The sequence below is a fragment of the Cupressus sempervirens genome, chromosome 9 (genome assembly GCF_028749045.1).
Source record: "Cupressus sempervirens isolate cs-2001-9-10 chromosome 9, ASM2874904v1, whole genome shotgun sequence".
Lineage (NCBI taxonomy): Eukaryota > Viridiplantae > Streptophyta > Pinopsida > Cupressales > Cupressaceae > Cupressus > Cupressus sempervirens.
Window position 1 is genome coordinate 367,314,710 of NC_143126.1, and position 72,089 is coordinate 367,386,798.

Here is a 72,089-nt window from a genome sequence, read left to right on the forward strand (position 1 = left end):
CTATTACCAAAATCTTTAGCTATAAAACAAGATTTCTTACATTTGTCCTTGAAGTTCTTGTAGTTTTTGAAGTCCATCCTGCCTTTATGCTTGTTACTTTTCTTCTCATCCTTGATTTCCTTGTTTGGACACCTAGCAACAATGTGACCAACTTCTTCACAAGAAAAGTAGATCAAAGGAACTTTACCTTTGTATTTTCCTCTGCCTTTGGAGTACTTCCTTACAAGTGGGGCTTCAACAACTTCAAATCAGCGTCTAAACTTTCTTCTAATGTTTCATCTTCTTCACTTCTTGATTGACTAGATTTTGCCTTTTTGCCCTTTTCTTTGAGTGTGAGTTTGGATTTAAATGTAGATTCAATATTATTTGAAGCAAGAAAATAGTTATCATAGTTATCTAATTCAAAAGATGTCAATCTTCCAACTAGAGAATCCAAGCCTATTTTTTTTATTTGGATCACATCTCTTTTCTTGAATAGCAGACACTCTAATTGCATAAATAGGAAGAAGAGTTTTGAACACTTTAATTACAAAAAATTCTTCCTTTATGTCTCCTCTAGATGCTTTGATTGCACTTACACTAGCTTTGATTCTTTCCACATATTTTGCAATGTTTTCATCTTCTCTCATTCTCATTTGATCAAATTGTCCTCTAAGGCTTTCTACTTTGGCTCTTCTTACATTGTCATCTCCTCCATAGATATACTTTAGTTTGTTCCACATTTTAGAAGCAATTTTTCAATCCTTTACCTCATCAAATTCAACATAACTGAGAGCAGATGCAATATCAATCATCATGATATTATGATTCTTCTTTTCAGTAATTTCTTCGACTGGCAATGTTCTAGTGAGAGTCTTGTATTCAACGTCAAGATACTTGTAACCTAAATCATTGATGGTAGCTAGATTTAACCTCATAAGTCATTGCCATGCTGAAAAATTATCTTTGTTTAGCTTGGGAATCTCTCTTTTGTAAGACATCATGATGTTTAGCTTAGGTTCTTGAAAACTTCTTTGCAAGAACCAAAAGATCTAATACCAATTTTTGGAAATATAAGAGGAGTAACTAAGAGGGGGGGGGGGGGGGGGGGGTGAATCAATTACTGCAAAAATATATCCTATATCCTTTAGATTTTAGTACAAAATGCAAATAGATAACTGAATACTAATGAAGCTTGGTAAACACATAGAATGTTGTAACTTAGTAGAAACTGGATTAGCTCGGTAAAAGATTAACATATAAAACTTTAGATGTTATCTGTGATTACCATTACTTTATCTTAGTTGAAAACACATAAAAGAAAATAGCATGAACACATTTGACACCAAGATTTAATGTGGAAACCCAATTTGGGAAAAACCACGAATTGTAACTAGTTACTATTTTTCACTCTTCTAAAGTGAGCCCGGTTAGGAGCCAACCCTATTAAAGGTTACAAAACACACTGTTAGATGTGACCCTATTAGAGGATTTGATCACCCTACTAGGAGTGGCCTTTTTAGAGGTCTTGATAACAATTCAATGAAATTGCCACCTTGTTAGAGGATTTGCGAATTACTGTTGAGCCAACTCTATTAGGAGATTTAGATCACTGCTACAATGGTTAGAGAGTAACAATGCGATGATCTAATTTGAATGCAACTAAATTTATAATTATAGATCATTTTTATGGCTTGAACTTGATCCTTTTTAATCAAATATATCTTTGTTTCTCCACAAGGATGTTTTTCTTATCCTTAAAATTTGCTTCCTCTGCTCATCATTAGATCTTCAATCACATCATCATCACTCTCACACTTTGACATCACAACTTGAAGCTATACTTGTATCTTCCACTTTGTGAAGTTGGCTCAAATACAACTCAAAATAAACAATATTCATCACCTTAGTAAGTTGGAATCAATAGATAAATCAATTAAGTTTAATACAAAAAAATAATAAAATTCTTCGTTAGCCAACCTAGCTCGGGAGAAACTAACTTCGAAACAATTTCCCGTGTTAACCAATTGAAGCTCAGTTAACATTGAAAACTTGTGAAAATCCTTTAGCAACCGAGTGAGCTTGGTTAGCACTAGTTCCATCCAACTTTCCTTCCTTAATTGAGTGAGCTTGGTTAACACTCACTTTCTGCAACATTTCCTTTCACACCCAGATGAACTTGATAGGCTGCCTTCTGAACTAGGCAAACATAGGAACACTCGGTAGACACTAAGAACTATCTTCACTACTCGAGTGAGCTTGACATATACGAACTGATAATGATATAAAATTTGTGTAACATCAAAGACAACACACAATTGATCTTAACCTTGAAGCTATTTGGGCAGTGGGTCCAACTATCTTTCACAACTCCTAACAATGTTAGAATCTCCTAATAGGATTCAAAATCTCCTAATAGGGACTCATATGTACTGAATGTTGTAACAGACTCCTAACATGGTCTATCCTCTAACAAATAATATTTATACTAGTACATCATCTTGTGGGTACCATCCCCACTACGGTTTTCCCTCTAATTAAGGGTTTCCCTAGTTAACATATTTGGTGTTAATTATGTATGAGTATCGTTTTGTGGTTTCAATTTATATTACTCACATGGTTAAGTTTGTTTAAGGTTAATGTTTATATTGATAGTTGGATAACTAATTCACTCCCCACCCCTCCCGCCCTATTATATTAGTGGACTATATATTCATACATACATACATACACACATACATACATACATACATACATACATACATACATACATACATACATACATATATGTATAACCATATCTACCATTCTTTAACAATTAGATATTAAATGAGAATAGATAGTATTTTTCCTATAGATGTATTCCACATTGGGTAAAGCATGTTAAAAATATGTGCGATTGTGAATTCTTGTTATTGCATCTTTTATATTATACCTTATATTTAAAATTGTTCATTAGTATGGCTTGAAACCCTAACAAATGATATCCAATTCATGTATTTTAGTCATGTTAAAATACATTTCTAATTTGAGTGGAAGCAATTGGGGAAGAAGACAAGTTTGAGGTCGAAATATTTAACAATCAAAATTGTCAATTATTGAAGATAAAAATGGAATACTATCTATATCAAAATAATATTTACTTACCCTTAGGTGGAAAATGAAAGACACTAACAAATATGACGGGTTTCAAAATGGGACGCTCTTGATAGAAAGACACTAGGAATAATATGGTTGTGCCTCATCATGTCAATGGCTTTAAACATATAACAATGATAGGTCAAATGTTTATTAATGGGAAATAGGTGGTGTACACCTTGTATAATAATGTTTATAATTGTATGTTATATTTATTATGCAATGTTGCACCTCGAAGCACTTAGCTCTATGTGCAACATGTTTAGGTTCCTTTGGAATATTCTCAAGGTGACTCTATGTTATATTGTAACATTAATTAAGAACCCAATATTAAATCTAGGGTCAATTGATTAGGTAACATATGGTTTTTGTAACATCACTTAGTGGTTTTGTGGGAGCTTTTAAAAAAAAAAGAAACCACAAGAGTAGCTATTTTTGTAAGCCAGGTTAGGATTTGTAGAGGTTGGAAGCATGACATAGATGTGTAGTTACATGCTTGTTCATGTGGAGCAATTATTGATAGTTGGGATTTTGAAGGCTTCATAAGATGTATTGTAATGTTACATTAGAAAATAATGCATGAATGATGGGTGCTTTTTAAGAGTTATTGTAAGGTATTTCTTGTGTCACATTTTGTAGGTATATTGTTTATTCTCTTACATGTAGATTTTAAGTAGTTACTAATAAATTTGTCAAATGGACTATGTGAAAACTATTGCTAAATGTTTGCAAGTTTTCATGCAAGTGCTATGAGATCCATGGTTTAGGTGTTATAACCCCAAGACTTGAATATGTGCATGAAATAAAGAAAGACATGACTAAATATGAGGTTTTTGTAGGTTATTTTTTTATAGATCTAAGAGTTTTGGTTTTTTTTTAATGATAGGTTGTTTGTAGGTTTGTGGGTTAAGATTTTTTGCCAAATGAGTTTTTTGGAAATGTATTTAATTGACTATTTTTTGGGGGAGTGAACATAAATGTTCTATCAAAAAAATGGACCTCACAATTAGACCCACTTTTGTCTCTTAATGAATTTTGATATAAAATTTATTAGCAATTGCACCTTGGTGTATAATAGGTATGCCGAAAATATGTAGAAGTGGAGCATACAATATGTAATTGGTTAAAATTAGGTGTAGTCCTATTAATGTAAGAGATAAGTATTTAGTTTTTTATGGTAGTAATTATAAATTATCTGTTATGATATTACCTTATAGAATTTATAACCTGGATGTAATCAATGATTTATAAAAATAGAGTTATTTTCAGTCTCTCTCCCCCTCTTCATGTTCCCATACCTCTATATCTACATGCTTATGCCTTTGTATTCTTATCTTTATAATTTTTCAATCTATTAAAAGCAAAGTAATATTTTATTAAACTTTAATTCCCTAGTTCACATATAATTTAAAAAGAAATGTTTATTTTTTAACATATAATATATATTTAAAATAATTATTTATATTTAATAGTATAGTAATTATTAAAAAAAGAAGAAGTAAAACAACTGACATACATTTTATTATATTTGAAGATGCTACTGAATTTAAATAATTATTTTGAAATAATTAACAATAAAAAAAAAATGTTAAGAATTTAACTTGTAATTTATATATAATTGATTGTATTTAAACTAAATTGAATTGATAGGTTATAATAAAATAATTATTAGAATTAAAAAATTAAAAATACTATTTTTTTGAAAGAGTATAATCTAAATATATTTCATTATTTTGTAAAAAATAGTAAATTTACAATAATTATTTAAGATTTTTTAAGAATGATTGAATAACGCTGAACTTTATCTCACTTTAGTTTTCATGAATAAGAAATGTTGTTGACATATCTTTTTTTTTGTTTCAAATCTATGCTTTAGTTTTCATGAATAAGAAATGTTGTTGGGATATCTTTTTTTTTGGTTTCAAATCCACTCTTTAGATTGTAATGATATATTCAACACATTATGGAGTGGATTATTCCTTCATAATCCATCCATGTTCTTGTTTGGAAAAGATGGAATACAACATTTTTCTTCAATTTTTTGACACGTGCATTTTAAAAATAATTGATAGTAGATATGTTCAATGTAATATTTAGAAAATAATTTCAATATATGCTCTTCATGATGAAAAATCCAACAATTTATGAGTATACATATCATAATGTACAATAATATTTGTCTTACAATTGTTTGTTGAGCTAAAATAATTATAATTCCATTATTTAAAAAATATTTGTAATTAGCTATTTAGTATATTCCAAATGTTTCATTTTGGTGGATTTTCTTTTTAAAATAATTATTAATAGTTAGTTTGTAAATATTATATCACTCCATGCCCTAAAGTTCTACCCAATGAAAATGTTCACTCGACTGTTAAGAGGATTGTCCATATTTTGTCAAATAGTCTACATGCCTAACTTGAAATTTTTAGCAAATACACAACCACGTGTCCTGTGATTTGGACAAATGATTTACGCATCTTCACCATTCCAATTTTTCTAATAATGCAACTTAACTATTGTTGAATTTTTGGTTGAGCACTGAAACCTTGCCTAGAACTATTGTGCATGGCATGTTATTGAACAATGATTATTAGTTCCTAAAACATCGAAGCACAATTCCATTTCCTTGAAGGTTTGTGTTATGTTTCTAAATTAGAGAAATGATGGGAGATAGAGCTATAGAGAGGAGGAGATGGAGATGGAGAGATCAAGTGCTATATATAGAGGGTGAATAGAGACATATAGATGGTGAGATAGAGAGACAAATAAACAAAGATAAGTGGACATGGAGAAAGGTATATCTTATCTCAAGGGAGAGCCAAGTGATATTGATTGTTTCATTTCTAAACAATAAAAAAATATTAGTAAGAGAGTTAAGTGATATTGATTAATATGTTTGAGATCATGAGCTTATTTATGGAAGAAGCTTCAAATACATAGAGGGAAGCCTCTCATCTATTTTTTGAAGAAGTCAAAAAAACTTGCCATATAAACTAAAAAATACTAAATCTAAACAAAATTGAATTGGATTTCTTGATTTTAGCACTTAAATAGTTTTTAAGCTACTCATTTAGTAAGAAAATGAACAATTGACTTTTATTGTCTTACGTATTAGTTTAAATAGTATATTATATCAAATATAAATTATATAAATATTATTAAATAAAATAATTGTATATAATAATAAAAATATCATATAATTTTATATAAATTAACTATATAATAAAAGAACTCATATAAAAGTTTGAGATATATATTTTAACAACATATAAACAAATACCAAATATGGCAAGAAAAAGAAGAGCAAAAAGCTCTGCTATTTGTTGACAACCTCCCACGACCCAGGGTAGTTATCCTTGTGATCTTCTGGCTCCCCAGGGTGAATTGTCTACTCCATGGGTTTCCAAATCTATTTATGGCTATACCAAGGCCTTCATTGCCACTAGAAACATGTTCTATGCCTTGGACATGGTTTGTCCTACTTCAAAGGAGGGTCCAGGGGTTGTTTTCATGGCCAAACACAAAGCTAATCCCAATTAGATCCATCATCCTTCCTAGAGAAGAAGATTGGAGGAAAGTTCTTTTTGCGCCCAGAATTTTGCTCCAAGTGAAGATAGGGCACAGGATTTAGGGATTGCTAGAAACAAAAGCTTATGGGTGATTTTGACACAAATCCCCTCGGTCACAACAGAAGAAAATTATGTCCCATTGGAGCAAGGAATGGTTTTAAAAAATTCTAAATCTTTTTTGTAGGAGAGGGATAATGCTGGCCCCATACCTCGAGTGGATAATCCCCTAAATTGGAATTGCAATAGGTAAACTCCCCTAGTGATAAATGTAACCCATATTAGAGATAAGAATCTCCAAACCTAATCATTAGTAATACAAATACAGAAAAATGATGGAAACAATGTGAAAATCAGGATTTGTTTACAAAATGGGGTGGTTCGAGCCCCATCCCAACTAAATTCTTTGTTTGAATGATCACAATGTTGGAAGACTAGGTAAGTATTTCTGACCTCTCTAATAATACTATTTTTATTTAATATAAAACAAAAGAACTTAGAGATAAAATGCTTAATGATGCCCTACTCTTTCTAGAAGAACAACATGTTAAATTCTTAGAATGGAAACCTAATTTTAATACTCAAAATTTTGAGAATAAAAAAATAATGAAATGGGTTGCTTTCAAAAATTTACCTATGGAGCTTCTCCATGAGAATATTTTGTGACAAATTGGGGACTCTTTAGGAGGTCTTAGAGGTATAGAAGAAAATTTTATAAGCTTTATGGATGTCAAAATATTGGGTGACATAAATGCAAATGAATCCTCTCTTAAACTCCTTAGAATGATTACAAACCACTCTATATATTTTCTTAATCTAGAAATATTCTTGGGTTCTTGTGAGGGTCACCTTCTATGGCTACTAGCCAACCCTAACAATAATAGTTCCAAACTTACTTTCACAAAATTAATTTATTTGGAAAAAACTAGCTAAAGATCAGTAGCTCTTCTCCAAGAGTGAGCTCTCCTACTACCCCTTCACCAAGTAGTTAAGAAATTTTAGAGGGGGCCCGAAATGTATCTTTTCCATCTCCTTCTCATCTATGTAAAGGTCTAATTTAGATTTCTACACTTTACTTAACTCTTTGGGGGGAGGATTATCAATTATTAGGGGGAGAATCCTTCTAATGAAGGAGGATGTACACCTCTTCCTATGAAAGAGGGTAATAACATGGGGATCCAAAATTAGGAAAACATCCCAGATTATCATCCTATAAGTACTCCGAAGTAGTCTCTAACACAGCCCGCCAACATGGGAGATAATATTAATAACACTTAGGTAGATGGGTATCATATCTCCCATTCTAAAGAAGATTCCTCCCACTCTAATAGTAGGGGATCCCCTCACGAAAGGTTAAGTAGAGAAGAAAAAGATGCCTTCTATAAAAGACTGACAAAGGACTTAATTAATACCTTTATAAAAGATGTTGTCAAAGATGGATTAGGCTATAAAAACATATGCTTATTGATCAATTGGTTGCCCTAGGTGGTGAAGGCTACACTGTGGAAGATCTTCATGCTAAGCTAGTAGAAATGGAAGAATTAGACAAATTAAGAGGCATTAAACAAACATATGCATCCTTAGTCTCTCTAAACATAGAAATAATTTCAAAAAAAAGGGGAAGGAAATTATTGAATGAACTAAGATTTCAAGCAATAGAAGCTGAAGGGAAACAAAAGTTAACTGATCTCTTTGAAGTAGGGAAGGTAAAGAGACTTCCCAAGGGGCCATGTTAGTCTTATCTTGCAATGTTAGGGGCCTTAATGGGCCTAAAAAAAAACACCTCATCAAGTGATCTCTTAATAAATATAAACCTAACATAGCTATTATACAAGAAACTAAAATCAACTTAGAAGAAATAGCTAAATTTAACAAGAAATTGGGATTTGGATGTGTTACCCATGTATTAGCCACATCACATATTTTTGTTACATGTCAAAATAAAACCTTATTTTGTAAACAAGTCTCCAATGTGAACCTAGAAGTCAACTTATTCATTACTCCAGAGCCTTTGGACCCCTTCCTTTTAAAATATTTCATCATTAACATGAACCTTAGGTTGAACATGAACTTTGCACACAATGTGTTTATAGGTTCATAGTTCATTGGTTCATGGGTACAAAGTGCTGGGTCATTGTAGACTTAAGTTAAATTATCAATTATTTGAAGTTTTCACTCATTATCGAAGTTGTCCCCTTAGTTGGTCAAATTAAAGATGCTTAAGTTTCCTTGGCTAAATTCCCTGACAAAAGAGTCAAATTGACTATTCTAGTTCCTGACATCCCAACTAGCTAAGGGATGCTTTTAAGAAGGACCTTTTGCAAAGATTTGGGTGGGGAGGTTAAATTAGATTGGTCTCAGGTCACTATACCTATTAGGGACAAAAGGGTTATTCTAAAGCCAACAAATAAAGTCAAATACATGATTTTTCCATTCAAAGATCCCAAGTCACATATCATGTATAATGAGACTAATTTTGCTAATTATATCGTGCTTCCTGAAAAAGATATTGCAGGACCAAAAGAGCTAATAGATAAAGAAATATGGCCATTAGAATTCAATGGTAGCTACACCTCAATTGGTTCTGGAGTGAGAGTTATTCTCATTACACCCTCTGGAAAGATCATTCCAAAGGATTTTAAGCTTGAATTTGAAAATATGAAAAACACTGCTAAATACAAGGCCCTAATTTTGGGTATTGAAGAATCCAAAAAGAGGGGTTAAAATATTGAAGGCTAAAGGAGATGGCAAACTAGTTGTTAAGCAAGTTGAAGAAATATTTTCTATAAAGAATGCAAGGCTTATAGAAATAGAGTGTGGGATGAGCTATAAGTTTTTGAAGCCTTTTCAATATAATCCATGCCTAGGGAGTACAATGCTAGAGTAGATGCATTATTTGGTTCAGTTTCTCTAATGATTTTGCATCTTGATTTTTATGATGATATGTAACCATTCAATCAATCTATTTCCCTAGTGTACCAAAGAATGTAACCTCCTCACAGGTTTTTGATGATGACCTACATATTAATGTATTTCTCCAAAGATCCAAGTAGTTCCAATCTTTTCATTTGGAGGGTTCATGTCATGAATGCCAAAGAATGCCTTTAGAAACAAGGGAGGGTGGTGGAGATATTGTTCAATTAAAAGGAAATTGCATCATGAGAGGATTGATAACCTTTTAATCATTATTTGATAGAAAGGACTATTGTTTGAGTAAGAATGCCAACATAAATGAGGAACTTTCAGGGGAATGCAAGAAGATAAATATTGGTACTAAAGATAATCCAAAGTTGGTTAACTTAGGTAAGTGTTGAAATGAGCTTGAGGAAGGAAGATTCTTGAAATTTCTTAAAGAGTTTGGAGATGCATTTGCATTGTCTTATGAAGACTTGAAAGATTTTCAACAAGGAAAGTTTAAACATCAGTTTCCTTTGAATCTAGGAGGGACCCCTTTTCACCAGAAATTGAGGAATTATAATCCTAGGGTAGCTAGTGGCATTTTCAAAGAAGTGGATAAGATGTTGAAAGAATGTATAATATACTTGATTCATTACTCCACTTGGGTAGCCAATATAATTCCTATCTAGAAGAAAAAAGGAAAGATTAGAATTTGTGTAGATTTTGGGAACCTAAACCGGGTGAGCTTAAAAGATAGATTTTCCTTACCGCATATGGATCAAATTTTGTAGATGGTAGCAAGTTGAGAGATGATGTCCATGCTTGAGAGATTTTTAGGATACAATCAAATTAGTGTAGCTCTATAAGATCAACACAAAATTGCCTTCACTACTCCTTGTGGTACCTTTGCCTATAGTAGAATGTTATTCGGTCTTATCAATTCAAGCACCACATTCTAGAGGGCTATGAATTCATCTTTTGGGAATATGCTAAAAAAGATAATTTCCATATACCTAGATGATATGATATTTTTCTCAAGGAGGAGGAAGAAACATTTGAATGACTTGAGACTAGTTCTTCAAAGATGTAGAGAACATGGTGTCTCTCTTAATCACAAGAAATATGTGTTATGTTTTACTGAAGGGAAACTTCTAGGACACCTTGTGTTGAAGGATGGAATTAGGATAGATCATAAGAAAGTTCAAGTGATCCAAAAGTTATGTCTTCCTTCTAACCACAGTGACATTCACTCTTTCTTTGGCCAAATCAATTTCCTAACAAGGTTTGTGATAAACTTTTCTAAAAGTACCAAGCCTATTATAGATTTTCTTAGTGAAAAGATAATGTTTAAATTGAGTGATGAAGTTAGGAAATCTTTCAACCAAGTGAACGTTGCTATTGTGAACACTCTAATTCTCTCTTACCTTGATTATGAGAAAGAATTTATCATGCACTATTATGCCAATGAGCATACCATGTCTACTGTCCTATTGCAAAATGATGAAAATGGTTATGAAGTTATGATATCTTTCACAAGTCTCCCTTTGAAGAATTATGAATTAAGATATTCAATCATAGAGAAATAAACCTTTTTAGTGGTAAAGGTACAAAAGCACTTCCAATATTATATCTAGCACTCTCACTCCACAATCTTTGTTCCAAGCATAGCTATAAAAAGCATTCTTAGTCAACATGAAGTTGCTATAAACAATAGATCATCTTGGGTTTTAAAGGTTCAAGAATTTGATTTAGAAATCAATTCAAAAAATTGGTGAAGGAAAAGGTTTATGCAAATTGATGGCTGAAAATGTAGGAAGAGTTGAAGAAGTAGAAACATTGACACTGTTCGTAGGCCTAAAAGATAATTGGTTCTTAGAAATTTCATATTATCTAACCTATGGAAAATGTCCTAAGAGTCTAACTAGTAAAGCAACAAGGAATTTGAGGTCAAAATCTACCAAGTATGTGATTGTTGATGATGTTCTTTGTAAGAAGGGTCTAGATGGTATGTTCCTAAGGTGTGTAGATAAGGACCAAAAAGATAAAATTATTTATTCTTTACATGATAAAGCTTGTGGTGGTCACTTTTCCTCTATCATCATGACTTTCAATATAATAAGAAGTGGGTATTATTGGACTGGAATGTTTGCATATGCTTATAAATGGGTAGGCAAGTGTGAAAAGTGCAAGTTATTTTTTGGTAAGCCTAAATTAGTAGCTCTCTCTTTAAGACCTATTATTATAGAAGAACCTTTCAAAAGATGGGGTTTAGATTTTGTTGGACCTCTCAATCCAACTTCTAGTGTGGGGCATACTCATATTCTAACTGCCACTCACTATTTTACCCAATGGGTCAACATAGCTCCTGTCAAAAAGACTACTTCAGAGGTGGTGAGAAAGTTTCTGATGGAAAATATCTTGGTTAGATTTGGAGTCATAGAAACTTTGGTGATAGACAACACTCAAAACTTTTCTTCAAGAGAATTGTAAATTTTCTATTATGATAATGGGATCTATCTTTCTCATTCTTCTGATTATTTTTCTCAATGAAACGGACAGGCCAAGTCCTCGAATAAGAACTTGGTCTCTATTATGAAAAAGTTGGTGAGAGGAAATGCCAAGGATTGGCACAAGAAGCTTTATGAAGCATTGTGGGTAGATCACAACCCCTAAAAGAGAAATAGATATGACCCCCATTGACTAGTGTATGGGATTGAGGCTCAGTTATCTCTCCCTCTTGAACTACCAACTATCACACTTCAAAAGGTAATTGAAGATGAAGTATTTCATGATACTTTAGAAAGTAGATTTGTTATCTCATGAAGATTGAAGAAGATAGAGAAAAGGTGGTTGACTATATAACTTCCCATCAAGCACGAGTTAAAAATATCTTCAATCATAAGATGAGAACCCAAAAATTCATGGAGGATGAAAAAGTGTTGTTATGGGACAAAATAAGAGAACCTAAAGGGTTAGATGGTAAGTTTGAATTACTCTAGAAAGGTCCTTTTGAAATCAATGAGGTGTTGGGAGATAATTCTTTGAAACTAAGGTATTTGAATGGAATGAAAATGTCCCTGTCATATAATGGGTAGGATTTGAAGCTTTATCAACTTTAGTTGTACCATCTATATATAGCATTTTTGTTGTGTCTTAGCTTAGTCCTTCCTTTCCATTATGTGTAGCTTAGCTTTATTCTAGTCATTAGTCTTAGTGTGAAACTAGAGATGTCTAAATTCTTGTTCAGTCCCTAACACTCTAAATCCCTAGTTAGAGACAAATATTACCCACATATTAGCCACATCACATCTTTTTATCACATGTCAAAATAAAACCCTCTTTTTGTAAAAAAGTCTCCAGTATGAACCTAGAAGTCAAGTTGTTCATTAGTTTGGATCTTCAGACCCATTTATTTTAAAATATATCATTGTTAACACAAACCTCAAGTTGAACATGAACTTTGAACATAATGTGTTAAGAGGTTCATAGTTAATTGGTTCATGGGTACAAAGTGTCGGGTCAATCTAGACTTAATTTAAATTTTCAATCATCAAAAATTATCACTCATTATTGAATTTGAAATTTGAACACTTTATGTTCAAGTTCAATAGTTTACTTGATAGAGTTCTCTCTTGTTATGAGTGTCAATTCCAACATTTTAAGGCCTATGAAATTGAACATTGAATTATTACTAAGTAGTTCAATTGTTCATAGTTCATGGGCCGAGAGGTTCTTGGTGGCAGAGAAACGTGTCCAAGCAAGTGGAGGTATACAAGAGTTTCCTTTTCTTTTTGAGGCTCTTGGGAAAGTTAAACATTTATTATAAATTGATTGGTAATGATGAAAAAGTATACTTTGGCATGTGCAAAATTGAAGGAACGATTAATGATGGAAATTAACCTATCTTTTCAATTATGCTCTTTGCATCCGCGCACTTTTCCCTCTAGGTTGCATGACTTAAAATACTCATTTCTTTTCATTTTTCTTTAGTTTTTTAAGGTAAAAATTTCTTTTTTGTCTAGAGATACAAGGAGATAGTAGTAGGCCACATTATCAACAATTCTTATACAACCAACATGGTGAGTCCTCCATTTTCTTTCTATTGGTTGTTGTTTCTTTTCTAAAAATTATTTTCTTATTTGTGTATTTTCTTTTGGTTTTGTCTCTTCTTGTTGTGAGTCAGTCTCAAACTCTTCATGGCTGCCTTTTGTCCAAAATTACCTGAGAAAAACAAACTGTTAGCCATAAGTAGTTTTCTACCCAAGATTAAAGATATATTCTTGGCTAATAAGGACATCGGCAAGTTAGTGGTTAGATTCTCCAATGAAAAACTTGGGTCAATATCTAAAAATGTCTCAAGTAGTGGGTTGTTGTAAGCCTCTGGCTTTCCTAATGCTATCCCCTACCCAAAACTAGTTCTAGCATGTCTTGATAGGTATGATGCTGATGAAAGGTGTATCCACACATACATTGGTCAAGTCCTGGTATATGTGAATAGAGTTGCAGTTATGGGTGCATTGAGAACTCTCCTACATGAGCTTTATGGAGATTGGATAATCAAATATTCCTATGCCAAATTCACTACCAATGTCAATGAATACAATAATGTAATTACCAAGGGTTGGTTACTCAAGCCTAAAAAAGATAGTTTTTGTCTTCCACATCGATTAACTAGAGAGTACACGATCCCTAAAATTAAAGATATCATAACCTTACTAAAAAAAGTGAAAGGGAACTCTCATGCCTTCCATTGGGAATTCTAGATGTAATTTTTCATCCAATCTATTATAGGAAAGGATAAGTTTGCAATAGGAGCTTTCTCAAGTATCTATAACTACAAGAAGTAATTGATTTAGTGTATATTGAACAAATTGAAGCATACCCCCTACCTATTCTCAATTGGTTGAATTTAGAAGAAGATGAATTACAAGCTAGAACCCTGTCTGTGATAAGAAGAAATGAACAATGGCTCACAAGAAAAAATGACCCTCACCGATTACTATTGATGTTCAAGACACATCTGCTAGCCCTATTTCAAATCATCATGTTGAAGATACTAATAAAATTATTCATTCCCACATTGTAGGTTTGTCAAGGTAGAACATTGAACCTGAACTAACTATTCAAAGTTCAATTCAAATCCCTCCCTCAGTCAAGTGGACCCATTCATGTAGCAGGAAGAAGTTGAGTCAACAGAGCTCTGTCAAGGAAGCTTGCATGAAACTGATTGAAATAGATCCAAAGGAGGCCTGTACAGCTTAGAGTTTGAGTAAAAGAATGGATCAAGGAAGTAATCATGCATTTGAAGGGGATAGTACACTAAATTCAATGGTTCTCATCACTTCTTTTGAATTTCAAATATTTCCTCCAAAGGATAGCTCTTCAATTCCTAATTGGTTAGATTTATTAGTAGGGATAAAAAGAAGTCTAGTTCCTACAACTCTCTTGGTTGAAGATATAGTAAGAAAAATACATGAGAAAAAACCCTAAAACCAAGAAGCCAAAGGTTGAAACTATACTAGACATTGATGAAAAGATTGGACATTGGGTAGCAGATGTTCTAAAGTTAGTAATTGATAAGAGTTTAGATGAGTTACTTCCTTAGGATTACTTTTGGAAAAGACCACCTTTGGTCCCACCTCTAGGTCTAAAGATATGAAGAAATGGAGTGTTGGTAATTCTAGGATCTCTCATTGTATATGGAAAAAAAGGGATTTAAGAAACAACTCAAGCAATCCTTGCACAAAATTACATAATATATATTAATGAACTTCAACATCTAGATACAAAAACCCAACCAAATACAATTTTTGTAATTGATGTGACTTCTCCCACCAACAAGGGCTTCATTGAACAAGTTAAAAGGAATAGGTTAGTCACTCATGCTTATGATGAATGGTTGAATATTGTGAATGCTAGAGAAACTAGTTATTTCTTCTATTTTATCAACACCAATGCCAAAGTCAAAAAGCTGATGATCGCTCTAGAATCTGGGATGAATGTGTAAGAGTCCAAAAAGGTAAAATGTGATGAATACATTATTGAAATCTCAAAGGTTTAGGAATATGGAGTGAATAGATTTCTAGATGAGAAACATGGAGCCAACATTAGTGTGTATTTTTTGTTCATAGCTCGAGCTAACCTTGAATGGAGGAACATTGTGATTAAACAACCTCTAGATGAACATGCCAAGTTACATAAAGAAATGAACTATTTAAATGAAATCTTAACTACCAACATCAAGTTTATTGATGTGAAGATCATGGAAAAAACTAACCAAAAAGGTAAGACTTCTAAAGAAGTTGAATTAACTTTCCTTTCCAAAATAGGGGCATTGAAACAAGTGAAAGAAATTACTATCAAGGATCTCACCATTGTAGCCAGGGCATATCCAATGATGATATTTTGTGTTGATCATTTGGAAACACATGATAAGAAGTTGGAACACATCAATCAATTATGATGATGTGGAGGCTACACATGGAGCAACTTGGAGTTCCTCAACAAAATGAACTGATTAACTTTCTAGCCATCCACCAAGCATGGAACGAAGCTGGCAACAATTTTCCTATGACCTAGGAACAAAATTTTGATGCTAGAAATCTTGCTGGCAATTAGTTAGGGATCTAGGGGCGATGGGCCAGAGTGATTTTATTTTGTTTTGGTTAATGCTTTCTTAAGACTTGGTTTACTTAACAATTAGTAACTCCTTAAGGAGTTAGTTTCTAATACTAATTTGGAAGCCCTATGTGGCTATTTTACTTATTTTTGGTTAGACCCCTAGGATCAACTCTTTGAATGGAAAAGTAAAGATAATATTTCCTTTTTGATATAGTAGTAATCATTTTTGGTGTCATTTTAATAGTGAATTAATGACAAATAGTATTTAATCATATGGTTATTCTCTGGCAATCACTAATATGATCATATGGTTGTTTGAATTGATTGTTATTTCATATCATATTTAATCTCACTATGATGGCTTATTGTCATTAATTTGAAAAAGTAGTGCATACATTTATCTTTATAGTTTAGTCAATATGATTAGGAATCATAATAGCATTTTGATTTATTTTGTGTGACATAAGTTGTGGAATAGTTATCCTTTGAATTTGCAACATTCTTTTGTGTTTATAAGAGGATTCTTTTTACTTCCTTATGTTATTTTAGGTTAAAAGAACCATTATTAAGAATTATTTTATAATAAATTCTTTTCATGATTTTTAAGAAAGGGAGCTATGCCTTAGAGAATCTTTTGTTTTCTTTTTGAAGTGACAATAAGAATTAGTTGTGCCAATTTAGTTTTTTTTCTTTTGTTGATAAGAGATAAAAAATCTCAAGAGGGAAAAATGGTTAGCTAACAAAATGTATATGGGGAATCCTAGCTAGAGGTTCCTCAGGAAGCCTGGCCTTCATTTGGAAGCCTCACAACATAAGCATCTCCCCTATTCATGCAAAAAGTATTGGATGTTAGCTCAAGTTAAGGATCTTAATAAAAATTTGGTTTTTACACTCTTTAATGTGTATGTACCTCTCTCAAATCTTGATAAAAGGAAGGTTTGGAAGGAATTAAGCACTCAAATTTAAGACCTTAGTCATTTCTATATCTTAGGAGATGATTTTAATGCTATCACCTCACTCTCAGAAAAAAAGAGGAGGTTTGTTAAAGTTGCCTCAAACATCTATAGATTTTAATCATTGGACCAACTCTAATTCTTTGTTGGAAGTTGCCTTAGTAAACAACCCCCTAACTTGGAATAACAGAAGGAAATGTTTCAGCCAAATAGTAGAAAGATTAAATAGATTCTTCTCTTGGGGCAACTTCTTGGATCAAATTTCTTATCTCAAATCAGAAACCCTACCTTTCTTAGGATCAAATCATTTACCCATTCTCCTTAATATTTTTGTAGGAGAACCCTCAACTAGAAATCCTTTCAAATTTGAGTAAATGTGGATCCTTGAACCCTCTCTTCTACCCCTTCAGAGCTTTCGTAGAGGGAAGAAAAAGTCTAGGGATCCAAAATGTATAAAGTAGTTAAAAAATAAAAAATTATTAAGAACCATTTCATTCAATGGAATAAATTTGCATTTGGAAACATCTTTGATCAAAAGAGTGAAGTGGAAGTAGAACTTGAATATGTAAACCTAGAAGTCATGGATGAAGGGATGGGAGAAGCTTTGTATAACCATAAAAAAACCCTAAAACTAAATTTAGAAGATATTTTGGCCAAGGAAGAATTTTATTGGAGGCAAAAATCTAGAGAATCTTGGCTCAACATAGGAGATGAAAACAAAACATTTTTTCATTATATTACAAAAATTTGTAGAGCACAAAATAAGGTTTCTAGAATTCAAATTGAGTCATGTTTGTTCTAAGAAAACCCCTTAGAGGTGGCAAAGGAGGCCTCCTCCTTTTTTGAGAAAATGCATTGTGATAATTTCTCATCATTAAGCTAAAAATAATTTGTTAATAATTTTCCTAATTTAATCACCCTAGAGAAGAACAAAGAAGTCTTGAAAAAATTTACTGACGAAGAAGTAGAAAAGGTTCTAAAACAAATGAATCCAAACAAATCTCTATGGTCAGATGGCTTCTCGGCTATTTTTTTTTCAAAAATGCTGGCATTTCTTAGGTGATGAAGTTACAGAGGCTTTGGAAGGAGTTCACAACTTAGGGAGATTCCTAAGGGAAGTTAATCATACTTTCCTTGTTCTAATACCTAAACATGAATCTTTTGAAAGCTTTACAGACTATAGACCAATAACTCTCTACAATAAATTATACAAACTATTAACAAAAATGTTAGCAAGTAGGCTGCAAAATCTTCTTCCATCTCTTATTAACGAAGAAAAACTAGGTTTCATTCCTAGTAGATCTAATTATGATGGGGTGGCAACAACTCATGAAATTATGCATTCTCTGCAAATATTTAGGAAACCTAGAATGCTCATAAAACTGGATATTAGTAAAGCATATGATAAAGTAAACTGGTATTTTCTTTGCAAGTGTCTTCAAGCATTTGGCTTTGCAAAAACATGGATCAACTTAATGTTTGAATGCATCTCCACCCTAATATTCTCAATTCTTATAAATGGAACCCTAGAAGGACTCTTTTCTCCATCTTAAGGACTAAGGCAAGGGGATTCTCTTTCCCCGTTCTTGTTTATCCTAATGTTAGAAACCCTAGGAAGATTTTTCCAAACAAGATTCTCCAACAATCTACTTTAAGGAATTCAACTGACAAGGGATGAAGAACCCACTACCCATCAACAATTCTTAGATGACATAATATTGTATGGTGAAGCAAGCATCTTAGAAGCCAAAACCATCAAAAGAATTCTTAATAATTACATGAAGTGTCTTGTTAAGAGATCAACCTGGCACATTCAGAAGTCTTCTTTTTTATCACCACCCCCTCTTTAGAGGTTAGCATTTGAAAAATCCTCAATATTAGAGTTGACACCTATCCTTGTAAATACCTTGGGTTTCAGTTGGAATTAGGGAGAAAAGAATCAACTAGTTAGGTAAATTTAATTAGCAAGATCACGACAAGAATTCAATCATGGAAAGGTAAATAGATTTTTCTAGTGGGTAGGATCACTATGCTAAAATCAATATTAACAAGTATACCTATATATCATCTCTCAATAATCAATTTTCTAGTTTAGAGTAGAGATTCCCTAAATGAAAATTTCAGATATTTCCTATGGAAAGGCTCTAATAACAATTTTTTTAATGATTATTGGCTTGGGATAAGGTCTATAGGCCTAAGGGTAATGGTGGTTTTAGGATAAGAAACATCAAAGATCAAGCTTTAGCCCTTAGGGCTAAATTGGTATGGAGAATGTTTAGAAATACTCATCTAAAATGGGATAGAATCCTTTATAATAAGTATGTTGATCCATTGGATCCCCTAAGTCTCTTCAGAATAAAAAATCACTTGACGAGATTGGGAATCTGGAATTTCATGCTCAAATGTAGATCTATCATCTTCAACACAATTACATGGAAAATAGGAAATGGAGAGTAGGTAATATTTTGAATTGATTCTTGGGAGGGATACCCTATTGTTTTTAAATTAGGTAACTTTCTTTTACTTCAAGATATCTTAGAAGAAGCTTTGGGCCCTTCCCTAAGAAACCATGTGGGCAGAGATAAATCTTCCCCAAAGGGTTGGTGGTACAAATCCTTCCAAAATTTTAAGGCTCTTGAGTCTGACAAGTATCTTCAACTATCCATTTAAAAAAATAGATCCCTAGCCTTAACAGATAGAGAAGATAAACTATTTTGGGATGGGTTCAAAAAAAGAAATTATATACAATAACATAAGGATACAATTGTTGATGGAATACATAAATCTCGCTAAAGTGGATTTACCTCAGACCTTGTGTTGGGATACCCTTTTCCTCCCTAAGGGAGGGGCCTTCTCCTAGCTTGTTCTTCAAGAAAAAATCCCAACTACTAACAAATTTAGAAGAATGGGCTATGAGGGTCCCCTTCGATGTCTATAAGGCCCCTTCCCTAATACTAGATTATAAACCCTAAATAACATGAATATGGCCAGATCTAGGAAGTGTAAGGAGGTGAGATATCATGTCCTTGTCTCTCATGCAAGATATGCGAATTATAGACTATTATTATACACCTTATGATAGAATGATGATAAGTAGGTTCTGGGATTTAGGTATGTCATGATTGGCATCCTTCTTATTAATATTGGACCTAAGATCTTATAAAGACTAATTTACTTTGTAGTCATTATTGTCCTAAGTATCGAATTCAAAATTCTATTAGGTTGGTGAGCTAAGACCCTATGGAATAAAGACTCGAGATATTGTAACTTAGAAAACTATGCCGATGGGTTCATAGTATGTTATGATATTTTAGGATAGTTGTGTTAGGAGGCCATTTTGAAAAGATGAATTAACACTTTCCCTTGTGAGTACTAATAATAATTATAGACAAAAATTGCTATCAATTTAGATAAAGGCCTGCTCGGTAGAGCTCAACATGATGTAAATTTTATAAGTCAATTTTTGTACTAGTAGTATTAGGTGGATAGGCTATAGTGAATGATGATTAAGATGAAAATATAATATATTGACTAACATATATAATGGGTTTACCTAATGACCATTTTTTAATTCTATGTAGACATGATTTTGAAAACATCATGATTTCCTAACATTAGTGATTTTTAGAGACATGTGCCTTATCATGTAATATCTCATAATGATAATGAAATAGTGTTAGTAATAAAACTATATTTAATTGAATAAAGTATACTAGTTGTGATGATTACATTTTGGTAGCTTTGATCTAAGGTATGTAATCGAAACTAATTTTCATGTTGGCTGATTTAGCAATATAGATTCAACATTTCATCATTATGACAGGAAATGGATTATGATGTGATGCAAAATGTTTAATTGATTATGATGATTAAATGTGATTTGCAGATTTTGATATTTTAACATTTGAATTCTTATTTGAAGTGATTAAGTAAAGAAATTTTATTGAATTATGTTAATATGAATTATGTAACATTTAAATTCATATGCATTTATGATATGTATTTTATATGACCTCATTAGACTACTGATCCTTGAGTTTAGTGTGTAGGAAGTGGAACCATGGAAATCTTTGTGGGAAACAAGGTCCAAACTTATGTGAACATAATTTAGCCAACGCGAATCTTTGGAAGATTCAAAAGCCTCGTTGTGATGTATTTTAATTTGTTAATGTAAGCTTGTATGTGTGTGAAATTTTTAATCTCAAAGATGCATTAGGGACATGTCATGATGATGTGGAATGTGCTTTTATGTGTCACTTGGCACTTGTAAATTTTGTGTGTTAATGACATGTCATCTAGGGTTTGGTCATGGTAGCATGTTACCTTAAAACTGATTACCAAGTTAATGATTAAATAAACCCACTTGACAAGGGATAGGATGGGTCACAATCAAAGGAAATTATAATTTAGACTTGAATAGGGTTTTGAAGGGTAATTAGGTGGTCCCAAAGTGACTTTTGTGTGAAAATAAGCTATCCATATGATAGTATAACATGTTAGGGACCTAATTTTGACCACAATAGTGCCTAGATAGCCTAGCGGGGCCCTTTACCAATGCCCTCTTCCATAAATTCGAAAATGGAGTTGTCACATGAACTCTTCCCCATGTTTCCACTAAATAAAAAATAACAAACTTAGGTGGAGAAATTTTTTTAAGAGGGAGTTGCTTGGTGTTTTTGCCAAAATAGTTAGTGGGAAAGCCTTTTTAGAGAGTCTTGGGCAAACTAGTGAAGGGTTCACCCATTCTCTAAGTTTAGAGATAGTTAGGGTTTTGAAGGGAGGCTAAGGGAGCTCTTTATCAACTAGCATTTCCATTAGCTTGGACCAAGGTTTATGTTCAAACTATGACCATTTTTCTTTTAGCATTGCATAATGAATTTGCAAGCATGGAGTGTTGTTATGGTAACATGTATTCTTATTGTGAATCTTTGTATTGTGTTGTGGTGGTGTGATTGTGCATCACACTTCATGTAATTTCTTGATCTCCTTGTTTCTAATTTGAATGTCAAGTGTTAATGGGTGTGAAGGCTTCACTCACACTTTGGGAAGGGAAGAGAAGTCCAGGGTGAAGGAGTTAGTTGGGCTTGAAATATAGTTGAAAACCTTGGAGTATGGGCTCCATTGTATGCCATATTCATTCATATCTTTCTTTGGGGGTGATAAGGGAAATGATGTTGTGGAAAGGAAGTTTATGGAGTATAGGATTTTGAGGATGCTATAGTTGATGGTAGTATGTTTGGAGGATGCTTTTGAAAGCCCTAAAAGGGAATAGAATTTGTTGATTTTTGAAAGCCCTGAAGGGGCATGAAAATTGTTAATTGTAGATATGGTATGATATGGCAAGTCTCCTATTTGAAAGCACACCTTCACCCTATGTTCAAGGTTCCATTGGTGAACCATTGTGAAATACCCATGGGATGGGATTGTTCAAGTTTTGTAATGTGATGTTTGTGCATTTGTAAGATTGGAATGAAAACCTAGTTTGAATCTTGTTTCCCCTGCTTGGTGGGTGGCTTCATAAAAGCCTAGGATGGGAGGTGAGCCTCCATGGTTCCTAGTTTTTGTGTTGTTTATAGGTTTATGAAGACGGTTTCCTTGAAGAGGTTAGGGTTTCACCCTTTGGCTATGTTGAAGAACCAGGTGTTTGTGAAGAGATAAATCCTTTCCATGTCATCTCATAATGTATTGTGATGTTAGGTTTCCATTGCTGAGTTGTTGAAATGTAAAAGGGAATTTCCTTCCTATTGCATATTGTTGTAAATGTGTAAAGTGGAGGTTTGAAATTTTTTTGTACATAGTTGTTTTTGCAAGAGAAATATTGTAGCACTATCATAGTTGTGTAGGAAGAAAATAATCAAATCATGTAAAAGATTTCTTATTGGAGCTATGTAATTTATCTCCTTGTTTTCCCTCTAGATTCTTGTACTCAATCCATAACTAAACCTTATGAAATCTTAATGTAAGTAGTGTAATTGTAATGAGTCAATGTATACTTGAGTGATTTAATTTTATGGTTCTCTATTATGTATTTTGATGTAATGGAAATATTAAGTTTTGAATAATAGATAGAGATTCATCTTGCTTCAAAGAAAAATAATCTCATTCATGAGTGTATTCATCCTTTAGAAGATTTGTAGCTAATTAATGGAATATAGACAATGTGTACATTTTGAGTATTCTAAACCAATGAATCTATAGACTACATAGATATAAGAAATCACATTGATTTATCACCAAACAAACTACCTTGATGTCACAGAATAAAATAACTCCTCATATGTCATAGTTAAAAATTCATATGGGAGAGTATGCTATAGGTGCATTTTAACTCTCTAGAAATGGTATGGGATAAGGAAATAAATCCTCTCCCCAATTAAAAACAATAAAATATTCATAGCAAGTACCATGTCCTGTCAACTAAATAGACACACCAAATAAGGTTTTAGAATATAAGATTTGAAGAAATATTATGCCAATGTTAGTCATGTGACTGCATGTTATAATCTACAACTAAAAATAATAATAAAATCAATACCCATGAAGAAATGTGTGTAGTAGTTATATTAATACACGGAGTTTCCTAAATAAAATATCTTAAAAAAAATATTACCTAGCCTAGCACGTCCCATCCCAAACACAGGGCATTGGGAAGTCAAACATGGTGGGTTGAATAAAGTGGGAAGAATGCTTTTTTAAATTTTAAATTAACAATGCAAAACCTTTTTTTTTGTTTTGTTTTGGATTAAGTGCCATGATGGGCCATCTTGGAAAATTGACCTCCTCCTCATGCTTCACGTGAACCAAGGTGGGGACCACATTTTTGGGAAGGAGATATAGTCTTGAGTTAAGATAAAGGTAGATTTGGGGAAGTTAGAAGTAAATAGGATAGTGTTAAGGGAGTAAGATGGTAAGTGGGGTAGGTAGTAGGGTGTGCTATTTGATTTAAATTAAAGAGATTTTTAGTAATGTTAGGGGGTTGTTTATCATTTAAGGTCAAATAGAAGTTGCTAGTTAAGGTTACAATTATTTAGAATAGGGATTAGATATAGATATGTGTTAAGGGGTAAGGTGCTAGGTAAAGTGGTATGGAAGTAGAATGAAGGTAAGTATAGTAGGATCTAGGGTGTTAAGTTAGGAGTACATTAGAATGTCACAAAAAAAATAGGGATTGTTTTGTAGAAGGAAAAAGTAATTTGATTTGTTTTTTTTTAGATTAAGGTAAAAACAAGTTTTGAAGGGGACCCAAAACCCTTTACAAGAAATCTAAAGATAAACCATTAAGTTCCACTAGGTTTTACAAGGACCTGAAACCTGCAATTTTTAAAAGAATCAAAATCAAGCTTTACAGGGACTTGAAACCAGAAAATAAATCCAATAAACAAGACCAAGTTTTACAAGGACCTGGAACTTAGTTTTTAAAACCACAAAACTAGATAAAAAACCTAGAAAATCGACTAGAAACTAGGACAACTACCAAGACAAAGACTAGAAACCAAAAACACAAAAAAATTCCTATTGTAGTTCTTTGATCATTTGGACCACCTCTTTTCCAATCTTTGCAATACTTTGCATGATATTAACTACAGATCCCATAGTACCCTCAAGAACTTTTTTCCTGGAGCTCTATTTGGTACGTTTGCTTGGACCACCTGGAGATATGATTTCTTCATTGGTTCTCTTCCCTAAACTAGCAGCAGCTACACAAATGCTAAAAGTAACTTGTTCCATCTTATTACCACTTTCTTTGATAAATAACTGGAGCTTTTTTTCATATTCCTTTAGTTTTTCTGGTATATTACCAATCTAAATTTCCATTTGGTGGTCTTAGCATGATCAACTTCTTGGTCTTGCTTGATTGTAGTGACTTTTCTTTTCAAGCTCATTAATTCATTATACACCCAGGAGTTGGTCTGAAGGGAAGAGTCTACCTTGAGCTTTGCAATGTGTAGGAAAGAAAGCCTAGAATCTCTACCAGCATAATCATCCTTATCCTCCCCCATAACTTCCTTGCCCATATATTTATTCTTCTCTTTCCTTATGTATTCCTTCACATTTTTAACATCCTTATTTAGGAGTTCCTCCTTTCCCTTTTCCATTACTTCTTCTTCTTCATCCCTCACTCCCAGGGATTGTTCACCAAAATTACCCGACCTAGTATTTTTATCATTTCTTTCATCCATTTCCTCCTTACCAGATTCACTCTTGCCACCTGGGTAACCTTCCAAATTAGAGCTGAAATCTTCCACATCCATGTTCTCCTCCTCATCCACATTTTTTTCTTCATTATTATCTAAGTTATCAGACTCAGTCTTCTCTTCCACATTTTTTTGAGGGGTTTCTTGCTTTAGATTCCATCTTTTCCCACTAACCCCTTCCACTCCTTTACTCTTCCTAGAGTAGGTTTCACTCAGAGATCCCTTCTTTTTCTTAGAAGGAGGGGAAGACACAATAACCTTGTTCTTACAATAATTCTCAATCAGTAAAATTAACCCTTCATGAAGAAGCAACCAAGATTCTTTTTGCTATGAGCTTGGAGACTATGGAGTAAAGAAAACCTCAAACAAAAAGGAAATTAGATTCTATCTTTGTGCCTAAAGTGGTTCAGAAAGACAAAATGAAATTTATGAATGTGTTTAACTCTACCGTCTAAGATAAAGTACTCATGAATGCATGAAAGCACATCCTACCAGATGACCTTGATTTGGCCCAGTTCGTAAAAATTACCATTCTTCTCTAGGTTCTTTTCCTCTTCATCTATTTTTGGGAATTTCTTAAACACTACATTTGAAATATTCGTTTCCTTACTAAATTTTATGCCATCCTTTGGTAATCCCATCACCTCGACAATAAAGCCTTCTATCAAATGCACTGTCACTCCATCTAAAGAAACCCTATCCTCCACCCAAATTTTGAAGAAAGCCGTAGTGATATGAGGTTTACATCCATGAAGTCACTTCACAAAATTGATGACCTTCCCCTTCTACAGAATTTACCAAACAAATTTTTTGGCTTTCCAAGCCTTACAATTATTAGGCACCTGTTTACATGGTTCTCTGCCCATTTTAGAAGACCTTGTTATGCTAAGGAAAACTAGAGTCCAGTGAAGAAGAAGAAATAAAGAAAAAAATAGAACCATGGTATTCATAATAACAACTAAGGCACTCATAAAAACAAATATGTGTGAAGCCAGGATTGAAGTCACATTAATGTACTTTCTCAAGAAAATAATTCTGACTTCTGTATCTGCACCTCAAAATTTCATTATATTTCTAATCTTGGAAAATATTTCCCTCTCTCATGTGAACTTTATCATAATTAATGAGAGATTTCAAATCCATATCCCTACTTAAATCATCATGCCATGTCATCTTACACTCTCATTGGATAGCTTTGTTAGCAATCCAATCAGCCACTGCATTACCTTCATAGGAAGAATGGGAAATAAATACTTTCTCAAATTTATTCATTAATGATTTAATTTCCTTTACACAATCTTCAATTGACCGTGTGACCAAAATTTTACCATTTAGCATATTAACAATGTTTAAGAAATCTCCTTCCAGCAAAAGTTTTCAGAAACCAGTTTCTACTGCAATCCTCAAAGTATATAGAGCTACAGTGGCCTCAACTTTATGACTATTAAATATACTAATAGGTATAGCAATAGCATCTATTATATTTCCTGTACGATCTCTCATAACTCCACCACAACCCAGTTTACTAGGATTTCCCTTAGCATCACCATCAAAGTTCCCTTTAAGCCATCCCGTAGGTGGAGCCTTCCACCTAGTCTTAAGTCTAAGGTCTTCTGTCTTCATATTTGAATTTGAGGAAAGCATTGGGTTGTCAATTTGAAAGTCTTTATTATAGTTCTTCTAAGCCTTAAAATTTTTCTTTATTGTCCTAACAATGTTTTGTCCAAGCGCCCAATCTGGCATTTCTTTATTTCAAAAGATTCTATTATTTCTTTCTTTCCAAATGCCCCACCAAAGATGGGGGAGGGCAATTTTCCATAGGAAAAAACATCAATATCCTTAGAGGGATAGATCCAACTTTTAAAACATAGGTCAACATTTCTTTGATGGACCTAAGAAATATTCCAATAGTTAAGAATAGAGCTCCAAACTTGTTGACTATAAGTGCAATTCAAAAACAAGTGATCTCTATCTTCAAAACCTCCTTTACAAAGACTGCACTTGTTAACCACATTAATGCCTCTCTTTTGCAGATTGTCTAGAGTTAGAATTTTATTTTGAAGTAGGATCCAATAAAAGATGTTTATTTTTGGTATAAGACCCTTGATCCATGCTTTTTTCTAAAAAGGTTGATTACCTTTCTCTTTTGAATTAAAAATAGAGGAAACTTTGAATTAAAGTAATTTGATTTGTTGATAAGAAAAAACCATAAAGTTAGTAGTAGAATAGTTAGAATTAAATGTTAATTAATGATTAAATTTTAGAAAATCTATTGAATAAGCATATTAATAGGGTTTTATATAATTATTGCATGCACATTAAGAATTACTTGGTTCTTAGAATAGCTACGTATGATTAGTATTGCCTATGAAGATATCTTACACAGTACAATTAATTTAAATTTATTATAAGAGTAATAATGATGAAAATAATAATAATGGTGATGATAATAATAAATAAATAAATAAACAAATAAATTATAATAAAAAATAAATCATAATAAAAAAATAAATAGTTGGTGATTGATTTAAGAGGCTAGTTAGTAGTACTTAGTTGTAAGACATCAATCTAGTCAAAGTTAATAAAGGGTAAATGTAGGAAATTCATAAAAATAAATATACCTATATCATAATAAGCTAGAATAGAATTGGATATATAACTTAATGAGTTAAGATTATACAACTTGAAATTGAAGCATCTAGGACAATTATAAACATATTCACATTCACAAACGATTCAAAATTATTGCAACTACATTGATACAAACTTTGAACTTCAAATACATAATGTCTTATTTGAAGGATATGATGTGGATTTGAAATGATAATATCATCTACCTTTTATGTTACAACCTAGATTTCCAAAAAACATTAGAAAACAAATTGGCTTCCCTATGGAAACTTGGAATACAAAATTTTGAATGGAAACAATTCTTCCAAATCAACTAAAAATTTATTATTCCCAACTCAATGATAATTTAAAGTAACATTCCAATATTCTCAGGGGATATGAGTTGCTAGAATATTCATAATAGAATATAAGTATATGCTTATGGGTAAAAGCACAAACCTGTGTCACCTTTTATAAAGAAAAGTGATATCAGAATGTGACAGTTCAACATTAATGACAAAAAAAATGGTATTTGCATTTAAAATATGAAGATGATGTAAACTGATGAAATGTGTAGAATTGTATGAATTTTATGCCTATAATTTTTATTTATTTTTGACTAAGAATTTATTCATTTTATTTTATTTTGAAGTCCCTTTTTTAACTGTAAAAAATATAGGATGTAGTTCCCGTCAAACAAGTATGTGCAAATCATCTTTTTTTGTTATGATTTGAAAATATTTTATAGATGACATGTATAGCTAGTGCACAAAAAAAGAAATAATTATTTTTGATGTATATTTTCTTTGTTATAAGTACTCAAGTTCGACCTTGTCAGAATCCAACAATTTTTTCCTCCCGTCAAAACTTCCCTATCAAATCTATACCTTCTTGAAAAAAAATTACATATTCATGAAGAGGATTCTCTCCTCTAGTGATAAATATATTTTTGATTTTTTTTTGATATGATTTACTATTTTTTTTCATTTTTTGAGAGAGCATCTTCTGAAATGTTGAAATATCGACTTATAATATTTTTAGATTATAACATATTATAACTAATCAAAACACTCAAAAATTTATATAATGATGATATTGAATCTGAAATCTATAAAAGGGTATTTTTAGTTTTTTTAAAATTGAGTTTTGATAGAGAAATGAGCTTTGACCAAAACAGGTTTTTGTATCACAAACGGTGACACAGATCTATGCTTTTACCCTTATGCACTATCCTTTAGTTCACCTTTCAAGAAAAAAAATTGTTGGTTGTGTTTTTACTTACGAAAGTTGGGCATGACAATGTCCACTATGTGAAAAGGAGGAGTATCCCAACCATTTATTAGTTACCTATGATTATGCTAGCCAATGCTGGAATTAGTTCTTCAAAAAGATGTCTAGGAAATCAACTCTTCCTAATTATATACAATCTCTTTTCTTATCTTGTCCCATCTTGTATGAAGAGAGCATTTTCATGGATCTATGGATTATTTATCCCTCCATAATCCTGTGGGAATTGTGGAAGGAGCGGAACAAAAGAATATTTACAGACATGAAAATGACCTATCAACAACTTATTGTTAAAATAGAAACTTTAATTATTGAACTTATTAACAACAAGATATGAAACAATGATGAATCCAACAAAGCCATGACTCAGTCAGATGATTCAATGAGACACATATGGTTTGGACTAAAACTCTCCCCCTTCATAGGGAAAGGGAAGGAAAAAAGTGAAAGGGACAAGTATGTATGGACCCCCCCCTCAAGAGGGCTAGGTAAAAATTAACTTTGATGGAGCTTCTTGGGGAAATTAGGGTGTTGATGGCATAGGTTGCTATATTAGTGATCCCAAGGGTGACATTCTAATCAAAAGTTGTTAATTCATTGGATTTCCATCCAAAAATGAGGTAGAGCTAAAATCCTTGGTAGAGGCCTTGGCTCTATTCAATTTCAGATTTTAAAACACTAAAATTGAAGGGGACTCATCCATAATCATAAATGCCCTATGAAAGGGTTCCATGCCTTACTAGAAATTGGAATATTTTCTGGATAAAGCATTAGAGTTCCTTCCATCTTTTAAGAATATTACTATGAATCATATCTATAGGGAAGGGAACACTCTGACAAATCATTTGGAAAATGAAGGAGTAGATGGCTCAAATAAGACTAGCATCTCTCAAAGATTTTGGTTAGATGACCTTCTAAAAGGAAGGAATTTATGAATGATCTTCATATTCTAACCCCTTGATAACAATTATGTCTTATTTTATTAGATGTCTCTAGGAGGTTAGTCCCGTTAGCTAAATGAAACTTTAAGTTAGTATCTTAATTTGTAGTGAACTTTATTTGAATAGACATTTATTATATTCAACACTTTAGGTTTTCTTAGTAGTTTTATCAAGGGATTATTGGGATCCAATTTTTTATTCTCTCCTCTAATACTTCAGTCTTTTATATCAATTTTAATATTGGATGTAATTCTAATAAAAGGACCATTAATTTCTTATACAAGTTGGCAAGCACCTTCTGTACATGCATCAATTCACTCCTTGTGTTCATCTTAAATACACTTGTTCTCCTGAGTTTAGTGGTAAGTTGGGCAACCTTTCTCCATAGATATTTATTAGGAATGTTGGTCACTTTGTTTACATTGTGGAATTATGGATACCCCTATTAAGCTTACCTCTCCTACAAGGCTCACAACTTTCAATAAGCCCATAAAGATTGAGAAAATCGTGCAATTCATCCCTAGTAGGATTAAGGTTATTTGGAGAGTTGTTCCACAATGCTTATGCAACCAATATATCAATTTTCCCATAGGTTTTTCTCTAATGTGGAAATAGTTTCCATGTTCATAGTATTAGTTTATCATTTTTATGCTGACAATGATCTTATAGCTAGTCTTTGTCGTGAACTATTTAATGACCACTTGTTGGGTGATCTTGAGACTTTTCTTATTGACATTAGAGGTGATCCTACCATTCCTCTTGCAACCAACTATAATCTACTTTATATTAGGAAATAACCTATTCCTACTTACCTGATTATCTTTACGGAAGACCCCATGGGCTTATGGGTGTAATCACCTAAAAATGGTCATCTAGATTATTAGCTCCCTTCTCAGCATTTTGGCTAATTTAATTAATCATTTCCCTAGGCCAAATTGCTAAAAATCAATTTATTTAATTTTATTCTATAGTTTGACTATATTATCCTAAATCCATATTTGATTAATAGAACATGCCCCCCTTTTAAGTAAAAAAAAGACCCCATTCTTCTAACCCACTCAATGTGCACACATAAAGCCTTTTTCCTATTTACAAATTAAAAGAAAAGGCTTTTGTCTCACATGAAAAGTCAACTCATTTTCATTGGTTGACTTGATCTTACACATGGATAATGACAAAGGTCAATCCCCACCCTTGATCATCCACTTCTTGATCTTGATATCAAAAGTCTATCTACCTTTAAAAGAGAGAGCTCTATCCCTCTCTAAGGATCCAAATTTTGAGTATTGTTATGCTGTAGGTTTCTTAACATTTGTTTGAGAGCACTTGTAGAGAACTTCTTGCTTCATGTCTCATTCTCTCATTTCAATTATTATTCGTATCTAGATGCATTTGCAATAGCTTACTATTTCCTTTGACACAAGCATAAACCACATAATCTAATTAGAATGGTTGTAATATGCTCATCTTGCTTAATCTAGTTACATTGTGCATTTCATCTTAGTCTAGCTTCATTTCTTGCATTTTATCTTGAGAGCTCTTTTGACACTAGCATTCTTTCTCTTGTCTCAAGAACCTCCCATTTCATGGTTTACTAGTAAGAGTTGTATCTCTAAGGCTTGTTTGAGAGCTCACTTCATGCTTATTTTATGCCTCTTGCACTCCATGACTAGGGAGCTCTAAGATGACATTCGAGTGTTCCAATTCATGAGATATCTTGGATAGAAGGGTTCAAAAAAGAACACAATTTGAGTGTACATTTTTGGCACCCACCGTGGAGCAAAAATTTTTGGTTTTGCCTCTTAATCTATACTTTTATCTTGCATTTTTTGCTTTCTATCTATCTATTTTTTTTTCTGTAGTCCCAATTATTGGGTGATAGTTTATTAGTATCATATGATAGTTCTTAGTACTGCCATGCAATACTTTTCTAGTAAAAGTATCATATGCCTATATAGAAGTATATTGCACCAACATACAAAGTTATATCGCTTGGGTATAGGGAGAAATATCACACAACATGGAAGTATCACACCCCTATACTAAAAAGCATCAATATAATATTCTGTCAAAAGAAGACTATCACCCAACCTGGAACTTGTTGTTGTTTGAGTTTTTTTGTCAATTTTAGGTCTTTAACATTCTGTTTTTTGGATTTCTCAAGTTCATTGTTGTCTGACAGAGGTTCTCCTATAGGTTTTTTCATTATTTTTGGACTAACCTTGTTGGACTAATGTTTTTGATTGTAGGGTTGCCCTAAACATTTGAAAAATTTCCCTAAAAGAATGCATGTCAAAGCTTCAAATGCCAAAGGCTACTAATGATTATTTGTAGGGCTGTCTAAAAGCATTAAAAAAAAGTGCTTGTATTTTTCTCATCTTTGTGTGTGACAATCTTACTAGTTGTTTATCTTTCATAGGCATATAAGACTTGTGATTGGGGTCTCTTGGTAGTAGGAAAGTATGCTCTTCACCCTTATGGTGAATCAAAAATCTTGACCCACAATTATATTTTGAAAGAAAGAGGGTTAATTGAACTTTTTTGATGTGTTTGGGGGAAGCAATTGGGACATGAGATTATGCTCTTCACCATTGTGGTGAATAAAAAATTGTGATCCCCAAGAGTGGATTCAATATGTTTTAGTCTAGAACCCTTTAGAGGGATTGCTCTTGGGCAATCAAGAGGAGTGACCCAAGCAAGGACAAGAAAACCTAGCTATTCTAACCCACTCTAAACTCAAGGGTATCAAGGACACAAAACCTTGGTAGATGTAGTGCTTATATTCCCTTAGTGTGAGAACTTGTGGGATTGGGACCATGAGAAAAATGCTAAAAAAGAATGCTTAAGGTGCTCTTGTGATTGTGAGGTTTATTACTTGCTACAAGACAAGGTGTCCCATAATTGGGTGCAAGAGGAGTGCTATGAATGGAAGCCCTTTCTAAACACCATAGGCTCAAAGCTACCTTATATTTTTTCTCAACATCTTGGTGCAAGGACTGATCCTAGTGGATTACCTAGATCACCCCAAGATTTTACATACACCATTTGTGTCCCCTTGGTTATGCTAATGACATCTCCATGAAAAAGCTAATATCTATTGTGGGCAACCACTTGGTGTGAGGTGAAGGGGCATCAAGCACGGGCCAAGTTGTTGAGTAATGAATTGTGACTCTTAGATAGTCTTTCTTGATATGTGTTTTAAATGTGATAGACCTATGTGAATGTTCTTCAATGATCAAAAATCTCATTAGCATTCATAGAAATATTTATTTGATATCACAATTACATGTTGGAAAGCTTTCTTTGTCCCTTGTCCAACTGATTGAGATATGCTAAATTAATCCTACTATTTTCAAACCATGCTATTCTCTGCTATAAGTTGAAGTCCTATACTCTTTGCATCACAATATGGTCTAAAAACATTCAAAGATCAACTCAAAACATAGGATTTTCAAGTTTCAAACTACCTTTTTCACAGTTCATTGGCCCTTTATCACACAACCTTTTGAGAATATCATATGAGATTTCATACCTATGAAACTATCATCTTCCCATTGTAAACTTTACCGCCCGAAAATAGTGAAGTCTGTCACATTACTTAGGGGAAACTATCATTTGGAAGAAAAGTATCAACCAACTGTTGTGAATTATATTATATGATACATTTTGTTGTCCTAATATCACCTGCTTCACTGAGAAATATTTCTTGGTTCCTGTTGCTTCTAAAATAGAGTCAAAATTGTGTCTTAGTTGATTTTGGGGTGTCCTCACTTTGTATTACTTGAGTCTGGTCAAAAGTATTCATGTTAGGCATTGGTCTAAGTTGAAAAGATGGGTCTAGTTTGTTAGATATAATCTCAAAATGTTGCTAATGGTCACTTATCATAATCCAATTACCTATCTATGCTAGCTACTTGCTGTAATCACCAAAAAATGGTCATCTAGACTATTAGCCCCCTTTTCAACATTTTGGCTAAATTAATTTAATCATTTACCTAGACCAAATTTCTAATAATCAATTTATTTGATTATAACCTATAGTTTGACTATGCTATCCTAAGTTCATTATTTGATTAAAAGAACATGTCCCCTTTTAATTAAATAAAAGACCCCATTCTTCTAACCCACTTAAAGTGCACAGATAAAGTCTTTTTTCTATTTTGCAATTAAAAGAAAAGGCTTTGTGACTTTTGTCTTATATGACAAGTCAACTTATATTCTATTGGTTGATTTGTGTGTGCACATGGATCACTCCTATTTTCGAATTCCACCGTTGATCATCCACCATCTTCATCTTGATCTCCACCATCCATACATCTTTAAAAGGGAGAGAGCTTTCCCCATCCATGATCCATCTTTTGAACATTGTTATGCTGCAGGTTTTCTAACAGGTTTTATTTGGAGCTTTGTGGAGAACTTCTCTTCCTTGTCTACATTCTCTCATCCATGGCATTTTAGCTTAGATTCATGTTGCATGTTAGTTTAGCTTCTATTTTGCAATAATCTCTCACATAGCTTAATATTTGGATTGTAACACTCTCATTCATATTCTAGCATAGTTGCATTTGACATTCTCATTCTAGCTTAATCTTCATTTGCATTGCATCCTTGAGGAACTCCTTGGGACATTTGCATTCTTGCATCTTGTCTTTGGAACCTCCCATTGCATGGTTTACTAGCAAGAAGAGTATTTCTAAGGCTCATCTGAGAGCCTTCTTATTCTTAAAATATATTCTCTTGCACTCCGTGGATAGGGAGCTCTAAGCCGGCATTCGAACATTTCAAACTCATGGAATCGTTTGGATAGAAGGGTTTAGAGTGGGACACTTTCGAGTGTACACTTGCTATCAAGCTTATTTCTCACTCTCTTGGCTTGAGTTGTTAGTGTTATAAATTATTGAGCACTTTTGACAAGCCACTCACTTATTCTATCTTTGACAAGTGATCATTCTTGACCTTATGAGCTTCAAAGCTGAAATGCTTTAGCTCATCTTATTAGACAAAGACATACCCTTACATGCTATTTGTGAGTAGGTTCCAAGTCGATAAAGGTAGTCATCCTTCTTTCACCTTTGAACTATTGGAAACTCCAACTATCATCCTCATGGATAACCTTGGGTGGAGGAACCTATCTTTGACAAGTTGCAAGTGGCTAATACTTGGAATAACCTTCTCTATAGGTTTGAGAATATTCTTGGTACACCCTTTGATACACCTAGGGATGAAGACAACCTATCACTCACCATGCATCTTGAGGAGAGGAAACACCACTTAGAAGAAAAAGAATCATAAAATTAAAGACTCAAAGAGGCCATACACATGGCCACTAGAGAAAGAACCTATCATCAAGTTGAGCCTAATGCTCATGCATGTAATGATGAAAATATGCATGGCTACCATAGAAGCCCCTTTGATAATATTCCTCTTGTTGGAAATGATGGAAACAATACACCTCCTAGAACTCTTAGAATAAATGCAAGAGCATGTCCTTGACCACCTAGACACTCACAGTCACATCATGAAAGTAAGACTAGTGATAAAATCAGTAGTGAAGACCTTATGAGATTTCAACAAGATGAGGTCTCCCAAAGGCTAATGCTCAAAGCCTTGGAACAAAATGTGGACCAATATTTTCTATAAATGACAACTAAGGGATGGAAAACCCCTTAGGATTTTGATGTGCAAAGAATCACCCAAAAACAAAAACCTATTGAAGCTAATATCTTGAGGGAGGAAATGCAAGAACTCAAAAATCAACTTGCTCAATTGCAAGTTTACAAGGAACAACCAAAGATCTCTTTTGTTGAATCAATATGTAGAAGTCCTTACATGATCCCATTTCCTTGGGATATAAAGGTTCATAGATATGAAAAATATGATGGAAATGATGATCCTCACAATCTTGTAAGACACTTTTATGCTCTTAGCATTGACTTCGTGCATGAGGACACTACCATTTGAGGTTATTTCCTAGGAGCTTGAGAGGCCAAGCTATAGAATGGTTCACAAAAATATCCCCTCCTCTCAATTAATTTGAGTAACTCAAACAATGATTCATCTAGTAGTATTCTTATAACATTCAACATCCTATTAGCATGCTGGACTTGTGCAACATTAAACAGAAACAAGGTGAAGCCTTTGCAATGTACCTCCAATGATGGAGATCTTTACACTCTAGGTACCCTCAAAAGATTCTTGAGACCAAGAATATTGAAATTTTTGTCAATACACTCATACCTAAACTCTATAATGACCTTAGGAAACAACTATTTACATCCTTTAATAACATGGTCGAAAGTGCATACCGCATTGAGGATGTTTCTATTAGAAAAGGTGACTTTGTGTTGGAAAAGGACAAAAATAGCAAAGACAAAAAAAAGCCTTGGAATAAGAAAAAATGTGTTGTTAATGATGGAGTAGTGGATTCTCCTAAGACCAAGGAGTTAGCCTTTAACCTTTCCAATGCTATCTATGTTGCAAAACAACAAGAGACTTCAAAGTTTCAAACATTTGGTAAAACTAAAAAATCTTCTAAGCCACTCTGTGTTTACACACCTATGGTAGAATCTTATGAAGTGGTCTTGAAGACCTTTCTTGAAAATAATATTGTCATGTTTCTAGAAAAATCCTGACCCTATGACCCACACATCAAACCTCATTTGTGGAGGGAGGATCATTTCTACAATCATCATAGGAGCAACGAGCATAACACTATATATTGCTTTAAATTAAAAGATGTTTATCCAAGACCTTATTGATGGAGGCAAAGTTGTAACAGATGTCTTAATAAAAAATTATGATCATAAAGCCTTGAAACCACCATTTCTTGAATATGAAAAGGGGGAATCATCCAAGGCTAACAAGAAAAATCATGATGGAAAGATCAACCACACCTACATTGACACTGACAATGTCATAAACATGCTAGAACCTGTTGAACATATTTGCATGATGGGTCCTAAATTTGACAAAGAACCAAACTATGACATAGATGATGAAATACCTAAGGTATTCCTAAGAACATGTGATGCTCAAAAAAATCATAGGGACACTAGGCCTAAGGTAGTTCTTAGGGTGGCAGAATCTTCCTCCTTACATGGTGAGACACTTAATGCTATCACTAGGGGGGCAGTCTAAAGTTGTCCTTAAATTTGCAAATGATCCAATGCTTCCTCATCCAAACAAATAGCTACCCTAGCTATATCTAGGTACGATCTTGTTAATCAACTACGAATAACCCATGTGCAAATTTCCATCTTTGAGTTGTTAGAACTATCTCCTTTGCACAAGGAAATTCTCAAAAAATCTCTACGTGTACCCAATGTTCCCATAGATATTGATGTTGAGTAGTTCTTGTTGGAAATATAAGAGGATTAATTGAGAGGAGAGGGGTTAATTAGTTACCACTAAAATAAATCCCAAATCCCTTAGATTTTAATACAAAACATAAACTTTGCTGAAACTGTTGTTACTCGGTTAACACTAACAATATGCTATAACTTGGCAAATATTAAACATGTAGATATCAATATATTAACTATGATTAACCTTAATTAACTTAGTTGCATACACATAACAGAAATAACATGAAGACAAGTGACACCAAGATTTAACGTAGAAACCCAATTTGGGAACCACCATTTACAACTAGTTACCAATTTTCACTCTTTTGAATTGAGCCCTGTTAGGATCCAACCATATTAAAGGTTAAAAAAAACACTATTATTTATGACCCTATTAGAGGATTTAATCACCCTATTAGGAGTGGCCTTGTTAGAGGTCTTTAGATACTTCAATCTAAAAATGCCACCTTGTTAGAGAATTTGGCAAATAGTTGTTAAGCCAACTCGGTTAAGAGATTTGATACACTGCTATAATGGTTAGAGAGTAAAAATGATATGACCTAATTGTTAATGCAACTATATTTCTGATTTTAGATATCAATTCTAGATCAAATACTTGATCCTTCCTAATCAAATTAATCTTTTTTTCCCAACAAGGATATTCTGCTTATCCTTCCAATTCACTTCCTCTAAGAATCTTCTTATCTTCCATGCATTCTCCTTCATTCAATCCTCAAATTTACTTTATACTTATATTATTACCATTATCAAGTTGTCTTGAATAAAACTTAGAATAATTAATATTCATCTCCTTAGTCAGCTAGAACCAAAAAACAAATCCATTAAACTCAATATGCCAAAAAAAGAAAATCCTTTATTGGCCAACCTTACTCAGTAGACACTAACACTAGAATGATTTACTTGTGTTAACCAAGTGAACTCAGTTAACACTACATCTTCACAAACTTCCTTTGGTAACTAAGTGAGCTCAGTTAGTATTGGTCCCATCCAACTTTCCTTTGTTACCCGAGTGAGCTTGATTAACACTCAACTTCCACAAAATTCTCTTCGATACCCAAGTGAACTTGGAAAACATTGGAATGCTCAATAGACATAGGAAACTATCTTTGTCACCTAAGTGAGCTTGACATACACTAACTAGTAAAGATATGGCATTTTGTGTAACATCAAAGACAATATATAGTTGATCAACAATCTCCCTCTTTGCCATTGATGGCAACACAACATATCATAATACAATGAAATTTTAGAGAAAAATAAAGTAAGGAAAATATCCTTAATTTAATTCTAATTCTCATCCATGAGAACTCCCTCTATCAATGTGAACTCCCTCCAACTTTAGTTTCTCCCTCTGTCAGAAAACTTTGTCTTCAACATTTTCTTTTGATAGGAATCTTTCCCTCTTTGATATCAAACCAAGTTCTTCCACTTTGACATCTTCAAATTTTTTTTCTGTGATATGACAACTAAAGTCTCTCTCTTTGACATCTTATGCCAAAGAAAATATTTAGTGAATATCAATGTACCTGATGTATAGATTCATATACATTCTGCCCTTTCATTACTACATCAACTTGATTGATCTTCAACATACTCTGGTTGATGCATCACTAAACTTCATTTAGTGAGCTTTAGATAATGGAATAACCCCTAACTTACCTCTTAGATACAAAAATGCATCCTTGGGTAATGGCTAGGTGAATATATCTACAATTTGTTCCTTAGTATTCACATATTCCAATCTTACCTCTTTGTCTTGGACTAAGTCTCTTAGAAAATTATATTTTATTGCAATGTGCTTGGTTTGGTATCCATCATAGGATTCTTTGATATATTAAATGCACTTGTGTTATCACAGAAGATAACCACTGAATCCTTGATTTCTACCTTCATACCTACTAGCTGTTGCTTGAACCAAACAACATTGGAACAATTAACTTCCACTACAACATACTCTACCTCTGCTATAGATTGAGAAATGTATTTTTTCTTCTTACTTGTCCAAGACACTAGTCTCTTACCAAGAAAGAACACTCCACCACTAGTTCTTTCTTGTCATCAACACTTCTTGCCCAATCTGCATTAGTGATGGCTTTCAAATCTAAATTGCCTCCTTTCTTGTACCATAATCCATAGTCTTCAATACCCTTCAAATATCTCATGATCCTCTTTATTACCATCATATGATTTTATTTAGGATTAGCTAAAAATATTGCCACCGTACCAAGTGCAAGAGCAATATTAGTCCTAGTTTGTACAACATACTGAAGTTTTCCAATCATTGATCTATATGTGGTTTGATCTAAATACTTAGAATCATCACTTTTGGAAAGCTTATGTCCATAGAAATAGGTGTTCTAGCTAGTCTTGACTCCATGACATGCAAGAAGTGCCATCAATGTCTTAGATCTTTCAGGAAACCTTCTAAAAAACTAAAGCCCTCAGCTTTTTCTATAACCATTTTTGGGACCTTTATTCAATCCTCTAGTCCCTTAGAAGTAGAAAAAGAAGATAAAGCTATAAGAGATTGGATCTATAGGGCAGAGGAAGACATCAAGGAGGTTATGATCACTACTTATATTTCTCCTAAGTGCTATGGAAAGGCCTACAAATCTCTAAAAAATATGGGCTATCATGATCAAGGGTCCTTAATTGGTGATAAGAAAGCTCTTATAAAACCCTACGCCATACCGAGGGTTGAAAAAATAAAGATACTATTGGCCTAGGATTTGGCCTAGAATATGAATTACCAAAGTTTGATAGAAGGGCTCCCATGTTTAGTAAATCAGAGGATGATGAGCCACCCTTTTCTACTACTATTCTATGAGAAGAGGATTTCATGCCACCTACTTCTCTCCTTTGGGGGGAAGAACCAATGGCCACTTCTAATGATGATAAGGCTTCCACCTCTAGACAACACCAATTAGATGAATCTAATCATGAAGATCCTAATAGAGCAAGAATAAGAGAAAATATTGTTCTCTTGATAGCCCAGAATTGGATTACATATTCTAGTGAATATGAATGGAAGTGTCTTTCAGATGCATCTTGTGAATAAGGAGTGGATGTAACCCATGCCTATGCTACCCAAACAAATGGATTTGATGAGTCTAGTCTAGGGTCTAAGGAGCTTAGTTCATAATCTACTCTAATAGATCACACTAGTCCCTCTATGTCTATTCCTGATTTGGATTCCTTTAGGGCTTTCACTATAAGCTCAACCTCTCATGTCACTAGAGATTAATCCTTCCACATAAATAATCTTGAATCCTCCACTTCCCTCTCATCAATCCGCCTTGATCTCATAGATTGGTTGGCTCAACACCAAAGACCAAAACTACCTTTTTTTAGAATTACTATGAGATTGCTTACTACCTCAATGCCATTGAACGTATGATATCTTCCACCAACGAACCTACATTAACATGAAAAAAAAATCAAAATCCTTAGTTATAAAATCAAGAGAAAAATAAAAACTAAGCATTTAGATGGTGAAAACCACTTTGTGGTAGTGTTTGAACTGCAAGAAAGTAAAAATAAAGATGCATCTAAGGGTTACAACAAAAAAATGTATCCACATGTGGCTCTCTTGGTTAAAGTAGAATTATAAAATATATTAAGTGCAAAATTCATTTGAGCTATTAATTATGCAGATTGGATCTCCAACATTGTACCTATGTCCAAACATGACAAGTCTATTCATGTGTGCATCAATTTTAGAGACTTGGACAAAGCACACACCAAGGATGAATTCCACTTCCTGACATAGATATGACAATAGATATGACAATGGGTTATGAAATGTATTCTTTAATGGGTGGCTTCTTAGGCTATAATAAAAAAAAATTTGCTCCTAATGATCAAGAAAAAATAGCCTTTACATGTGGATGGGGTACTTTTTACTGGAATGCCATGCCTTTGGGTTAAAGAACAAAATATCCACTTACCAAAGGGCCATGAACACTATCTTCCATGAAATGATGCATAAAAATATGGAAGACTATGTTGATGAGACATTGGCCAAACCTAAAAAAAGAGATACACATCTTGATGATCTAAGTGTGATATTGGATTGCATAGAATAGTTTCAACTTAGGTTAAATCCAAAAAAGTGTGCCTTTGTGTCACATCAGGAAAATTTCTAGGCTATATCATATTTGCAAAAGGCATTGAAGTTGATCCAAAAAAGGTGCAAGCCATCATGGAAATGCCTCCTTCTAGGAATATCAGTCAATTAAGAAGTCTTTAGGGACATCTTCAATTCAATAGGAGGTTTATATCTCAGCAGGCTGATAGAGCACAATCCTTCAACAAGAACTTACACAAAGGTTCCACATGTATTTGGAATGTGGAATGTCAAGAAAGATTAGATCAAATCAAAGGCTTTTTGGCTAAACCTCTAGTATTGATGTCACCCATACCAGGGAAACCTTCGATCTTATATATCTCAACTATAGATTCTTCTCTAGGAGCACTATTAGCACAAAGTGATTAAAATAGAAAGGAAAGATCCATATAATAGATTATTCACACTTTAGTGGCTTATGAAATGAATTAAAAAAAAATTGAAAAATCTTTCCTTGTAGTGGTATTTTCTTCTGAAAAGTATAGGCATTACATGCTTGCCATATAGTGCACCTTATTGCAAATATTGGTCCCCTCAAATATTTACTAAGAAAAGTTGTGCTTACCAGATGTTTAGCTAAATGGATGATGGTTCTCTCTGAATTTGAAATTCAATACATCGAACACAAAGCTATTAAGGGGCAAGCCATAATTGATCAACTTTCTAATTTTACAATGCAAGGTACTGATCCTATGTAGATTGAATTTCCTAATGCTTCCATTATGTATGTCACTAAAAGAACATGGAAGAATCATGTTTGTCACACCTCATGGCTACACTATCCCTAATTCCTACAAACTCTTGTTTCCATGCACTAAAAATATAGAAGAGTATGAGGCCTTAACTAATGGGATCAAAATTGCTTTATAATGGAGAACCATAGAGTTTCATGTCTATGGAGACTCTTATCTTGTTATCAAATGAGTTAATAATTATTATCAAACCAAAGATGACAAGCTTGTACCATACAAGAAATTTATTGATGCTCTACGAAACTTCACATTTGTGACATTTCAAAAAATTCCAAGGGAAAAAAATAAGGTTGTATATGCTATGACCACCCTAGGATTTTTTCTTTAGTTAAAAGAACATGAATCACATTTTGAGTTCCTAGTGGAAGAATTATGTCACCCTACGCATGACTTCTTTGACAATCATGTGATCTGCATTGTTGTCGATCATGATTCCTCTCACTATCTCCAAACTGCATGATCCAATAATTCTAAAAATCTCATGTGTAATAAAAAATGCCAAATTATCTAAAATTCATCCCTCTATATCCTTATCTCTAGTGATTTGTATAGGAAGGGTCTACACAAAATGCTTCTTAGGTGTCTAGAAATAGAAGAGTCTAACAAGGAATTGGACGAAGTCAATGACAACATTTTTGGGGCACACTCTAATGGCCTTACACTTGCTCAAAAAATACTTCGGGTGGGATAATATTAGAAAATTATGTAAGCTGATGCTATTAGATATGCTAAATCTTGAAATAAGTGTTAGCTACATGGGAACTTGATTCGTGCTTCTGGATGTGAGCTTATACCTTCTATTACATATTGACACAAAAGCACCTAGTCAAAGCTCCTTGTTTTTATTTCTAGCTTTGGTTTTGGATGTACTAACCCTAGTTGAGTTAGGAGTGTGAGTTTGGACCTTTCTAGGTCATGGTTGAGTTTGTTCCTAGGTGGAGTTGACTAGCTCCAACCCAATCTAGGAGGTTTTGTTTTCCTTGCTTAATGTTTCTTGTGTTAGGGTTGTTAGGAGTTATGGGTCTTGGACCCTAAAATCCTAAGGAAGGTATATTTTTTAACCTACCTTTTCCTTCATGATGTTTTTACATTCCCTTGCATAGACTAGAGATCTCACATACCATTTGGAGCAAAAAAGGAGAAAGATGTCAAATATTGAAAAAATGGTCAAATAGGGAAAAATATTAAAAAATATGTGGGTTGGCATTCTAAAGAATAAAATATTCCTAGGCATCATACATGGACCATGTTAGACCTACTTGGCAAGTTACAAGTGATAGATGTTTGAAAATTACAAAAATGCAAAAATTGTCAACAACTTGGAAAAGGTCCATGACAACTTTTGAGAAAGAATTGAACTTGTTGTGGATTTGAGGTTGATAGTTACTATAACTATTTGAAACCTCTTGGTAGGATTTTATAAACCATGAAATGACCCATTCAAAGGGTTGGACATTATAAGAAGAAAGTTTTGATTTTGAAAACCATGAATTCTGCCTTAGTTTTTATAGTTTTCATGTTTTGGATTGCATGTTCATAGTAATGGATTAAATATTGAAGTTTTGAATTGAATAATTGAAGTTAATGAATGTAAAGTTCTTTTTGTTTAAGGTTACCAGTTTGTAGAATATTAGTTGATTGGTTTTCGAAAATCTTTTGTAAATACTCTGTGTATTGGTCTAATTGGGACAATTTTCACAAAAATGGCTCCCCCATGAGTTCCTACCATGGATTCATCATGAACTTCAGGTAAATGGTTATGAAACTAGTGTAAATAATGTATATAAATTCTTGGTCCTTGAAAATATGCATAACTATTTTTAGTGTGATGCCCTAAGAAAGTCATAGTTACGTGGTTAGGCAATCACATTGTTTGCAAGAAGGTTTTGGAGGTTTGAATATGATAGGTACTTCAAACCATGAGATGAATAATGGAGAGGGGTTAGTAATGTTTCTATGTGCAAGAGGAGAAGGTTTCAAAACAAGTTTTACTGTCTTTGATTAGACCCTAGGCAATGCTGATTGTCTTAAGTTGAAACCCTTGATTATAGGGATAAAAGTTTCTTTCAGGTGTATAGATGGCTTGGGGACCTCAAACCCACAAAATATTTTAGGTTTTCAAAAATTTACTTGAATCTAAGATTATTTTCCCACCTTTTTCAAATAAGTTTGGATTTATAAGGGAACACCAACACTAGGAGGGCTAATTCAATTAGGCCTATTTAGGGCAATTGTGATAGTTTTACAAGAATTAGTAAGAAGACTTGTTGGTGTTGAATCTAGAAGGTTTGATGATGTTAAAAAAATCATAAGGGAACCCCTCACTCCTTATGGTGGCAGGAATGATCAAGAAAGATTAAAAACTAAAGTTGGCAAGATAGCTTGAAGAGGCATTGATGAATGCGAGAAGCAAAGCTGTTGGTGTATCTAGGCATGGAAGTTTCAAGGAATATAATAGAGATCCCCTAGAGGTTAGGGTACTAAGGGAACCCTATTAGGCTAAGAGAAAATCTTAGTCAAGTCTTAGAGGAGAATAGGACCATGGAAGCTAACTATCTAGTCTTACATCACATATTGGCCTTTTCTATAGTTGCCCTTTGATTTGGTGGGAAAGATTCATCCAAGCTCATCTAGTGGGCACAAATTTATTATTATAACAACTAAATACTTCACAAAATAGGTTAAATCTATGCCTTTATTTTCTACTATAGGCAAACATGTTGCCTTGTTTATTCTCAACCACATTATTTGTTGCTATGACATCCCATCCTCCATTGTTATTGATAATGGCGGAAAATTCAAAAATAAGGACCTTAAACAACTTTATAAAAAAATCAAGATCAAACAACACTAGTCCTCAATATACTATCCTTAAGGGAATGACCAAGCTGAGGTCTCTAATAAAACACTTCTCAAGATCTTACACATAATGATCCAAAAATCAAGTAGGGATCAACACCTGCATATCAATTTGACACTTTGGGCTTAAAGGACCAGTATACGTACTCCTATATGGGCTACACCATTTTTGCTAGTCTATGGTTTTGAGCCTCTCTTACCTTTACCAGTTGAGATTTCCTCCTTGCAAGTCTCCCTACATGGGTTGATAATTGATGAAAACAATAGGGCTATGAGAATACATGAGCTAAAAACCCTCAATGAGTTCCAAAAAGGCTACTTTTGACCATATGAGGGCTTATTAGAAAAGGATCTCTACTGCTTACAAAAAAAAGGTCCATCCTTGAGAATTCCAGGTGGGTGAACTTGTTCTTCAAGAGAACCCCAATAATCAACAAAATAGGGAACAAAAAGGAAAATTTGAGCCTATCGAGTTGGGTTCTTATATCATTATAGAAATATTTGGATTTGGTGCATATCAGTTCTCTACTCCTAAAGGAGAACAACTTGTTGAACCTATCAACATTCTACATCTGAAAAAATTCTATACCTAAGGATCTTTGGTCTCAGATTTTTTTATATAGCTTACAATCTTGAAAAAATCCTAAAAAATGGAAAATGTCTTGAAAAAATGATCATCTTAGTGAAAACCTAGAAATAGGTGCATTGATGTATCACCAAAAATAATAAAAAATTCCAAAAAACACAAAAAAATTGAAAACAGTCTTGAAAAATTTTGCCAAGTGGTGAAAAACCTAGAAACAAGTGCTACTTGAGGCCCTTGTACCTGTGTCTATCAGTCTCATTCGTCTCACACCATATTTCCTAGCATGGAATTTTCTCTTGTCCTCATCTTGGGGGTACACCTACTTAGCTTATTAGGGAATTCTTGTGTGTTAGGGTTTCTTTGCCAACTCATATAAAATAATGTTTCTCAACACTATCCCCTCTTGACATCGAGTATTTCTTAACACTTCTCAGATACTCTACCTATAGTTTAGGATGCTACGATATTTCTCACTATCAAATGTAAGTCTTGAAGAAATGGCCATTTGACTTACACACATGCACTTAAACATTAAACTTGCTGAGCTATAATGAATTTTATTTTCTTTGTGTGTTGTTTATAATGATTTCTTGCTGAATGTTCCCTCCCTAATAATCTTTCAAGGATGTCATGGAATAAAATACTGGAGGCATGGGGCATGTTTTTCTTATAGGTATACTTTGTTAGTCTAAGGTTTTGAGAGCATTCACTCTTGTCCCAATTAACACTTTGGGCCTAAAAAGTATCATCCTTGTCTATTTTGTGGCATCTTTGGACACTAGAGCTTGAATAATTTGTTTTGGAAATGATTGAACTTGGAAAATTAACATAATTATACCTTCGTCATTGATATTGATGGGGTAGAGAGAAGTATCATGAAAAATATCCTTTCGGGGAGAGATATGCATTGTAGTTGTTGATGATATATACATGACAAACATTACATTTGGTGAGAGATATGCATCTAAGATAGATATGTATTTAGTTGATGAAGAGGATTTATTAAAGATGTTTATGTATGGGGAGAATTTCAACTTCCTTATGCATATTGGTTACTTGATGAAATTCATGAGAAATATGAATGGGAAAGAAAAGGCAAACGAGGAAGAAGTATATTCAATATTCTTGGAACTTAGATTTTTTCATCTATGTTGCCATCAATACCAAAGGGGGAGATTGTTAGCATAAATTATGATGATATTCCTATGTGTTGGAGACATGATTTAGATCTTATGTGTTGCACTCATGACAGGGTTGATCATTGATGTCAACATACTGGTTATTCTATGAAGACTAAAAAAGTTATAGAGGAAGAAACAACTGGAACAATTTGATGCTTGAAGATCAGCTTATGTTAACTTTGGATTATGTTCTAAAACATGTCTAGATACAATAGTTAAGAGTGTGTATAGAAATATGAAGACTAGACAAAGTTATGAAAATTTTGGCAAAGGCAACTTTTAGACAACATTTATGGAAAGCGATTACTATTGTTTTGATTCTATCTTTCCATAGAGATGGAACTGGGTTAAGAGGAATAAGATATAGGTTAAAGAAATGCTAGAGATTCTTTTGATTATATAGGATAATCTGGAGATAATCAAGTGAAAAGTTATGAAGACAAGTTGACAATTTTTGTGTAATCTTGGATAAATTATAAAATTGTAATGGAACATGTATTGTAATATCTTACTTAAGATGCTCCTAAATTATTATTGTAAATTGGAAAAGCATGAAATCTAACTCAATGATTTTTTTTAGGACTTTCTATAAAGGAATGATGCTTTCCTTGGTTGTAATCATCAGTGAGATCTTTTGAGATCTTTTATGTGAATATGAATCACAAGAGATCGCATCTTTTCAATATCTATTATGTGAACTTGGTATGAAAAATTGTGAAGATCAGAGTAGATATTTCTGTAGTTATGGCACAATGAGATTATAAGTAATTATATTTGGCAAGGAAAGTTGCTGGTTGGATAGTTATTGTTTCACATTGTATTATTCAAAAGGAATAGTATAAAGGCTATTTGGATAGTGGGTTCAGTGGTCTTCCTTTCAACTCCTAATAGGGTTGGAATCTCCTAATAGGGACTCATATGTATTGATTGTATTTCATTGATTCCTAATAGGGTCTATCCTCTAACCAGTAACTTTTATATTAGTACATCATTTTTTGGGTACCATCCCCACCAGGGTTTTCCCTCTAATCAAGGGTTTTCCTAATTAACTATTGTTGGTGTCAATAAGTATTTACTATTTACACTTACTTAAATTTACTTAGGTTAATGCATTATTTTATTATTTTTTATTATTTTATTATATATTTAGGTGAGACACTTAGGAGTTTGTGTACTCTCATGAGTTGTCATGTTGACAACATAGTTATTCGCACTCCTACAACACTAGAATTTGCATCATTCACTAAGTTGTCATGTTGACAACATAGTTATTCACACTCCCTTTTTAGCACATGTTGTCTACAACACTTATTTGCATGCTACACTATTGTAGGCTTATCCTCTCATCATCACACTTACTTTCATGCTTAATGGAGGATAACCTATATCTAGTGGACATGTGCCTGGTTGTATGACTTATCATGTTGTTGACTTCTATGCATTCTAGAAGCTCTCCAAAGGCCTTTATATATAGGCACTCCTAGTGTACTTGCATATGACATATTGAATGAATATATCATCATTCTAATCATACTCTCTCTTTTGGTCTACCGTTGTGCTTGCGTTTGAGTTCCTTGGTCTTGAGTGAATTTTTACCTAAGCCAAATTTTTACATGGTATCAGAGCTTGGAGAGATTCTCTACACATAGCCATTCAAGACTGTTCTTGCTTTAGCACCTCGACTTGAATCTAGAGAATCTACAAAAAATGGGAGTGTTTAGAGCCAAATTTAACCTTGTCATTGCATCTAGAACATCAATTCGATTGAGATTGACTATAAATTTGCCTATGCTGGGCTAAAGTTGATTGTGAGGCAATTTTTTTTTTTCAAACTAGCACCTGAAAGCATCAATTTGCAAACTGGGTATGATCATTTAATCAATCTAATTATTTATTTTTTAGATCTAAATTAATTTCATCTCTACAATTTATTTTTTCAAAAAATTATTTTGCCTAGTCAAGCTGTTAGAGAATTTTTTTTTGGAGAACTGGGTAGTCACACCCTGGCCCTACAAATTTCGAAGGAATTTTTGTATTTATTGTGCAAGAATATTTTTTTTATTTGTTCCATGGGCACCTTCAAAAAATTTAGTGGTTTGAATAATCTAGCACATTGGTCATAATCCAGTAGACTCAATACATCACTCAACGTGATCATGACTTTGCTTTGAGTAAGCCTTGCGAGTTATCACCTGTAAAGATCCACGAGGTCTATCCCATGGTAAATGTGGGATAAATCCCCACAAACATCTGGCATCCCACATAACACTTTCAACTCTGGCAAAAAGATTTTTGGCATCATGTTTTATGCTCTGGCTTCTACATCAAATCTCTGGCTGCATAACAGTTTGGCCCCCACTAAATGGAAAATCCAGTGACTAAAATTTTAAATAGCATGTGCCTGTGATTTTTGCTAAAAAAAATTAGGCATCATGAAAAAAATTCCTACCATCCTACAATTTAAAACCAATGCTATGAAAAATCTGGTAGTGCAAAATAAAAATCGATGTTCGTAAAGTCTCTCGGCGACATCAATCATCCTTGTAAAATATTTTGCTGGCAACTGTGGAAATCAAATCTTGATCACCACCCACTTGAAAATCAGTGACCACAGTCAACCTTCTATCTTGGCTCATTGTGCCACATGGCACATTTCAATTAATCCATGCAGGCTTTCCATGTCACACAGTGACTCGATAGTATAGTTAGTAGGAAGGCCACGGTAGCCCACTGCCACGTAGGCTTTGCCACATAGGCAACTATACATCCAACTACATAGCTTGGTCAACAATCTATATAGACACATCATCAAGATTGTACTTTTCATTGTCACCCATTTGTATGGTCTGTACATGCTGACATCATCATGACATCATGTTGATGTCATCACAAGGGTAGAAGTCACTGATGTTATCCTTTTAAGAGCCTAAATTTGATAGTTATTTGACTATCATTCCAGGGAAAATTTGAACTGTTGTGATGACTGTATGACCATCAAATTTAACCCCATCTTTTACTGATGCAACCCCTCTCCAAATTGATTTTTGATTTTGCAGTCTGACTTTGGGAGGCCATATCTCTCCCATCTAGACTCCAAATTAGGTACAATTTTGAAATTGGGTAAAATTTCCTAAACTTTTTAGTGGTGTAACTTTTTTCTAGTTTTGGTGCATGGATTTGTCAAAATTTATGTTTTTTGGCAACTGTACCTACATAATCTTGCATTTTGCAACTTCAAATGCTCTGTATGGGCACATCTAGACTCAAAAATAGATTCCATTTTTTTTGAAAGTGCATTATTTTTCATCTACTTTCTAGATCTACAATTAGATTATAGGATTGTGTGGACAAAAGTGTCACTTTTAGAAATAGGGCCTTTCTTTGCTTTGTATTACATCAAATAAGTTGTACATTGTAAAGCTCCAAACTTGTAATCCATTAAGAGGTTGTAACAAGAAAAATCAAAAGTCCACAGAGGCCAAAAATTGGCAAGTGGCCATTGTAATCGCACTACTTATAAAGTGCTAAAAGCATCTATTTTGGGGGGTTTCTTGATTTAGTGAAAAGGGGGGGTGTTCTTGGTGTTGTGTTCCTTCTTTTCTACAATTTTATTTCATTTTTTGCATGATGGGAAAATTTAAGTTTCCAAAATTAACTCCACATAACTATGATATGTGGTCCATCAAAATGTGGTATCATTTAATGCACAATGGAGTTTCTCAATATGTAGATGGTACTCTTCCTAAACTAGTAGGTGATAATGTATTAGAAAGTGATATTTTAGCTTGGGTAGCAATGGATATGAAAGCCATAGGTGATATATGTTTGGGGTTGATGACAAGACCATGTATCAAATTAAGAAGTCTTCTACATCCAAGGAAGCTTGGGATACCCTCGAAAGCCTATATGGTAAAGTGTTTGAAGAGGACGTTTTCAAAATTGAAGATGAGCTTGTCTCCTTAGATCCTAAGTCATTTGATTCAATACAGGATTTCATCATTAAGGTGAATGAACTAAGGATAAAGCTTACTGATTGTGGTAATTCTATCAAAGATGACAGGTTGATCTATCTCATACATAACAAGTTGCCATATGAGTACTCCACATTTTTTTCTTCTTATAACACCTTAAAGACTACATTAGGGTTTGCCTATAAGAAAGTATCCTTTGGTGAATATGCCGATCTATTGGATACAAACAAAAATTAGTTGAAATCAATGGGGATTCTAAATTTACCTAAGTCTAAAGCATTGATGGACAACAATGAGGGTTCTCAAAATTCAGCTGGATAGTCTTCAAATAAAGGAAAGGGTAAGAATAAGAAGTGGAAGAAAAAATTAGAGGATGCAAAAAAGAAAACACCACAATCCAATCAACAAGGAATGTCCTCAAATTCCAACAAGAAGGGGGGCAACAATAATAAGGAGAAGAAAAAGTGTGCTTATTACAAGAAAATGGGTCATGAAGAACATGAGTGTTATCTTAAAAAGATTGATGAGTTGAACAACATCATGAAGAAACATAATGTTCCACTACCTAATGCTTATAAGGATAAAGGGTCTTCTTTAGATTCAAAGGGCAAAGGGAAAGCACTCATGGAAAATTCAAATTCTTTAAAGGAATGAATACTTGATTCCAGTGCCTCTTATCATATGGGTTATTCAAAGGAGGATTTTTCTTCAATGAAGCAGTCAAAGGTACCACACATCTTTGTAGGGGATGATACCAAAATGGAAGTTGAAAGAAAAGGAAACATGGAGATGGAAAATGGAGAGTTTCAAAATGTTCTCTATGTTTCAAACCTAAGTTCTAATCTCCTATCAATCTACCAATCACTCACCTCAGAGATGGACATAGAGTTGAGTTCCTCCCTGACTCAGAATAGGTACATAGTCTAAAATATGACTCAATGGTTGTAGTGGGGAAAGTGAATCATGAAAAAAGGTTGTACTCTTTCTCCCATTTTGTGCCCAAGTTTCCTTCAAAGGCCTTGTTAACACAATCAAATTCAACAATACAATTATGACATAAGCGACATGGACATCTTTCCTTCAGCTAACTTTAGCAAATTTGCACAACTAGAATGGTCAAAGGTCTACCTCAACTTAACTTTTCCCATGGTGAATGTTCAAAAAATTTAGTGGATATGCATCTAGAGGGGAAGTTACATAGAGGGAATTCTTCAAGAGCACCAGTTGTTCTATAGATGGTTCACATGGTATTAGCAGGACCTTTTGTAGTCAATCAGGGTCACTACATACTGACTTTCGTTGATGAATTTTCAAGATATACTTGGGTCTACTTTTTTCATAGTAAGAATGAAGTGTTGGAGAAGTTTCTAGCCTTCAAGACTCATGTTGAAAAAAAATCAAGAAAATCTATCAAAGTTCTAAGAATGGATAATGGAAGCGTGTATGTGAATAGAAGACTAAAAGACTTTTGCAAACTTGAGGGAATTGGTCTTTAGAATTTGCTAGCATTTAGCCTATTTAAGACAAATGTCATAGCATTGAGGATCCAAAATCTTAAGTCTATGGCAAGTTGCATGATAAAGGCCAAGTCTCTAGATCCATCACTTGAAGTTGAAGCAATTAGTAGTGCCACTCACATTCTTAACAGGTCTCCTCATCTAGCCCTATATGGAAAGACTCCTTTTGAGGCATAGTGTAGTAGAAAACCTATTGTGACACACTTTAGAGTCTTCAGTTGTCTTGCATTGGAAAACAAATCATCTAGGGGATGCAAGGCATAGTCACCTCGACCTTGTACTTTTATTGGTTATGAAGACAATGTGAAGGCATATAGACTCATGGATCTAGAGATACATCAAATTTTTGTGGAGAAGGATGTTCACTTTGACGAAAGCTTACACAGCTTTTCCTCTAATCCTCTCTGCACATCATACCATGTAGAAACTGATAGTGACACCAATGATAATGCTTCAATAGATTCATACATGTGGGGTTCTATTGATAGTTGCAGTGAGAGGTCACTACAAGAGTCTAGTCCACATGCATATATCACCATAGTGATAGGTCCAACACAATAGGGCATCCAGTCTTCTAGGTCTAGCTTCAATGATAGATTTGGGGAATAGTATTGATGATCTACCTCTTCTTCTTTATGTAGCAACACCTTAAGTTGTCATGAGGGCTCCATTCAACCCTCTTTTTCATTCTCTACATGATTGATTGTTCTAGGTTGAAATGATTGTGGATACTTATGATCAACAGTTGCAGAAGGGTTCTTCATCAATTAAGGAGATAGATAGTTATTTGAGATAGTTTTTTTAGTCAATTGAACAGGTTTTAGAGACATTACTTCTCAATGGGATTCTTTCCATGCATAGTGAAAGCATCTCATTTGTACCCTTGGCCTTGTTTCTTCCTAAGGGGAGGAACCTCATTCTACAGTCTTGGATCAGCTTCTTCATTGGAGCAGTCATTGGCATACATTCTTCTCTGGGGGGGAGCCTATTTTGTCTCTCTTCCTCTTCTCATTTTTCTCTTATGTATATACTGGATGTATGTCATAATGGGGGGGTCTTGATTACTCCATCCATCCATACATTGTATGTGTTTTTCATCTCTCTTTTTGGGGGAGGTTTTTTCCCATGAGGTTTTCCCTCTTTCTCTACTTTATGAGAGATTGCATTTCATTATGTACATGGGTACCTAACATGGCCTATTAGCTAAGACCCATCATGCAGTTCATCCTAGTTTTTGTAAGCTTAAGGGCATTCTCCTAAGTTGCACTTAAGGGGGGGTGTTGGTGTAAATAAGTATTTACTATTTACACTTACTTAAGTTTACTTAGGTTAATGCATTATTTTATTATTTATCTAGGTGAGACAGTTAGGAGTTTCTGTACTCTCATGAGTTGTCATGTTGACAACATAGTTATTCACACTCCCTTTTAGCACATGTTTTCTACAACATTGATTTGTGTGCTACACCATTGTAGGCTTATCCTCTCATCATCGCACTTACTTTCATGCTTAATGGAGGATAACCCATATATGGTGGACATGTGCTTGGTCGTATAACTTATCATGTTTTTGACTTCTATGCATTTTGGAAGCTCTCTAGAGGCTTTTATATATAAGCACTCCTAGTGTACTTGCATATGGCATATTGAATAAATATATCATCATTCTGATCATACTCTCTTTTTGGTCTACTATTGTGCTTGTGTTTGTGTTGGTCTTAGGTGAATTCTACCCTAAGACAAATTCTTACAACTACAAATATGGTTTTATTATTCGTGGTTATATTTCTATGGTTGTTTCATCTATTTTTTACATGTTTCAAAATTAATAAATATATTGAGAGTTGTTTTAATTTCATAACTAATTCACCGCCCCCCGCCCCCGCCCCCCAACACACACACACACACACACCCACCCACACACACCCACACACACACACCTTTTAATTATGTTGGTGGAATTTATAAAAGAGAGCATCTAGAAAAGTTAAAGGTGAAGCCTTGAGGAGTCCATGTTGTTATGAATGATTCATGATGATATAGATAATTATTAGATTTGGTACTTTGAAGTATAGACTAATTTGTGTTTTCAAATTTTGGGCATTCACAATGATAGGTGCACATATTATTTTTGGTTTAAGGACATGGTTTTAGAATTTTAATATGATGTAGGTGATAGTTGACTAAATGTGTAAAATTGGTAATGATTATATTATCATTGGTTTGCAGGTACATGTTTTGCATTGATATGGCATAATATTATTTTTGGGTGATTGGTAATGATTTGGATGTTAATAAGTTTTTCTTATATAATTGATTCTTATTTTATTTCCTTGACAATGTTACATGATTGTGGACATGTTTGGAAAATTAAATTAGATTTTGATTTGGTTTATGAGATATTTGGTCTACAAAATTATTCTCTTTGATTTCTTGGTTTGCAATTTACTAATGTGATCACGAGCTTGCATGTTTTAGTGATTAGATTTATGAGTTATGTGATTGGTAGATGTGTACAACATATTTGATCACAATAGGATGACTTAGATGTTGGTAGTCTATATCCATTGTGTTTGATTTAGTAGTTATACACACTTTGGTACTTGAACTTGTTTGTGGTTATTTGTGCATTGGTATGATTTTTATGAGACAAGAGAATAAATAATTTTAATGGTATCTAGATAGTTGATATTGTGACTTGTAGCATTTGGTTTATCATAACATCATGATAGATTGGTTATTCATTTATTGTATGTATTTCAATAGGAGATTTTGATAATGATTTGTTGGCAATGTATGACTCATTTTTAATTGAGGATTTTGGATGTTATTGGTAGTTGTATCTTCTTGGTTTGGAGATCTTGGTTTCACTTGATGTTACCAACATATTAGTTGTGTGTGTAGATCTAGAGGATCTTTGTTTAGGATATGGCTATTGTGACATCATGTATGACTAAAAATCATGGTTTAGTGGGATTTTTTGGGAGTAATGTGTATTTTCCATTAGATGGTGGATGATGTTCTTTATTAGTGCGTATGTTTGGAAGATATCTTAGATCCTTTTTCTAAGAACTATATTTCACATTTTATAGTTTAGTGGTAAGAGATGGTTATAATTGTGGAAATCAAAGGTCTTGAAATATTTGAGGATTAAAGATTCCTTGTTTGAGGTGTGACTATATACTTTAATTTGACATGTTATTATTGTTTCTATTATATCACAATATACTCTTGATATTCATTTAGAGTTTTGACATGTTATAGTTATTCAATATGTTCATGTGAAGCGTAATATCTCTTAGGATAAGATGGTTAGATCATGTTGTCATGTTAAGGTTTTGGTGGTGATAATTAAATTATTAGTACAAAATTAAAAATTATGGATGTAGCTTAATTGGAAAAAAAGTCAAAATCCATGTAGGCAATTTGACTTAAACATAATAGGTAATATGATGATTTCCTTCGGGGAGAATATATTTTTTTTGATGATGTCAGCTTTTGGATTTCTCATAGTTGTTGGAAAGTTGGCTCCTAGCACTAGAGTTTGGTTCCATGTTTTGATATTTTTTCATATTTTTGGGGCCTAGAAGCCAAACATTCCCTTTTCATTGTCTTCAATTTTGAATAGGTGTTATATATCATATTTAGTGCACTTTTATTAGGTGCTACTATTATATCATTTATATGGGTATAGAAAGTTGTGTACTTGTTTGTTCACTTGTTGGTGCTTTTGGTTGTAATGTCCTTGGGCTTTGACTGAAGTTATAATCTCCTAGTTATATATATGTGTGTATATAATATAAGACATTACCTAATTACCACAGTTTATATAAAAAATAAATAAAAAATATCAATTCCCAATTAATGCCCTTCTTAAGGAGATGTTATGATGAGATGTTTAGTTCCTAGGGGAGTGCTTCCTAGGTCTCTAGTTAATAGAAAAAATCTCCACTAAGCACCATCTCCTCACATTACTTCCTCTCATTAAGACCTTATGGATGATCACATTGATGTATCCATCCATATTAGGAGAGTTACTACTCATCCCAAGCCTTATTTATAACCACATGGGTATATCCATCCTTGCATATGTATTTGTCTAATTATATACTGGTTCTTCAAAGACTACTTGATTCTCTACCTTTCTTCCTTTTTCACACCTAAATTGTTGGGTGTACTATGGAAACCCTTTAGAGATAACTGGACCTCTGCATTTATTCTCACAATGATTTTTATTACAATGGATTGCCCTATTATGAAGGATTATCCTCTTATATAATGCAACCTCTTTATTTCCCAATTTTTTACTAAATTATTTACACTCAACTCAATATATCCAACTTAACTTGTAGATATAAAGAATATATTCTCAGTTTGATGTATTTGGATGTTGGTACAATTTATTTGAATATGTCTATTATGAGACGAATAGTATTTGTGCTAATGGTTGGATCCTTTCCCTCTTAATCTTATTATAAGTATTAATTCTTGTGGTCACTATTAGTTCTACTAGTTCTCATCACTTCCTTATTTAATTTTGTAATATATTGATTGTCTCACCTTACTTAATTCTCATTCAGAGTCATAGTTGGTCTCGATTCATTCTTTGTGTTTGGTTTGTTGGTTCAAGGAGGAAACAAACATGATGCTGCTAAATATTGATTATATTCATCTAATCTTTATTTCTTTTTCTTTATCATCATACAAGTAGCTTTTATCAAATTTCAAGGGACCTTGTTTGATATCTCTATTCTATTTACTTGTATTCATGTTTATCATTTCATGTTGGGTGGAAATTATTGTTTTAGCCTTGTAGTTGCTAGCAAGATATTCAAGATTGTTGAGTTGGATGTGATGAATAATAAAATTATTATAACTTTGTTGAGTCTATTGGATTGTGTGTGATTATTGAACATATTGTTGCTTGTTTTCTCTGTCATGGATGTTATTGATATGGATATCATTATCTTGTCAAAGGGTTATAGACCCATTGTGACACAACTTTCTCACACGTCACTCCATTTGTTACATTGATTTTTTATTAATATTATTCAATTTAGTAATAGTAACAATTGCTATTTAATAGCTTTCAATTTAATAATATTTAATAATAACAGTTGTTATCATTTAATTTTAATAATTCAATAAATATATCAATAACTAATAATTAATTATCTTAATTAATGATACATTAATAGATTAATGATTATAATTATTAATTATAATATATTATGATTTTAGTTAAAATAATTGAAGCAATTATTATTTGAAAAAAAATATTGTAGTTATGTGTATTAATCTTACGCAAAAATATCATAGGTAATTGAGGCTCATCATAGTCACTCTCCCTCAATTTTGCTTGTCCTCAAGTAATTTAATAGTTTCTTCTTTCTCACAAGTGACATCTTCCCCAAGCAGGTTCTTTTATTAGACTAAATATTTTTTAATAGTTTTATCCCTCAAATTCCTTTCTCAAGTATCTAAGATAATCTCTGGTTCTAGTACAAGTTGACCTTCATAATTTAGAAGTGGTAATAACATGAAAGGTTCTATTTTCTTTCCCAATATTTTCTTAATCCTTAAGACATGGAATATGCTGTGGATCCTACTACCTTTAGGAAGCTATAGTTCATATGTTACTTCTCCAATATTTCTTAGTACCTGGTATGGTCCATAGTGTAATCACCCTTTTTCAGTCTTTTAAATTATAAGCCCCCTACTGAATAACTAAACAAAATTAAATGACATACCTAATTATGCATTAAATCAATTGTTCATAATTGATTAATCATTGATCTTTAATCAAAGCATCATATTATCATTTATTTGATTATATCATAAATTTTGACCACTTTATACTAAGTCCATTTAATATAATGAACATGTCCCCTTTTAATTAAGTAATAAAGCCTCTTTATCCTAAGTGCATAGGAAAATCATTTTTCTAAAGCAAAAATAAAAGGAAATCCCTCCACTTAAGTGCACTCACTTTTGCATTAGTATGGAATCTTTCAATTTGTTGAAGTTTTACCTCTTAATTCTAGCTACTCATTGGTTTTTCCTCTCAATGTTGGCCTTTACTTTTTCCTCTTAACCTTTCGTCCATTCTTTTGCCTCTTAATATAATTTATCTGGTCATTTCTAAATTCTTTAAAAGGAGGCCATGTCCTCATTTCAAAGGGAATAAAACACCTCTATCTCTATCCTCTTAAGTGATGTTTCTCTAAGGGTTTTGTTATTTCTTGCTAACAATTTGATGAAGGGATTAATATATCTATTGTAGTGTTTGTATTTTGTAGATGGACATTTCTTCATGTTATCAGGCTATCCTTCTCTAGGCTTCTCAGAAGATTTCCACTTTATTCTTGCTCTCTATTTATTGTATGTAATTATCAATTCCTATTTATGAACTTAAAATTTTTGAATTTGGGGATATTTCCCCCTAAGTTATCTTTGTTAAAGATGTAATTCCCTCTTCAAGTACCAATTTGGGAAACTATAAGTAATCTAAACTTTGGTCCTAGGTTATACTAGGGGTTTTTCTTCACCCCGTTCCTTTCCCTTAGTACTTGCACTTGTACAGGTTCATGAAAAATTGTACATTTTTCTAAAATTAATAAAATGGGCATTTGCCTCTTATTTATAAAAAAGAAGTCATACAAAAAACAATTTAGTATACCACAAAAAACCCTTACAAACAAATGTTTGTAAGAAGTGTTCATACTTTCTAAATAGCATTTAAAAAAATTATTTTTAAAGCCAAACATTGAGATCATCTTATAAAATGTAGGGGAAATTTAAAAGGTCTCCTTTCTCTTAGATGACCTTCAACCTTCAACTTCTTATGCATTTATCCAAGCTAGAGGGAAGACCACCACCTTAATTAGCACAATTTCACTTGATGAGTGGAAATGCATTCCACACAGAAAATAAGTGATGAGTCACCATAAGAACAAAACGTAAGGAAAGTCACATATAGTAAAATTGTTTTGGGGGAAAAAATAATATTTAAATGACAAAGATGGATTATAAAATGAAAACAAGTAAATAGAAACTCACTAAACTTTTAATTCAACAATAAGACATAATACCTGTGCGATGAATTTAAATGACATGGGCATAGGATTAGACCATTGTGAGCCCTTCTTTCAACCCAATCTTGCAAATAAATCCATGGTTCATTATGTTTTAGGGCATTTTGATTTTTTTTTGCAATAATTTAAAAATCATATCACTCCTTAACAAATAAAAATTTGAGAGATGTGAATACGTGTATTTGACTACTAAGCATAGAGACACTAACTTTCTATCTCATGTTAAAGGTGTTTTCTTTTTTTGGTAGCTCTCATATGGAAATCTACATCGATCACCATTACATCTAGCGTGTGGTACTTTATATCCACATATTCAACTATGATTTTTCCTCTTCATATGCCTTATAATGCATTCTAAGAAAAAAATACAACTAATTAGATTGCTCAAAGGAGGAGTGCCTCAATAGTTAAAAAATAACAAGCAAATCATATGAGTGCAATCATCTTGTATCCTTAAAGGAGAGTGCAAACCGTTGATCTCTTGTCGCAAGTCGCTCATTCCATATATGAAACACCTTTGTCATGAATATATTTTAGATTTAATTAAATAAAAAATAAAAAATAAAAAATAGTGTTTTTTTTAATCGGTAAATGGTCGAAGCCTTTTTAATATATTTTATTATAAAACAATTTTTACATGTCCTCCGTTCAAACGGGCATTGGTAGGAAAGAACGGGGAAGAAGACCTCCATTCTTGCCTAGGATAGATGTCCTAAAATACAGAATATCAAAGGGGCATACCCTTGACACAAGATCCAAATGCTTTATGGAAATTACCTTTGAGAGTTTACAATAATTTTACAATATACACAAAGATTTGATCAATAATCTTGAGAAGATTCTTGGCTAATAGTCTTTAATCCTTGACTTGAAAAATAGCACAATCAAACCAACCAACACACTAAAGAAAAAAGGATTGTTAGACTAGTTAGTGTCAAGACATGGAGCTAAAAATAATTACAAGGATAAAATATTAAATCCTTTAGTAATAATCTACAAACTAAATCTCCAGTATTGAAGGATCAATTTAAACCTGAAAATTAGATCTTAATCCAATGAGACTAAGAACAACTAAACAGGAGATCAACATAGTCGAGGATAGTACTAGATACATGGATAGTCTAAAATACTTAGAATATAAGCCTAAGAACATAAACTAATGAATACTATATTAAAGATCTTGGGAAATTACGAATCATACTAAAAATATAAATGAAGCAATAGAATCTAATTTGAAAATAAGCTCCAATTTGAGGAGCAAAATATCCTATAGAGACCCTAAAAAGCTAAAGTTTCCAAGATCATGATAAAAACAAAGAACATGTGAATACTATCAATAAACTAAACCCTTAGATGCTTTGAATCTCAAATATGTAGATAATATGATGATCTATACTACCCAAGCTCCTACTACATATAGCACTAACCATAAAAAAATCATACTGAGATAAAATCAACTGAGAAGCCAAATCAATAAACATCTAATCAACAAAATCTTGGTCTCGATAGGCCAAAAATCAATAGTGATAAAAAGCCAAACCATTAATATGAAGAATCTTCAGTTGATTATGACCTGTGACCAAGGAAAATGATCTACAAAAATCCTTATAAACTGAATGCCAAGCAAACCATTAACCAAACTATTAACATATTGACTAACCAAAATGATTGATTAAAATGAGTTACAAAGTAATCTAAATTCTTAAAATTCTAGAATAGATAAACTCTACTAGATTCCTTCATATGAAATTATCTCACCAGGAAGCAAGCTAATAAACAAGTTGGCAAAAAGAAACCTCTGTATTATGCTAATAAAGAAATATACGACTCTTTAGATTCCAAAGAAATTAAGGGCAAAGGACATAAAAATTTCATAAAACACTACACCAAAATATTATATGAGCAAATTAATCTACAAGTCCTAAAATTAAGTCAGATAAAGTGAGACCAAGGACTCAGCTAGAGGTCACACCTATAGATGTATACATTCACCTCTACACCTATATATATGAGCCCATAAATCATAAATCTATTCTTAAATAAAAATATTAATAAATTCAAACAAGCTAAAGGTTTCATTAACATATGTACATAAGCCAAACTTGATGCATATATACACTATTGGATTCATATATACAGATGGAAAAATTAATATACATATCTTTAGATGTACCCATATAAATAAGTCTGAAGTAAATTTAAATGGAAGAATCTAAACCTTAGGCGACCAAAAAAAAAGAGATACAGATACAAGGCCGAATTTATATAAAATTAACTACTTACTTATATACATCATTTAGAATTGTTCATAGTTAGGTTGTCCATAAAAACTTAATATTAAAGGAAAACCTCGCTTAGTCCAGAAAGCCAAAAAAAGCTATTAATACTACATGTATCTATCCAAATATTATCTAGCCAGTCCAACTAATTTGGGTAAAATAAAATTATGCTTCTAGATAATCATGTTTTTCAGACACCATGATAACTTTTGATATTTCTTGAGGGTCTTCAGAAAAATATTTAGGGGGAAAAATCAGAGTAGTGCACTCCTTACTAGTCTTGTCAAAATTGGGTAAGCAGAACTCCAAATTTGCCCAATTATTTATATCAATTCCTGGTTCTATATAGGAGTTGAAGATATTGAGGTAATTTATTAGCCAAGCACTATCCTGATTGTCCTTCACTCCTCTCCATCTTAATAAGAAATTGATACTAACCTCCATTTTGGGCCAAGCTCCCGAAAACTCATGAATGTCCCTTATTACTAGAGTAGGATGCCTTGGCACAATAGCTATATCAGTGCTACCTAGAGGATAGGCCATATATGTTTTTGGAAATGGAATCCTACCTTTGTCATCTAGGCTCATTATAACTTCTTCAATACCATGGCTCCAAACAAAATAAAATAGATTGGAACATACTTTGATGATTTCCCATCTTCCTATTTTGGCCCTTGCTAAACAGCCAATGAATGCTCCAATGATACTTCTGTTTGTCCTCCATGTGAAGTCATAATTGAAAACTCCTTCACCTAGAATCTTTTTTAATGCAACCCTAGTCATATTGTCAACTGGATTAAGAATCCTACTCCACCTTTCAAGCTTGATTCTACCCCTAAAACCAATTGTTCTAGTCTTAGTTTCATGAAAAATGCAGATATTAGTGTCCATGTTCTAGAATGAAGATGACCAAGTCAAGGGTAGTGAGAAAATAAAGATGTGCTCGAAAGTTCTAGAGGGGAATATTCTAGAAGGAATGTTTCTAAATGATTCATAGTCAAGACATAGGCCAAATAAAATCATTAGTAAAGATATCAAAACATACTTGTATCAAAAGCTAGAATACTTAGGCTACCAAAGGTACATATGCGAAACTAACTTTATTGAGACACCTAAGTTAGTAAGGATTCCGAGAAAAGCTCAACTCATGAGAGAAGGAAATATTATATAGGCTAGATTAAAAGTCTTAGCTAAACTTAGAAATGTTATTAATTCTAAGGATATCTAAACCATCGGCTCCTAGGTTGGCTAATTTGTCTACTATCTAATTACCTTCCCTAAATATGTGCATTAATTGATATACTTCTAATTTATCTATCAGAGGGATAATTTCTTCAAGTTTAGAATTTAGGACCCAATTTGGCATTGATCTTTTGTGAAATGCATTAAGGACTATTTGAGAGTCACCTTCGATGATCACCTTGGTTATACCTATATCTCAGTATAATTTAATGCCTTCCAGAAGAGCTTCAAGTTCAGCCAAATTATTTCAAGTGGGATTGATATTTTTAGCTTTCTTTATAATCCATTTTTCTTCTTCATTGTCGATGATACAACCGATGCTTGATAGTCCAAGATTTCTATGAGAGGCACTGTCAAAATTAAGTTTATACCATCCCGTAGGGGGGGAGTCCATTTGCAATTTTTCCTGGCATCTGCACTCCTAGTCGCATAGACTTGAGGAAGGTTGATTAGATTGGTCCAATTATCTTTAATCCTGCTATTCCAAATGGAAAAGGATCCTTCTTCAAATTTAGATTTTCTAATATGAGTGTTGAGGGTTTCAATTATGCTTGCTTCAATTTTGTTAATAAGGATGTCAACCTGCATTTCTTGATTTTTGAAGATCCTTTTGTACCTTTCCTTCTAGATTTCCCATGAGAGAATAGACAATCATATATTCTAAATCTTACTATACATGCCATTGCTTTGCCCTTTGGGCCATCTAGTTAGAAGGTCCTGAAAAGATCCTGGGAATGGAGTGGTCCAATCCAATTTTAGTTTTAGCCATTCCCAACAACGCTTAGAAAATGTGCAATTATATCATAGGTGATTAGCTTCTTTAGTATCTTGTTTACATAGAACACATCTAGAAGGACCCCAAATCCCTCTCTTTTGTAATTTGTCAGTAGTGAGGATCTTACCTTGAAAAGCTAACTAGAGAAAGAAACTTTCTTTAGGTAAGCAAGAGGCATCCCAACAAAGGTGTGGTGGGATATTAATTTCTTCCCATTTTTGGGAATTAATAATTGCTTTATATCCATCTTTAACACTATATTGGCCTATTTTGGATGTTGCCCAAATCAATTTATCTTCCCTATTGATATGTCTAATATTCCTTTTGTTGATCATCTTCCTAAAAGAGTTTTTTGCATATGGATCTAAATCTAAGTCATCTACTAATTTCCATATCCATTCTTGATCTTTGTTGAGGCTCATATAATCCTTAACTTTTGAACCCCATAAGTTGGTGAGGAGATTTTTGCATTTATTTGGGAGTCCTAGAGAATCTATAGGAGTTGCTCCATCCCAAGAATCTTTCTAGATCAATGCTTCTTAACCTCTGCCTATATCCCATGAGAAATGTTTAGATATAAGATGTCTACTTTTGGCTATAAAATTCTAGCTATTCAAGCCTTTGGGTAGATTTTTCATCCTAAATATAGAAATGGGGTTATCTGCATCAAGATATTTGTTGTACAAGATTTTAGCCCATTTTTTATTATGTTCCTTAAAGAGCCTCCTGTTGGGCATTCATTTTGCACGAGGTCAATAGTAGGAATCCATTGCATAATTCCTCTCTTGAAAAGCAAATCTTTTAAGGATCGACTCCAAGGTTTAGTATTTGTCTTGCGACGTACAAAAATTTGCTTAGTAGAAGATAAATGTGAGTGTTCACAAGGAGGCCTTTGCTGGTTCTAAAAACTCTTTTATCTCAGAATCATAGTAAATCTATTCACTGTCTCAAAATATCACACCAAAAGAAAAATATTTTTTGTATTTTCCTATTTTTTTTAATGAATGTAATTCTAACAATGTGTCTACTATGAGGTCCTATTCTAACAGGGGGTTAGTAAAAAAAATAATGAAACTAAAAGAAAATAAAATGAAATAAAATTACTTGAAATTGAAATTCCTAAATGGACATAAGCTACAGAACACAACATGCTGTGAGTTAAACCTTTGAAGAAATCGGTAGGAAATCAATGAAAATAGGAGCAACACTTCCTAGAATCAATTGATGCAATCGTCGATGAGAATCTTTAACAAGTCAAATGATGTTTCACTCTTCATCAAATTGCAAGGCCATGAAAAGTACACTCATGCGAGACAAAAAGTTATGTAGACACAATTAGGTGATCTCTTCTCAAGCTTGTTATGTCAACAGAATTCATATATCTGTAGCAAACACCAAAACTAAAAGATCGCACAACCAGAAACAACACAATAAACCTTTGGCTCAATCACAATCTCATGAATAAAATCCACAAAACAATGACACATTCAGGAAAGAATAACTACACTCTGAATGCTAGCACCAAAAGCATAATTTTATTGCATAATAACGGCGGCCCTTGTTACATTTTACAATGGAGTATTTATAAGAAATCATCTCCTCAAGAGGACCAATAACTTTTGCTAGATATCCCTTTAGGATCTCAACTTTCCTTTGAAGTGTTTTGATTTCAATCTCATCCTCTTGCATGTGGTTGAGAACCTCTTTGAATCCCATAGTCATCATCTATTGGGATGTATCCCATCTAGGCTTTCCTAACATAATATCTTTCACTTCATAGTCCTCAAGACTAATAGCTTCTGCATGTATACCTTCAAGAGGGTGAGCCACTTGTGCAAATAAGTCCTCATTTTTTTTAGTGGTGATGAATGCAATGGAATTTCATTATGTAATGGAGACTTAGGCTCGTTCAAAATCTTTGCAATGTCACAAATATCATCCTCTAAAGCACAAAATTGATGCTTGGCACTTCTCATTATTTCCTTTCAAAACCATCTTGAGATATGTCTCTCTATAGCCTTGGCTCTAGATGATGAAGGGATGTGTTCAACTACCTCCTTCCCTTTATCGCTCTTGCTCAGAGTCTCTTTCTATGAGGATTCTTCTTTTGTAGTCTTAGTTTCTTTAGATCTTGTAGTTTGATCCTCAACTTCCTGAGAAGGTTGTTGTACACATTCTACTATCTGTGCCTCTTTTGATGGCTCATCAGTAACCCTTGGTTCTAGTTGATCTTGTAATGATAGTTCCTTTTGAACATTTTCTTCTTCTAAACTCAAAGGTGGAGGAGTTATTGAACCCTTATCTACCATTTTGACCTACGGTGGAGATGGAGGAGTGAGATGAGAACCTTGTGTCTCAGGTGGCATCTGCGTCCAATCTTGCTATTGAAGTTTACCTGTAGGGGTGTCTCTAATCTTATCTCCAACTAACTCCATATGCATAGGCATGAAATAAAAATCTAGGATGGGGAGAACATCATCACCTTGCTCCCTTTTCTCATTCACCCATCACTGCACTTCATCTTCCGAAGAAGAGAGTTCTATCATTTTTTCTTGGGTGGGTGGTGGGCTATTTATGGCCCTCTTCCTTCTTTCCAATTCTGTGGCTTTTTCTAGCCAAGTTATCCTTTGAAGAGGCACTTGTTCCTCCTCCTCATTTGATTCTATTTCCTCCTCATCTGATTCTTCCTCTACAATGGTCTCAGGAATAGATGGATTAGGCACTAATATTTTACAAACTCTTTACCTCTTATTCATTCTAACCTTGATCATCTTTTGTTTTTGTGGAACCATAGGAGAAGCATGCTCTTCATGCCCCAGAGGAATGGAGGTCTCTAGAATTTCTCCCTCTTCTCATTGACTTGAAAAAATAGGAGGCAATGGAAATTCAACTTGGATATGAGAAGCTAGACTATCCTAGGGCTCTTGGGCACTTGATTCCTATTGTTGGGAAGAGGCCTATTCTTCAACATGCTCTATCTAAAACCTTTGAGGAGAGGCTCTCTTCCTCTTTCCCTTCCTCTCTGAAGGGTGGTAGTATCCCACTGGATGATTGAGCTAGTAGACTGTTTCAGGCCTGATAGGAGATTGGAGTGCAAAGATAAGAACTATGACTTTCCTTCCCTTACCCCTTTTTGGGTGAGCATGTGCATGGAAGATCACTGTATCTATGATTTGATCAAGTGGAAAGGGTTTCTTGATCCAACTCTTTGTCATTCGAATGGCATGTCTCACTCGATGATTAATATCATCTCCTTCCTCTCTATGAACTTCTGCATTTAGAATGGGTCTCTCACTAACTTTATCTATATTGAATAGAGGATCCAGTAGTTCCTTGGAGTGCTGTAGCCTTATCTCATCAGGGATGGTAAAATGGAGAGCCTTCTCTGCTAAATACAAAGTCATCCTACAATAGTCTCTGATGCAGACATTGTAGTCATTTGTGGCATTCATCCAATGATCTTCAATGGCATCCTCATAATAGAACTCCTTTCCTACCAGGTTTTCCACTTTACCAACATTGTCGAAGAATGGACGAGGAGAGTTATACTCTTTAAGAGGGTAGTTCTGCCAGTCCCACTCAAAAGTCAAGATATCCTACTTTCTCTTCACCTGATATGTTCCTATTACAAAAGGCCAATCCCAACAAGGTCGACATTGTCTTTTGATCCTCTCATAAGCTGACTCAATTTGCCAGGATATTTCCATTAGGATCAACTTGTCACTTTGGTACCTTGGGAGTTTCTTTGGATTGATAGATGCACCACCTACACAAATGTATGTAAATGTCCAAAACTAGATGAAATATGCTCTGAGAATTGTGATCTATGCCTTTGCTTCCTCAGGCAATCTCTTCCCATAGTCTCCTTCTATGAATTGAATGATGGAAAAGATGAAGGCATCATTTACAATCCTATTCTCTTTTCTCTGTGGTGAGAGAATCTTCTTCACCAACTAAGGATAGACTATATATGGCCATGCATTAGGGTCCTGCATACTATCTTTCTTGTATAACCCAGGATAGCTTATCACCATTGGTACTAGTAGGTACACCACATAAGAAGTCATATGGAACTTCTTATTATTCCTTACTATCCTCAACTGATCACACAAGTTCTCACTTAGTGTGGTGGCCCAATCTAGTGGTATCTTTGCATGCTTGACAGTCTCAATGAAGTTGACCATAAATAGAGTGAGATGACCTACTATAGGTAAGCCCATTACTCTGCTCAGGAGAATGATCGAGTATCCAATGTCATCCTTCATGTATCCCTATGTCATATCCACTTTGCTTATTGTCTTTCCTCGAGGTGGCTTCTCAATGAAGTATAAGGAATGTATGATGTCGATGGCCTCTTGGTGGTGATCCTTATACCATCTCTTAGTTGCTTCGTAGGAGAGTCAGATGAACTGATCAGCTCTAGGAAGATGGAAGACTCACTCGATGTTATCAAGTCGCAGATCTAAAATGACTTCCTCGATAACACTCTTGACTACCCTTTCATCAAGAACAAAGTGTCAAAGGTTCAAATTTCCACTATTGATTATTTAAAGTCACATCCTTCTGAGCTAAAGAGATTAGTGGATAAATGTAAAGGAGGTACCTCAGACTTGAATCATAGTGTGACTATTGAAATTGAAGATGAAACCTTAACATTTGGCTTGTTTAATCAAGAAGATTCTACTATTTTAGCAACCTTCCCTAGACAAAAACCTGAACCTTTTTATATTTCATTGTATATTAATGGATATAAACTCAGTAATTGCATAATAGATTCAGGTGCATCAGATAATGTTATGCCATATTCTATAGCTAAAGCCTTGGGGTTGAATCTTACTAAAGTACATGGGAGATGTTATTCTATGGATGCCAAACAAGTCCCTTTGCTTGGACAAATTAAAGATGCAAAAGTAGCTCTAGCCTCATATCCAGAAAAGAAACTCCTGTTAACCATTTTGGTAGCTGATATTCCTGCAAGCTATGGACTCCTTTTAAGTAGAAGTTTCTGCTGAGACTTAGGAGGAGAAATTAAGCTAGACTAGTCCGAAGCTATGATACCCATTGGTAATAAGAAGGTTAAGTTAGAACCTGAAGAAAAAGAAAAAATCATAGTCTTGAAATCAGATGATCCCAAAGCTCAAATTTTATATCACGAATTGGAATTCGATAATTATATGTTATTCACTGAAGAAGATTTAGGTAAACAAATGAATGAGAATCAGGTCAAGAAGGTTCTTGATGAAAACAAAGAGGCTTCTAACATCTGGACACTCAAATTTGATGGAAGTTGTGCTTCCTTAGGCTCGGGAGCTGGCGTAGTATTGATATCCCCAGAAGGAGAAGCTGAGCCTTTAGCTTTCAAATTAGATTTTGGTAACACAAATAATACAATAGAATATGAAGCTTTAATATTGGGGATAGTTACTACAAAAGAAAGAGGGATAAAAGTCTTAAAGGCACAAGGTGATGCAGAGCTTATTATGAGACAAATCAAAGGACAATACTCAGTAAAGAATCATAAAATGAAGAATTACAAGAACAGGGTGTGGGATGAGATAGAAGGTTTAGATGCCTTCTCCATTAGAGCTATGCCAAGAGAAATGAATACAAAGGCTGACTCACTTGCAATCTCTTCTTCCTTGTTACTCCCACATCCAGATTTTAAGGATAAAAAATATCAAATTGAAATTATATATCGATCTGCTATCCCAGATAATATAGAATCCTGACAAGTCTTTAATGATGATAAGAGTTTGCAGCTTTTTCTTGAAAATGACAAAGCTAGTTTTGAACCTGAGTCTCGCGAGGATGATGAACATAAAAAAAGTGGTGAGGTTCAACTGAAAAGCTATATTATTCCCCCTTATTTTGTAGCTCTGGAAAAGTTGTTTAACAGGCATGATGCCTATGTTAAGCAGAAAAGAATAGGAAAGGGACCTACCATAGGTGAATATGAAGGATTGAACATTGGAGATGTCCATGGTTCCAAAATAATTAATATTGGAAAATGTTGTACTCCCAAAGAGAGAGAAACTGCAAAGAAATTATTCAAAGAATATAGAGATGTCTTTGCTTGGAGCTATGAAGACCTAAAGAGCTACAGAGGAGGAGAGGTGAAACATCAGATTCCTCTCAAACCAGATGTAGTACCTTTCTGGAAAAAGAAAAGAAACTATAATCTGAAGGTTGCAGATGCCATTTTCTGAGAAGTTGATAAAATGTTAAAAGCAAGGATCATTTATTCTATCCATCACTCTACCTGGATAGCCAACATAGTACCTGTCAGGAAGAAGAACAGAGAGATAAGGATTTGTGTAGATTTTTGTAATTTGAATTAGGAATCTCTCAAAGATAATTTTGCTCTCCCAAACATGGACCATTTGTTACAAATAGTTGCTAGATCTGAGATGATGTCTATGCTTGATGGCTTTTCAGGTTATAACTAGGTCGAAGTAGAAAAGAAAGATCAACATAAAAAAGTGTTTAGAACTCCTTGGGGTACATTTGCATATCACATGATGCCTTTTAGACTGATCAATGCTGGGGCTATGTTCCAAAGATGTATGAGTGAGACCTTCATTTATATGAAAGATCGAATAATAGTCATATACCTGGATGATCTCACTGTGTTCTCCAAAAAAAAGAAAGACCATATGGAGGATCTGAGAAGAGTGTTACAAAGATGCAACGAGCATAGGATTTCTCTCAACCTAAAAAAGTCTATTTTTTGTGTAACTAAAGGAAACTTACTTGGACATATAGTGTCATAGGAAGGCATTAAAATTGATCCTGACAGTGTAGAGGCCATCCAGAGACTAAGCCTGCCTGTAAACAAAATAGGAGTTAAATCTTTCTTTGGCTAGGTGAATTTCCTTAGAAGGTTTGTTCCCAATTTTGCAGAAACTACTAAGCATATAGTAGATGTGATGAAGGGAAATTCAAGTTTCAAATGGAGTGAGGAAGGAAAGCGAGCTTTTCAAGATATAAAAACTGCTGTTGCTAATGCCCCTATGCTATGTCATCCAAATTACAAGAAAGACTTTATTATTTATTGTTATGCTTTAGAACATACATTATCAGCTATTCTTGTATAGGAGAATGATGAAGGAATACAAGCTCCCATTGCTTTTATGAGCATACCTTTGAAAAATTAGGAACTAAAATATTCACAAATAAAAAAGCATGCTTATGTAGTAGATAGAGCACTTAAGAATTTCTATTTCTATAGCTTACATTCACACTCTATTGTCTTTGTCCTAGACACAGTAGTAAAAAGTGTACTAATGCAACAAGAAGTAGGTTGCAATGTCAGAGGAGTGTGGGTGGCAAAGATACAAGAATATGATATTGAGATTAAAACTACCAAGCTGATAAGAGGAAATGCTCTATGTAGAGCAATTGCAAAAAAAAAAACCACTGGAGAATTAGAAGAATCAGATGAGAAGCAACTGGTGCTAGCAGTAGGTCTCTATGATTCATGGTTCGAAAACATTTCTTACCTTTTAACATATGGTGAATGTCCAAAAGGTTTGAATGCAAAAAAAAGAAGAGATATTAAATTAAAAGCGGCCAAGTATGTGATTTGGGATGGAAAGCTTTTCAAAAAGGCTATTAATGGTACATTCCTGAGGTGCATAGATAAACTACAACAAGAAAAGTTGTTGAAAGCATTTCATGATGAGGGCTATGGAGGACACTTCTCTTCTTTAGTTACAGCTTTTAAAATACTCAGGCAATGCTATTACAAGCCTGGGATGTTCAAAGATGCATATGCATGGGTAGCGAACTATGAAAAGTGTAAAATGTTCTTTGGTCACCCTCAATTAGCTGCCCTACCATTAAGACCTGTTATCACTAAAGGACCTTTTCAACAGTGGGGCCTTGATTCTTATTGGTCCTATCAATCCTGCATCCATTGTTGGTCATCAATACATCATAATTGCAACTGATTACTTTATTAAGTGGGTAGAAGCCAAATCCACGAAGAAGACTACTATAGAAGTAGTGTGTGAATTTATAAAAGAGAACATTCTAGTCAGGTTTGGTGTTCCTATTAAGTTAGTAATGGATAATGCATCCTATTTTTCTTCAATTGAAATTACTGACTTATGTTTTGAGTATGGGATCACCATTAGTCTTTCATCTGATTATTT